The sequence below is a fragment of the Rattus norvegicus genome, chromosome 2 (assembly GCF_036323735.1).
Source record: "Rattus norvegicus strain BN/NHsdMcwi chromosome 2, GRCr8, whole genome shotgun sequence".
Classification (NCBI taxonomy): domain Eukaryota; kingdom Metazoa; phylum Chordata; class Mammalia; order Rodentia; family Muridae; genus Rattus; species Rattus norvegicus.
The window spans coordinates 58609399-58680749 of record NC_086020.1 but is presented as its reverse complement, the minus strand read 5'-3'; the positions used below and the strand labels follow the sequence as shown (position 1 = coordinate 58680749).

The 71351-nt window shown below is 45.3% G+C and overlaps 2 protein-coding genes, 1 long non-coding RNA gene and 1 other non-coding gene across 9 annotated transcripts in view; 2 read left to right on the top strand and 2 right to left on the bottom strand.

Annotated features, from left to right (window-relative positions):
- The window catches only part of Wdr70 (WD repeat domain 70), a 239873-nt gene extending 237774 nt beyond the window's left edge, over positions 1–2099 (top strand). For 2 of the 3 annotated variants that reach the window (XM_039101944.2, XM_063281520.1), the window contains exon 16: positions 1905–2097. In XM_039101944.2, the coding sequence (XP_038957872.1) occupies positions 1905–1992 (88 nt within the window). In that variant the 3' untranslated portion in view covers positions 1993–2097. Of the gene's footprint in view, positions 1–1904 lie in introns of all 3 variants that reach the window. The other variant, NM_001013909.1, reaches the window with a different exon arrangement.
- A 21327-nt stretch (positions 2100–23426) lies between these two features.
- LOC120101118 (U2 spliceosomal RNA) lies at positions 23427–23620 on the bottom strand. Its single transcript, XR_005501523.1, has one exon. It is a non-coding gene; the product is annotated as a U2 spliceosomal RNA (small nuclear RNA).
- A 9887-nt stretch (positions 23621–33507) lies between these two features.
- Gdnf (glial cell derived neurotrophic factor) lies at positions 33508–59423 on the bottom strand. Of its 4 annotated transcripts, none has more exons than NM_019139.2 (3): positions 58375–59423; positions 53734–53910; positions 33510–36735 (listed from the first exon to the last, which is right to left on the bottom strand). In NM_019139.2, the coding sequence occupies exons 1-3, from the start codon at positions 58433–58435 to the stop codon at positions 36251–36253; spliced, it is 723 nt and encodes a 240-aa protein (NP_062012.2). In that variant the 5' UTR covers positions 58436–59423; the 3' UTR covers positions 33510–36250. The 4 variants fall into 4 exon arrangements, with proteins under 4 accessions (XP_008758978.2, XP_008758979.1, NP_062012.2 ...); NM_001401780.1 differs by having other exon boundaries at positions 53812–53910; XM_008760756.4 differs by lacking the exon at positions 58375–59423 and having other exon boundaries at positions 33508–36735; positions 53734–55296.
- LOC134485851 (uncharacterized) lies at positions 55363–56938 on the top strand. Its single transcript, XR_010064125.1, has 2 exons — positions 55363–55646; positions 55820–56938. It is a non-coding gene; the product is annotated as an uncharacterized LOC134485851 (long non-coding RNA).
- Positions 59424–71351: the final 11928 nt, after the last annotated feature.

Sequence of the window (71351 nt, the reverse complement as noted above, 5' to 3'; positions counted from 1 at the left end):
AGTGTCTGTGTGTATATGAGTGTGTACATGTGTGTGCACGAGTGTGAGCAGTTGTGCAGATATATGTTTAGAGGCTAGAAGATGTCAGGTGCCCTATCACTCTCTACCTTGTTACCTTGACATAGAGTCTGGCATAGAACCTGGAACTTGGCTGACGGCCAGCAATCCCAGTCATTCTCTTATAACCCCACCCCCCACCCCTAACTTACCAGGTGCTAGAGTTATAGCATCTGCATAATTGTGTCCAGTTCATGCATGGTGCCAAGGATTTGAATTCAGATCTCATGGTTTTGTAGCAAGCAGTTTTACCCCTGGAGCTATCTTCTCAGCTTCCAGTGCCAAGTTTCGTGTTGTTATATATCCCATCATCCCTTGGTTCTGAGCCTTCTCCTATGTTTTGCTCTGTTTTGATTATGTTCACTCATCAACTTTCTTGAGACACAGTTTCCATACAGTAAAGTAGAAAGTGTAACCGTTTCAAGTTTTGGCAGAAACACACACTTGTGTAACCAACATTTCGGTCTCTGTCCGTAAGAACATTGTCTCCTGCTTCTTTACATGACTCTCTGCCTGTTATTTTTCTCTGCCCCACCAGGTGAACCACCAGCCTTCTACAAGTACTTTTGGAAGTAGTGGACTTAGTGAAACTAAACCCTTCAGTGAAGTAGCTCTGGGTGCTCTTTCGGGGTCTGCCATAGCAGTTTTCTCTAATAATAATATATCTCAGTACTTATGTCTCCTCACAGTTGGCAGTGGTGACCTGGCCTCTGGTGGATTACACCCAGACAGCCTTAGAAGCTACACCCCACCCCTTAGGAGTTAAATATTTATTTCAAAGGTTCTTTTAAGCTTCCGCATTTGTCCCTATGTAGCTTTGTTCAGGGGCCAGTATCCTTGCTAGAAGGTAACATATAGCCAACACCAAATTGCTTGGTTGTGGCACATTTGAAAGCCCATGGTCCTGCCCTCTAGTAATTGGGGTCTATGAAAGTCCGCAGCTATCTTTAGACCTGTGACCTGTGTGCAGATGCCATAACAGTATCTTGAAGTAATAAGGAGTTAACCAAATGGATTGGTATGAGGCAAGCTTCGGCTCTAGATAGTTGTGGAGACAGAAGTAGCCTGAGCTAAGGGGGGCTACATTATGACCGTTTGACATTCCCGTGGGATTGTCTCTTTGGAATTAGAAATGGGAATATCATGGAGCTAGGTAATGCTTGCAGAGCCCTGGAGCTCCTCCCACAAGCTCCGCTTGATGACTGCTGTGGTGTTCAGCAGTGACACTGTATGGCAGTGCCACCACTGTGTTCAGTGGTATGTCCTAAATGTTTGGCATCTCTGTGCAGTGATCTGTGGAGAGCAATCAGTTGTGCCCATGTGTTTTACTGTAAGTTTTGTACTGGTATGAGTCACTGCATGTTTGTCATTATTTGAAACTGGCCAGATAAGAAAACCGTGAGTGAGCTCAGATTTTCCCATTTGCACCACAGTCACACCCATTTCTTAAGTCTAAGATAGCCCGGGTAGGTGTAAGTAAGTGCCATGTAGGGTCTTGTGTGGTGACCAAATGGCGTATCCTTCCACATGGTCACACTTTGCCTCAGCGACCGAGGGAGGTTGTGATGCATGAGGGTCCACTGGATTGATTCATTTTCATTTCATATGAAGGAAGGACAACATACGGTGTCTGCCACAGAAGGAAAACCTTCAAAAAACATTTGGCTCTTTTCCTGAACATAATTAAATTTTCACTATGCTTCTTTTGCCAGAAGTTTAGTGATTTATATTTAATAATTGAGATGCAATCAGTTCCCCAGACTTGCTTCTGCTTGATCAAAGAGACAAATGCCTAATACAAGAAATAGCAACTCACTGTTTCCTCTCCTTTTTAACTTTTGTTTTAGAACTCAGCCAAAAACCATGTTTGCCCAAGTGGAATCTGATGACGAAGAGTCAAAGAATGAACCAGAATGGAAAAAACGTAAAATTTGAAGACTCTCATTGAAGAGCTATTTGCATGGACCAACAGGATAGGATACCGTGTTTTTTCTCCCCCGCCCCCAATGCTTATGAAATAAACATACATTTTTACAAACAGATTTTGTCCTTTCTGTCATTGAGTTGTTTAAGATCAGTAAGTCTTCATTCTGCTTTTTCTTATGTTTCTTAACTACAATTATTAGATTGTGCTCCATGTAAAGAAAGAACAGACTTGGCTATGAGTAAGTATTTTCAGTATTTTGAGTCTTTGTTTAACAGTTACTGATCTTGTACAGATTCCCACTGACGGGAAATGTACAGTGTGCTGTATGTCTATCTTGAACTGATCTAGGAACATAATATGGAAACAGGGAATCGAAAAGCTTAATATTTCTGTACAGTGTCACAAGCCTTGTTTACATGGCTGTAAATAATTAGATGAGATCAAACCGAACCGAGGCTGTGCTAGGAAAGTGCATGCATCTGATTATGTCTCAGAGTAGCCTGCGATGCTGAGGGCTGGAGGAACATGCTTTGAAGTCAGGCGGCTGTCCTGCCAGAGCGTTGGCCTTTGGGTCTCTTCCGCCTCATGGCAGGAATACTTACCCCATGGGTTTGTCGTGAGAGCTAAAGCAAATGCTGACGTAGAGGTTTGACATAGCACCTGGCATACAGTAAATCTATACTAAATATTTACTATTTTCAGATATGATTAGCAATATGACTTTATCTTATTTTTTTGTTCAATAGTCAATTAGAAAGGCATGGGAAATGCTTTGAAAGTACAAGGACTGAATAAATAGCCGACAGTAAGAATCATTCTAAAAGTTGTATTTGTGAATAGAAAATGAAAACAAATGTTGTCCAAAGTAATAATGAGTCAATAGAATAAAATTTGTGGGCTGATTTCCCATACACATGGGCCATTTTTGCATGTTAAGTAAGCCCAACTAGGCAATTACATTTTAATTCTTGACTTTTACCCTCCTGTTCTTATTTGTTCTGGTGAATTGTATAATTATAAAATTAATTATAAGCCAAAAGTATATACTTGTTCTATATACCTGTTCTTCATCTTCTCTTTAAAAAAAACTACTCTAGCAAGTTCATACCTGGCCCTTCTATTACTAAAGTTTCCGAGGGTGGTGGTGGCCATTCTGTAGATAAAACTTTCGAAGCTTCATTCTTGTCCATTTACGTTCACTTAGGACTCATCTCCTTCTCCTTGGGACTTAAGCCTGTAATGCCACAGGCGGTAAGAGAAAAACTAGTGTCGGCTGAATGTGTGGTACATGGTAAGTCCTACCTTGCCTTCTTGCATTAAATGACTGGGTTCCCACAAAAACCTCATAATGGGTACAATTACTGTATCAGCTTTGATGAGCCAAAAGGGTTCCAGTCAGTCTATACAAGGTCACAGCCATGGAGGATTGTGTGAAGACTCGGGGGTCTCTCTCTAGAGTAATTAACAAATGCCCCCAGTTTCCTGTTCCCACTGAGATGCACGACATCTGAAATCAATCTCAGACCAATACTTTGTTTGAATGCTTAGAATTTATAAACTTATTGCATCAAGGATGAAATTTATCAAAGATTACCATATACCTTATTACTACCACCACCCTACAGCCATCATAAACATCACACCATATTCAGCATGTACATCCAAAGATTGCTGTGGTGGTAGTGGTAGGAATAAACACTTGATCATAGTAGACTTGGCAACATCTACTCTGATATAAAGACAGAGAAAGACAAACATGATCAGGATTTTCTCACTACTATTCACAGGTGGGTGGGCCTTTCCGTGTTTGAGATTCTGTATCACTTTGGAGCTGAACAGAGAATTATTTCTATAGAAAGTTGACACGCATATAAGGATTTTGAATTTCTTTAAGAAGAACCTTAGAACCAAGACTGAACAATTAGAGAGTCTGTATTTGACCTGTGGTCCTGTCAACACTGTGGACATCACTAACCAACTATACCAGGCTCAGAACTCATTACCTGCCACCATAAAACCTTATATTCCCTACTGTGATTAACTGTGTTACTGGTTGCTCAAAGGAGGAACCTGGAAGCTGCTGTCATGATGCTAACTCTCGCTTCCTAACTCATTAATTATGGTCGTTTCTGCACATGCTCTGTAAATCTCTTACATTTTCCCTTCTCCTTTACTGAACTTTAGGTCCTCTCTTAGCCTTCAGCATTGCTCCCCAGTTTCCTTCCTAACTAATCTCTGTTTTCAGTCTGGCCCTTCTCTAGTCTATCCATGATAAACATCCCAGTTAAACCAAAAATTTGGCTGAATTAAATCTATTCAAACCCTAAATCTGTCATTTTATTCCTTTGCCAAGAACCTTCCAGAGTCTGTAATTCTAGTCCACTTGTATGGCATATACAACCAAGATTTAGCCTCTTGTGCCTTCCTTGTGTAGCCTTCTGCCACTCTCACATACTTCTGAGCTCCTCATTCGGTATAAGAGGTATGACAACCTGCAGCATCCAAATCCTTGTTACACTCTCCCTTCCCTGTGTGCTTGGAGAATTTCTTTCTTATTTTAGAGATGGAAACTATCATTTTCCCTGAACATGGCTCACCCAAGCAGTCTCTTCCTCTGCTTTCATGATTGCGCCCACACCTTCCTACTATCACACAGTCACCTCCATTTATACACGTGCATGGTTTCATGCGCCATGGTGTGTGCCTGTGAGTGCGTGCGTGTGTGTGTGCGTGTGTGTGCGTGCGTGTGTGTGTGTCTGTGTGTCTGTGTGTCTGTGTGTGTGTGTCTGTGTGACTCCAGGAGATCCAGTGCTTGCTTCTGTCCCCTATGAATATCAGGGACACAAATGGTATATAGATATCCATGCATATGAAACTCCCATCAAATAAAATGGGAAAAAATGGGGGAAATTGGACATACTGATAGATTTAACATGACCACAATTCGTTGACATTTGTACGGGTTCCGTACCAATTTGACCATTAAACATAGCCCAGATAAGGCCCCGGCCTTGAGAGGTTTGCACATTCTTTCTCTTAGGACCTCTTTTCTAGCAATGAAGTAACCATGATGTTAGAATAGAGCTAAGGACTCCAAACTGGGCAGAAAGTAAAGGCTTGCTGACAACCAAGCTCCCCATCTGACAGAACTCCACTTCTTTTTTGGGAGGATCTTGTTATATATCCAAGTCCGGCCAAAACCTCGTGATCCTGCTTCCTCTACATCCTCCGGGTGTTGGGATTATAGGTGTGAGCTACCACATCTGGGCTTATAAAACAGAGCATTTGGTTTCAGTGGAGTCCTAACAGCTGTGGTCATATGGAGCAGAGATGAGTCAGTCCATATAGACTCCTGACCAAGATGTAAATTAGTGAGCAAGCTAACTGATGACTACCACTTGGAGCTGCGGAGTTGTAAGCTGTGATACAGAAATATGCAACTAGAATAGCTTTACAGATTAACCCCAGCCGTTAGACCACAAGCGGCGCTTTATTCTCATGCAGCAACTCAGATGTGTTTCTTGACTGTAGTTTAGAGTCTTCTTCTTAAAGCTTAACTACAATAATACTTAGGAAATACAATGCTTATTTTCCACTTGTTAAACATGTAAAATTTGGAACACTACAAACTTTATATGGTTTATATATACAAAATATAAAGCCTTTTAGCCCTTTGTGCATACATGTATCATCTTTTACTCCCCTGTTACTTCAAATATAGATTGTTTTTAAACTGGCTATTACAGACAATGCTGACTTGGATGGTGCCATGCCTTAAGTGTTTTAGGAATGCTAGAATCATTTGGTTAGAAGCTGATACAAAAAAAAAAAAAAGGAATTATGGACGCTCAGGAAGGTCGTCTCATCTTTGCGAAACACAATCGCTGTGATCTTAGATAGGGCTTTACCAATGTTCACTCAACTCTCAAGGAAGAAGATGGTTCTGGGCAGTTCAGCTAGCATTGTGCATTGGATAGTATCCTGGGATCTGTGTCCACCCAGAACCTTAGAACATGACTTTATTTGGAAGACTCTTTGTGGATATTAAATTAACATGAGATCATACTAGATTAAGAGGGCCTGCAATCCAATGGCTAGTGTCCATATGAAAAGCAGGCAGAGCCACATACCCAGAGAAAAAGACCCTGGGAAAACAAAGGGAAGTATAGTGAAGTCACTGCTATATTGCCAAAATGGCAACCACAAGTTAGGAAGAGGCAAGGAGGCAAGGAAGGATCCCTCCCTGGAGTTGGAAGAGGAAACATTTCCCTTTCCACACCTAGATTTCTGGTTTCTGGCCTCCAGAGCTGTGAAAGAATAAACTCGGAGGGAATTCCTGTTGTTTTAAGCCATTCCATCTGTGGTAATATTTTAAGCAAGTCCTAGAAAACAAGTGCACTTAGCAACGAGATGTGAGGAAAAGCTTGGATCCAGATGAGGCCGCACAAGGTTTATGTCACCCCACTTCACAAAGACTCAGAAGAGAATGAATGAATTAAAAAAAAAGCAAAAGCAAAAAACCAAACCAAAAGAACGCAAGAGATACTTAGTGTCCAACATCAAGATTCAGAATTCTCTCCAATCTCCTTTAGTGAGGTCTTGGATAATGATTTTCTTAATCTACTAGATTTTGAAGCAATTTTGTTGTATAGCAACAAACCACGAGTACATTTCCAAGTTTGGGTGATTGTGCCTACATTTTGAATACCTAGCCACCAGTTCAGTACTTCTTGCTCAGTCTTCTGAGGTGATGCACTAAGAAGTTTTCTATGGCAATGAATTTGATTACTCGATCTCACCATGGGCTGTTTGTTCTATAGGATAGGACAATTTTCATGAAGCTTATGACTTTGATTGTCCTGGTGAGTATAACTCCAGAACATAATTGTAATGTTTTTCCTTCTATTATTTTAAGGCAGCAAATTTGCTATCTCCTTCCCCTTTCCACTCCTCACCTTGCACAAGACCCACTAGTTTACCTAGTAGTGGCTGTCAAGCCCCTGTAGCTTCTGCAGTTGATTATATATATCCTTGAGACGTACACAGCCAACACAACTAATTCCAAGTATCCTTGGACCTATGAACAAATCTTCACTCCTGAATAACCAAAGATGGTTTTACTGTTTATAATTCACTTTGAAGTATGGGTGTGTGACAACTAGTAGACTTTCTCCTCATAGGCTGCCTGACAGAGAGGTACCTGGTGCCTCTCCTCAGACCTTTGCTATCCATCAGCCGTAGTAAAAGATGAACATATGGCACAATTTATTACACTAGTCAAGGTGTTTGAAGTAGCGTGGTTGGTATCTTAGAACTCATATGAAATAGGAACTCATGGGTTTGGACTTACGCTCATTTGCTATGTCCTGATTGTGTAAGGATATTGAACTATGATCCTTCAGGTTGTCTGTAGAATGGGCACAGTATTAGCCACCTAGTCAACTTCAGGATGAGATATATGTATCTGATATAATTAATATATTAAAATATATATATAATTAATTTTGAAGATGGGAAGGATGGCTCAGCTGTTAAAAACACTAGCTATTTTTTCACTGGACCCAGATTTGATTCCCAGCACCCACATAGTAGCCCACGACATTCTACATCTCTAGTTCTAAGGGATTTGATGCACTCTTCTGGTTTCACGGGCATCACATATGAAAGTAGTACACAGATCTGCATTCAGGCAAAGCACTTATACATTGATGATGATGATTGTGGTGATGATGATGATTGATTGATTGATTGATAAGGTTTGTGCACCTGTGCTTGTTGGATGGAGTATGTGCATATGACTGCAAATGCCCATGGAAGCTAAAAGTCATTGGATCCCTTTGAGCTGCTGTGAGGCAGGTGTGAGCTTCCCGGCATGGGTGCTGGAAACCAAACCCAGGTTCTCTGTAAGAGCAATACATGTTCTCAGCCCCTAATCCATCTCTCTGGCACCCAGAAGAATATTTTAAGGTTTAATTAAAAGAGGAGACACAGAGAGGTTGTCAAATTATGAAATACTAGTAGTTTTGGCTTTGGGGGCTATATAATGTTAATGTCTCAGTGGTTGTGCATGAAAGTCCTGTTTTTGGACAGCAATCCAAGTCTGTATCAGCCCCCTAGTCATGAGGTGTTGTGGTAGCCAAGAGGATGCTCTGTTACCAGGGAAATTTTGATTCTGCATGTTTGAGAGGTTACCATTCAATGAAAGTTATCCAGGGCTTGGCTAAGATTGTCTTGGGTAGGTTCTGGTCTGGTTGATAGAGCTTCTCTGGGAGTCAGTTGGGACCCTGACTTAGTGCCTATCAATCTCACTGTTGGCCATGTTCAATACCAGGGACCTCATGATGCTGGCTGTGACAACATCTGAAACCTTTCCAAATTTAGAATAATGGGAAAGTTGTCTTCTGCATTTCTCATAGGCTATTTTGATATTGCCTCTGTCTTTTTGCCCTTGCTTTGTTCCCCATTTGAACAAGTACTGTGCTCTTTTCATGGGGAGCTGTTTGGTCCCTCTGACTCTACTGCCCCTTGTTTATGAAACCCAGCAAGTTAACCATGACAAATGGCCAGCAGCAATGTCGCCTCCAAACTGTAGAGACGTGTTTCTTCCCCTGACTTTGCTTGGAAAATAGGAAATCTGGCTTTCCTTTAGTGTGTGGGGAGTGGGGAGGGATGGTCGGGGGTGTATCCCATCATTCAGAGGTACAAAGTGTAGAGAAAAAGCTTTGGAGGCAGGGGACCCAGGTTCAACTCCCTGGTTGGATGAGTTATATAATCTCCATGGCTCCATGGCCTAATTCTGTCTCTCTGAAGAGAGACCCCCAGCAGGAAGAATACACAGGCTTTTTCCCTTTGAGATTCTAATTAGGTAATTTTTTAAAAAATTAAATATAAATATATGTGTAATCTAAAATAAGAAAGCATAACAAAACATGTCATAGACCTCCCTGTTGGCTTCAGAAGCGTGTACTCTTTTTGGAATCTAGCCTGTTCCTGATCAGGGCCCTCTCTGAACTGAGGAGTCTCTTAGGAAGTAGAGGATAGCCCCTGGGCCATGCTCTTAGGAAGTAGAGGATAGCCCCTGGGCCATGCCCCTAGGAAGTAGAGTTATACTCCAGTAATATATATCTTTATACATACCAAATGTAAGGGAGGTGTAAAGGAACCCTGCACATCCATGTTTGTTGTTGCCTTATTCACAACAGCAAGAATTTGGAAGCAGCCAAGACGTTCATCACAAAAGAATAGCTGATAAAAATGTGGGGAAGGTATGCAGGATAGTTCAGCTGTAAAGAAAATTGAAAATTTCAGGAAAATAAACAGATCTGAAAAGTAGTAACTCAGACTCAGAAAGATGAAATCTATTGCTTTCTCACATATGAATCCCAGCTTTTCATACTTCTATGTCTAAGTGGAGTTGAGACTCAGAGGTGAAAGCAGACCCACAGGCTTGGAGGAAAAGGGGTGCTGAGGAAGGAGAGGACAATAAGACTCAAATGACATGAAAACAAAAGGAGACTGTGGGGTTGGGGGGAGGGGAACAGAGTAGAGAGGGTAAGAGGGGTCAGGAGAAGGAGTACAGAGGAGAGAGGTTGAGAGGGGTGGGGTACAGAAGAGAAGTTGAGAGGGGTGGGGGGAAGGGATACTGAATAGAGAGGATGAGGGGGTGGGGAAGAGAGGAACAGAGTAGAGAGGGTGAGGGGTGGGGGGTGGGGGGAAGGGATACAGAGTAGAGGGGCTGAGGGGTGGGGGAAGGGATATAGAGTAGAGGGGGTGAGAGGGGTGGAGAAAGGGATACAGAGTAGAGGGGGTGAGGGGTCGGGGAGAGAGGAACAGAGTAGAGAGAGTGAGAGGTGTAGGGAGAAGGGGAGAAGGTAGAATCAATAAAACTAATTTTTTTTGAAAGTGCCAGAGTGAAAGAATGTATGATTTAGGAAGGGGCTAGCAGGTACAGCTAGATCTTGGAGGAAGAAGAAGAATGGAGGCAGAACATGATCAAAATATATCTTACACATCTATGTAATTAATAAAAATATTACAGTTAAAGAGAAACTGCCAGGATGAAACTCAATACCGTGTAGGGTAAGTTAAAAGAAGGTGAGAAACAGAACAAAACAAAAACCACCTCATACACCATACACCCCATTTGGTATAGGAACTGAGTTTAGAATTTAACCATGCCATAATTAAATGTGAGATCAATGTTTAAATATCAGTAGAAATCAGGCACCACCAATCAAAACTTTCTGATCAGTTTCCATAAACGATGAGGTTGAAGCTTAGTATGTGTGTCTCCCCCCCCCCCCCCACACACACACGGTTGAACACATAGCTGAGAGGTAGGGCACTTGGATGGTAAAACTAAAGCCCTGGATTCAATCCTCGGAATTACTGCCTTCCCCTGCAAAAATTAAATTTGGACACAAGAAAGGACAACAGAGATGGATACGCATGCGTGAATGGTAGAGGTCATGTGAGGACACATTGAGGAGAAAGGATATCTCAGAAGACACCAGACCTGCCACCTCCTTCATTTTTGACTTCTAGCCCACCTCTACAACAGACAAAAACAGTTGTTTCTGGGAGTGAAGCCACCCCCTCTGTGGCAGTTTCCTACAGTAGCCTTAAAAGTTGACTGTAACACCTTCCCATAAAACTGTAAATACTGGGCTCACGGAGGTTGTTGTCAAAATCTAGTGAGGTATTCGATCTAAGAAAAAGATTTAACCATAGGCCAGAGCAGCAAGTAGCAGGAATTTGGTTATGTAAAGGGCCAGCAGAATAGACCCAAGTCTCTCCACTGTAATATCAACTTAGCCTTACTAAAATGAACCTGCCTGTAATTGTGGACCAAACTCCTCATTTTTCTCGAGGTTTAGTTTGCCTTCTCTTGGTCCTTGAAAGATTTGTAGAGACAGTCCTTTGTCTTTTAAACGCAGACCAGAGAAACCGAAATCCAACTCCTCGTTTTATCCTGATAACTTTCTCAGCCATAATTAGTCATATTGGAGTCTTTTCACGTGGCTGAGAAGTCTACTTAACATTCAGATTGTTCTTTTAAAAATAGACATGGGTGAATGCAAATTATCCTGAGACCTTTGTGAAGACTTCAGACTCTGCAGGGCTCTGAGCAAAGGCCACTCTCTCAAGCAATTGCCTGTGCTTGCTTTTTAAGCCATTCCCCTCCCCACTCAGAGCTACTGCGGAGCCATTGAGATAAAATAAGGAAACACCCCACCCCAAAAAGGGACGTCTAGAAGTGAGGAAGGGCACACTGTCGGAAGCAGCAGAGAAGAAAATCCAGAATGTCTCAGTGGTGATTATGAAGTTGTCACCTCCCTGTACTGCCCCTTGAACTTCCTTCTGGATTGTTCAGTATTGGAAACAGAAGAAACCGGCCTAGGCTGATGGCTCCAGATGAGTGGGCATGTGGGGTCTTGAATTAAGCGTATGGAAGGGTCAGAACGGTAGGAGGCCAGGTTCGGAAATGCTTGTGTGGGATGAGAAGGGAGCAGCTGGATCCTCTTCAGTTCTCTCCCCTGAGTGTATTGGCAAGACTCAGCATATGAGCCACAGCAGGTGGTATAACATGCCCATTTTGAATTTCACCCAAATCCCAGAGAGCACAATTCACACAAGGGCATCTGAGTGAAGGCTGAGGTTTCTCCTCTGTGCCACCCAGCTTTTTGCAAATCCTGTCTCTTCATCCTGGACACTCTCCTCAGAGGCAGGGCAGCACAGAGTTTCTGTTTTGCTTCTAAAGAAACCAAGGCACAGGGACTTACCAGGAGACTTAAGTGAGCAGGTGCGGGTAAGCTGACTCTGTGATCAAGAGCTTCTGTGCCCCAAGGTGGCATTTTGTGGGTGTTGTCCATAAACATCTCAAATATAGGGAATGTCATCTGGTCTCAGAAGAATGCAGACCAGAGACCCCACAAAAGTCAAAGTTGTGACTGGGGTGTAAGTCATGCTCATGGGCAGTGTCCGGGTGGCACATAGCTGTGGTCATGGCTGCATTGCTAACTTCTCAGTCAGCCATTTGTCCCAGCAGTCATTCTTTAAGAAATAGGAGTTGAACCATTCCCCCTTTTGAAACCCAAAATGCCATCAGCGATGCTCTTCTTAATATAGTCCATTCTCACGATTTGCAGGAACCTTACAAGCTGCTGGGAAAAAGAAATCATTGCCTGGAGGGAGGCTCTTAGACACAAACTGTACTCGGTCAGTCCCTCAGAGGAGTGTGTCAGCACAGGGAGATGAGCCAATGCAAGCAGAGCTGTGTTCTGGAGCTTCTGGCTGCACTAGTCATTTGTGAGTAATGATTGGAAATGCTCAACCCTGGGTCCTATTCCCAGCTATATAAGTTCAACCTGAGACCTGGATGATGCTGAAACTGAGCGTCATAGGCACTTCCTCAAGAAGCACAATCAAGACAACATGCAGTGCTCATGTCCTTTCTGATTCTGAGCCTAAGTATGAGACGTATTTACTCAGAACTTGGCAGGGATGTGACTGAGCTGAGAGAGGAGACCCAAGCAGTTCTTCAGCCTTGGCCCATTGCAACCTCTTGATCTTGGCTTTATGAATGACGCAGTTTTTTCTCTAAATTCTTGAGGGTGCTGTGTGGTAGCAGTAACATTGAGTAAAATATGTACTTCTTTAAGATAAGACACCATTTGACATTGGCTTTCACTTTATCTTTGGATGGCCATTTCACCTCCTCAAGGTTGTCAGAATGAATTATTTCATTCATGAAGAAATGGAGACTCAGAGATGTGTTCTAGAGCCAGCAGTGACATCCAGCACCATCTTGCTGTCTGGAAAAATGTCCTGGGGACCCGATCTAAAAATGGCTATAGGAGAATGTATTGTGTGATGGTCTCTCATTGAAGACGTTATGGAGTTTGGCTGTAGTGATGGCTGGGTGTGGGGGTCGGGTGAGGTGGTCCTCTGGAATCTCGCATTGACATTTTCCATTCCTTTGATTCCTTGAGCACCAGGCCTCATCTGGAACACTATCAGGCTGTCAGTGTGACCGTATTTCTATTGCACTCTCCTGCTGTCTATATAAAGGACATAAGGTATCTGTGCCTACTGGCACTTGGTTCTGGGTAAAAGGGGTTCCGATTATTACACTACCCCACATGGTTACCCAAAGGATGTTTTAGATGATCAGGAAAAACTTAAGACTTTTATGTGACCACATATTCTCCTGTAATTGGGTTAGCTCTACACGACTAGTCCTCATGTTTGGGGTAGATTATAACAGGACTCAGAAACTTAGTTCTGGCCTAATTTCGTGTGATCTTGACAAATTTACTGATCTAGAGTCTCATTTTCTACATCTCCAATGTAAGGGTTTTTTTTAATAAATGTAAATATGTTTTTGACTTATTACTATTATTTTGCCAAAAATCATAATATTAGAATGATCCTAATAGCTGACATATTGCTATGCCTATAGAACCCATGCCTCACTCAGCCCACAACATGGAAAGTTCTTCTTGCAGGAGATGGAAACTAATGCAGAGACCCACAACTGGACGGTGTGCATAGACCCACAACTGGACGGTGTGCATAGACCCACAACTGGACGGTGTGCATAGACCCACAACTGGACGGTGTGCATAGACCCACAACTGGACGGTGTGCAGAGACCCACAACTGGACGGTGTGCAGAGACCCACAACTGGACGGTGTGCATAGACCCACAATGGACAGTGTGCATAGACCCACAATGGACAGTGTGCATAGACCCACAATGGACAGTGTGCATAGACCCACAACTGGACGGTGTGCATAGAGTGAGAGGTTTGGAGCTCTCAGTCCTGAATGGGATGTCGTCACCAAATCCTTTGCTGCAAGGCTCAGGGGTCTGTGTGGAAGAGGAGGTAAAAAGACTCTAAGAGCCAGAGGTTGGTGGATGACTCCAAGCAAACCATATCCCAGACAGGTCCCATGCCCAGGAGGAGCTGCCAACACAAAGCAGGCTTCATTCTGTGTGTACATGCTCATCCTGTTTTGGTTTTTGGGTTGTTTGGGATTTTTTTATTATTATTTTTTGCTTCTTTGTTTGATTAATTGATTTTCATTTGTTGTTGTTTTGTGTTGAAAGAGAGAGAGAAAATAAATTGGGCAGGTAGTGGGGGTGGGACAATCTGGGAGGATTTGGTGAGGTGGAGAAATATAGAATCAAAATATATTATATGGGAAAGATGTTTAAATGAATTCTTTTAGTGTGTGTGTGTGTGTGTGTGTGTGTATGTGTGTGTGCATGCGTGTGTGTGTGTGTCTTGCCTGCATGTGCGTCTGTGCACCATATACATGCAGTGTGTGCAAAAGCCAGAAGAGGATCCCTGAACTGGAGTTACAGACAGTCATGAGCTGCCAGCTGAGTGCTGCAAGGCAAACCTGGGTCCTCTGGGAAAGCAGCGAGTGCTCTTAACCCCTGGTCCATTACTAATGTTTTAGTTTCTCCTTTGAGAACTCACACATGCATATAATACACGTCTGTCACACTTAACCGTCGTCCCTGCTAACTCTCCGCATATCCGTACATGTCTCCATCCATACCCACATCTTCTTTGAAAACAAAATAAGCCACAGCCCAATTACTGCAGTCCATATATGCATGGGCATAGGCATGCGGCCGTCCACAGGAGCATGTTCAATACAAGGGACCATGCACCCAGTGAGTACACTCTCCTTCTGCCAGCAACCGTCGCCATTGAACCTGCAGTGGTGTTTGGCTATGGGTGGGGTGGCCCTCTGGAATCTCAGGCTGGCACCTTCCTCCACCAGTCCTCCTTTCCTTCCACCAGTCCTCCTTTCCTTCCACCAGTCCTCCTTTCCTTCCACCAGTCCTCCTTTCCTTCCACCAGTCCTCCTCTGGAACACTATCAGGTTGCCAGTGCGGCAACACTCTCCTGCTGTCTATATAAAATACTTAAAGCGTCTGTGCCTGCTGGTACTTGATTATGGTGTAGGTTTTTTGTCAATAGCTCTTTAGCTAGGGGTAGGGGCTCATATGCCCCGCCTTGTTTACGTGATTGACTTGACCTTGCTCAGGTCTTGTGCAGACAACCACAACCATATGAAGTCATAACTACTATGGCTCTGTCATGCACATAAAATGCTATTTTGCCCCAGTCCTCCCCAAATATTGGCTCTTATAACCTTCCTGCCCCTCTTTCTGTTATAACATAGGTTTTTTTGTTTGTTTGTTTGTTTTTTACATTAGACCTTCTGGGTATAACATTCTTCAGTCTCACTCGATATAAGCTACTGAGAACGCTAGGGCTGTGCCTCAGATCCAGCCTGTGCATAAAAACACCTATTCTTAGTGGACCTGAAAGGGTATAGAAAAGGTGAGGTTTTTAGCTTTGGAGAAACATGAGAATAGGGTTACATTGTTATTTTCTTGCCCATTAGTCTTATTTATTCTCCACTTCTTCAGTGTTACTTGAGAGAGGAAGAGAGGATGAGAAGGAGAAAGAGAGAGGATGCAGAACCTCTTGCAATCACAGCAGAGCATAGTAAGTGGGAGGATGACAAGGTGATATTGGGAGCTTTTATACCTAGTGCCCTCACGAACATGGCGGGCATCTCTACCTACAGGCAGACTATGGGGCTCCCCTTAATGGAGGAAATATTGCCACTAGTTAGTGAACCTAAGAAAGGATGGACCTTTTCAGGCAACTATCCCTCCTCCAAGAATGTAGGAAGTATATTGGCTGGGACCTGGACTCTACTTAGGGACAAGAGATTCTCAATCCCTGAAGAGTCAGTCGCAAAAACTAGAGAGGCATAAATGATTTTCCTTCAATGTAGCTTCCCAAGGCTGATCTGTGGAGTTTCAGCACCAAGGGTGTAGGCCTCCTCTCAAGGTCTCATTCCTAGTTTATCTTCTGTGATGCTGAGAAAGTCAGCTTCTCCTCTGAAGAAGGGTGACTGAGGGCCATTTCTGTTTTCTTAGAAGTGTATGTGCTCTGTTTTATTGTTATGATAAAAATGCATCATAAACTTTAGTAATTTAAATATAATCACATTGTGACACAAAGACCACGTCCTCTCTTGTCATGCTGGGATTGGACAGAAGGTTCACACATGTGGGGCTACAGCCCCAGACTGAACATGTCTGTTTGTTGTTTTTTGTAAGTGTGTGCATGCATATGTTCTTGCATGTATGTACACATGTGTGAGAGTGTGTGTACATGTGTGAGTGTGTGCATTGTGTACGTGTGAGCATGTGTGTGTGTGCATATGCATGCATGCATGCATGTGTGTGTGTGTGTGCATGTGTTCATGTCTATGGAGGTCAGTGACAACTTCAGATGTCACACTCCAGGCATGCCCACCCCCAACCCGGACACACACACTTTTTCTCCATGAGGTTCTCTTACTGGCCTGGAACTTGACTGGGCTGTCTGACCAGCAAGTCTTGGGGATCCCCTTCTCCATTTCCCCGGTGCTGCCCTTACACGGTGCTTCTTTTCTATAGATTCTAGGGATCACACTGAGGTCCTCATGCTCTCGAAACTTTACTGGCTGGGTGGCTCCCTGACCATTTCTGTTCAAGACAATTCCTGATAGTAGTTTTATAAAAACAAAATAAAACAAAACAAAACAAAACACTTACTAATTGGAGCTATTTTCCTATGCTTAACAAAATATTCAATATTTCTAGTTGAAAAAAAGAAGTCAGTATGAAGGCTGTGCCTACCAGAGGTGCATTGGTTGCAACTTTCCACTTGGGACTCTTATGACGTGAAATATTTACACGGTATATTCATATTTATGCAAATTATGTTCAGAGTCAAATAAGACTGGGTTGTAGGACCACGTAATGCCATTAGGTGCTGCTGTTTGATATGATAGCAAGGGCCTGACAGGAACAGAGGAGTACTTTCCTTCCTTCTCAGTTTGTGTCCTCTGAATGTCAAGCTCTGCTGGACTCTACAGACACAGCGGTCAATAATAAAATGACACCTCTGGATGGCGAAAGTCAGTGCTGTAGGAGGTGGCCGTGCATTCAGGAAAGAACACTTGTATACAGTCTTGTGATCTGATAGGTGAATCAACAGGTAACCCATAGTAGGCATGTGGCATGGAGAGAAAAGGAGGGCTTGGTGAGCAAACTGATGGGCTTGCCTGTCCAGGTTGGTGTGGGCCCAGGTGGTCTTGGCTCCTCAGAGTTAGTAAAATGCTCTACCGCAAGTCTGTTTGATGTGACTCACGTGCCATTTTTTGAACCTGGGGTACTTCCTAAATTGAAGTATAGACTTTTTAGCTTCTTGTGAGAGAACAAGTTCTTATCAGTTGTAGGCAGGAGCTGAGTCATGGCTATCCCCTCATTTCTGTTCTTCTCTGGTCCCTTTGGGCAGGAATGATATTAGTGGGCATGACCTGGCACCAGTGTGCAAGCTGTGAGGTTGGTGAAATAGTTCTGCTCTGGTTGGTAAATAGTTTTCTGAGTTCCCAGGGTGCATTACCTCTCCTGGCCATTCTTCAAAGGCCTACCTGCTTCTCCACATCTGGATATAATAAGAATCCATCTGGAAGGACAGGGTCCCCAGGTCCTCACTGTAGTGTCACGTCCAACATTCCATTTATGCCTTCCTCACAACCTCCCTACCCCAGCATCCTCACTTTTTAGCCAGGGTCTTAAGACATAGTCCTGGCCACACTGGTATTTACTATGTCGTTCAATCTGGCCTCAAACGTGTGAGAAACCTCCTAGCACGGGAGTGAAGGTACACATCACCGTGTCCCGTTGAGACCTTGCGCAACTTCACAATGGCTGTTCAATATTTGGAAGCAAGTCACCTTTGCCTTTAGGGAATAGATCTGTGTGGACCCCAGGGATCGGACCATTCTTGGCTCATGGAGCAGTGACATGGAGAAGCCCATGAGCAAGGGTTGGGTTCAACCTCAAATAGCTTTGGGGTTCAGGTTGATTTTCACCCCAACACTTTTCTTAAAAACATTTTACTTTTTAAAAGTTTTGGCTTTTCTCTAGCATGGTTCTGGGTACAGCCAGTCTGCAGAGGCTTATGTAAAAATATATAACCTAAGGGAGACAGGAAGTCATTTTTTATTTTTACAGCTCTAACCCATTAAAATAATGTGATTTCCCCCCCACCCCCATGAAATGCCACAAGAGACATATTCAAATTCTTTGTAATCAGAGTCAGATAGTAACCATACAGCTAAAATAATAACTGTAGTTGTTAATAATAATAATAATAATAATAATAATAATAATTCAATGAAATCTACTTGGCCTTTCAAACCGCACACCTTTTGCCTCTCTGTGCAGACAGTTCTTCAGTGTATGTGACCCAAGGGCTAACCTCGGGGGCACCTGCTGTTTCTCCTCCAAGACGTTCTGTGTCTGGGGAAAGGCTTCTTCTAGTCTCCTGTGAGGCTAGTGGGCACTGGGCTGGCGGCGGGCCGTAACTGAGCGGAGGCCAGGGAGACTGAACACGTCTTCAGAGTAAGGTATTTGATTACACAAGACAGGGTACTGATTGCCAGTCCTCCCATCTGAACAAAATTTTCTAGGTGGCAGGAGCTAAGGATAGGGTGAAAGAAAGTGATACACCGAGGAGAGTCAGGTGAGGTGAGGAGAAGAGGCCGGGCCTGGCCAGGCTCCACAGACGGTGGGAAGCTAGCCCTGCCTCTCTCATGTTTTTCTAAAGTTGAACTAAGTGTGACTAAGTCACAGCGTGGTTTGGTGGGGGCTCTTTCCGTGGCTACACAGTGCTCTCCTCCCACTCAGCAGGATGAGCTCATACCTTACCCACTGGGGTGAGGGTTAACTTTGCCTCTTCATCATGGAACTGAGGAGAAGGCAGGCCTTTGGGAATATCCCTGACTCCATGAAACAGAACCAATAATCCTTTATTTCTTTCCCCCACAGGTGAGGCCTTTTTTGGGAATAGCTCTTATTACAAAGAATCCTAAGTGGAGCTTGCAGGGTTCCAGCAATAATGTGATCTATAATACATGATCACAGTGTTTCGTGTATCTTCCATTCTTATGGGACCAGCGTCTCAAGCCTTATCAGTACAGATACATGGGCGGTTAGTACTCATCAACTAAGGGATGTAAGAAGGTCCAAAATAGTCAGCAACCACACTGACAATATTGACGCATTACACAGACGGCACAGAGTTTTAAGCGTAACCAGACTTTAGAGGGCCTGAGGAGTCACAAAGAAAGCATCGTACAGGAAGATGAGGGGCAGCAAACACAGCCAGTACAATTTCACTCACCGAAGAGCTTGGAAACAGTGTGCTGTTCACGTTACACAGCAGCTCAGACACACATGTAACCCCCCCGACACCATCCTCTCCCATTCTGAAAACACTAAACACTAGAGTATAGGGCGCACCCCAGATTGTTGAATTGCGGCTGGATTCTCATGCAGTCTGTCTCATTGTCTGCCTCAATTCAAACCCTGTGTGGATGCCCTGGTGCTCTGAGGGACAGTGTCTAGGGGCTGGTGAAGAACCTGAGGGCTCGCTGTCTGTAAAGCAGCATTCAGCTGTGGAAACCCCTGGGTCTGTGCTTGGAGAGACTGGGTTTCAAAACCTTGCATCAGATTTGGGGGCGGGAGGGAGCTAAGCCACCATTTCAGCCACTAAAATCAGACACTTTGGAAAGAAAACTGATCTCCATCCTGACTAATAAACGATCCAGAGGAGCCATGGGCATGTGGTTGCCTTGTTGCATATCAGATATACACATATTTACATGAACTGTGACCCCTTGGCTCTCATTCACAGAGACATGGGGAGAGAAATCCGTGGGTCAGCTGTACGTTTGATCACATTTGTTTGTCCGGTCTCAAAGGACTGTTGGGTGAATGAGCTGGATGGGCCTTTTTTTATTCAGAGATGAAAGATTGATGAGCTATTCAACAAGCGCCTCATTGAACTTGTTACCCGTTATCTTCCAAATATCAACTTGGATGAAAAGGACTTCCTGGCCCCCTGACAAGTATTCCCTGGCCTCTGTACAGCCTGTTATTGTACGGCACTTCCTTGGGAGCTATAATTAGGTGATCATGTAAGGAGTTCACAGTGCACGTTTGAATAGCAACTCGATTTGGCTCATGACATCGCTCGCCCGCTCTGGTGCCTTCTCATTATATGGCTTTTGCCATGGTGTGCCAGCATTCAAAACATGTGAGGTCAGGCCATGGGTTTTCTGTGAGGTAATGACAGCCTTAGGATGAGTCACTTGATACGTACCTGAAATAATGACAGCTTAAGTGTCGGGAGGGTTGGGACACAGTTAACCACACGTTAACTGCTTGGTCACCTAGTCTTCTAAAAGTTTGTTTGTCTGGAAATTGGGGGTTCTGGTACCAGCAGCCTCAGCTGGATGAGTGTCTTTTCAGTTGCCATAACAGAATCTCATGCACTTGGTAATTTATAAAGAAAGGAAATCTACTTTCTACAGTTGTTCTGGATGCCTAAAAGTCCCATCTTAAGATGCCAGCATCTGGCAAAGACTTTTCAGTTGCATCTTCCCATGGCAGAGTGAGTATGTGAGAGAAGTCAGTCAGGGGTGGGATTGATCCTTCTCTCAGAAGCCCACTCTGTGGTCTTTAACCCACTTCTGTAATGACACACTCATCCTTGTGTGAGGGCAGAGCTCCTGAGACCCAACTATACCAAGCACCACTGTACTGGGAATTAAGCTTCCAACATGTAACTCTGGGAGGACACAGCTGAACCTTCACAGTGAAGACCTAATATATTCATTTCCTCCCTTTTTAATCTCCTCTCACATCCAATCATTATCATATTGAACATTTCAACTCTTAAACATCCTTAAGCTCTCTCCACCATCACTACTCTGGGCTGAGCCTTAGATTTACCACCAGTGACTTAGTTCTTGGACCAGTCTCAGAAAACCCACAATATGTCATTCTGGCAAACCAGTCGCTCTCAAGGAGAACTTGGGGTGGGAATGGGTAGATGAAAGCCTTCCTTTGGCATGCCTGTGCCTTTACAGGTCAGGTTCTCAGTGATCCATAAAATCTGAGTTGGTCTTCACTAGGCTCTGTCCCAAACTTGGCAAGTGGCTCCTCTCCTCACCGCCTGCTCTTCAGCCAGACGGACTTCAGTAACTCAAAAGCATGTAGAGCATCAAGAGCTCTCCTCCGGCCAATTCCTCCTAATCACGTTATTCTTTGATGACTTTCTTGGGAAATCCTCATTTCCTAACCACCTCACAGCCAATTCTCTTCCGAAAGCATTGCCACTCTGCTGAAAAAAAATTACCTGGGTGAACAATTCTTTAGAACTCCTCTCCTCTCTGGGATTGTTTCCTTTGGTTTGGTTTGTTTGTTTTCTTTTGTTTGCCTCCCCTGAAACAAGGGTTGACTGACTGTACATTTGGAATAATTCCCTGCCTTAGCCTCCTGAATGCTGGAATTACAGGGCTGAGCTTACTACACCTTCTGAGGTTTAGAAGTATTGCTATGTTGACAACTTTGTTGATCATCTTGGGACTTAACTGTCTTCCTTTTGTCTTCCCCACCATGTCTAGTGGGCATTTAAGTGCAGCACATCTGGCAGGGAATGCAGGAAAAAGCAACAAGACCTGCTGTGCCCACAGGAGGCTGGCCCTTCCACCCATCCCAGGCTGATCACAGGTTGAGACTATTCCAACCATGAGTGTCTTTGCTTGTTCACTCAACTCTGTTGCTTTCCTTAGACTTAGACTGTAGACCTCCACAGCTTCTGGCAGATACTCACATAACTCCCAAGACTTAGTTTAGGATCTTCTTTGTTATTAAGATGCCCTACACATCTCCCGCCTTTCTGTCTACTCTTCTGAATCTGCACTCAGATTTCTACCTTCTTGCCTAGATGATCTTAGGCAAGTTACTGAGATGTTAGGTCTTCATCTTCAAAGCAAGGACAATGACGATGTCGGCCTCATAATGTTGATTTAAAACAGTGCTTGGGCCTGCTGTAACCGTAACATTGATGGCAAGACTGGAGAGTTAAGTGGTGAAATTGCTATGGAAAATCGTTGATGAGACCTGAGAAAGTCAGGCAGTTCCATACAACCTGGAAATTGCATTTCAAGGAATAGACCCAAGAGAAAAGAAAACACAGGGCTGGAGAGATGGCTCAGTGGTTAAGAGCACTGACTGCTCTTCCAGAGGTCCTGAGTTCAATCCCCAGCAACCACATGGTGGCTCACAACCATCTATAGTAAGATCTGATGCCCTCTTCTGGTGTATCTGAAGACAGCTACAGTGTACTCATATACATAAAATAAATAAACCTTTAAAAAAAAAAAGAAAAGAAAACATATGTAGAAGAAAAAGCTTGCGTGCAAATGTTTCCAGCAGGACTGTTCATTACAGAAGAGTAGAGACAGCCCAACTGTCCAACTGGATGTGGGGTTAAGCAAAGAGTGGTAAATCTCTATACAAAGACATGTCACTCAGCCATAAGACTGACGCGTACTGTAATGTGATGCCTACTGCAATGTGGATGAACCTCCATCCATGCCCTATGGAAGAAACACTTCTTTTCTATTGAAATATCCAGGATAGGCAAATCACTAGGATGATCTGGCACAGGGAAGTCTCTGGCCTTCCAGATCCCCACACGAAATGAAATACTTCTCAATGGATAGGAGAAATGAGGGAGACTGGGAGTAGAACTGGGAGTGGCTAGCTGATTCATCTCCTGATTCTTTGCATGAATATCATCATGATATGAGGCTTTCTAATTCTTTTCCTGGATAATGGGGAAGTTCAGGTCATTAGTGATGAAGAGGTGATACATGACGACATTTTTGTAAGAAATTCAAGAGCCCAGCTCCCATATCTCATAGTACAAACAAGCCAGGTCAAGGCATCAGAACGGTGTGACTAGGGTCAGGAAGACTCTACTTGGCTGGACCTCTCTGCTGCTCTTGGGAGGATTCTGGGCTGTCAGACAATTGAGTTTCAGAGAGCAGAGCTCAATGGTTCACAGATCTGCCTTGCTGTTGCCACTATTTAAGGAGACAGCATTTAGTTCCGTGAGCCAGCAAACAGGTCCTCACTGGACATCAGCTCTGACAGTGCCTTGATCTTGAACTTCCAAGCTCACATAACTGTGGGAGACACATTCTGTGTTTTATCAGCTGCTTCAGTTTATGGTATATTGATAGGGCAGAGCAAGAATTACAATGTGTTCTTTCTTTGTTACAGGAACCAATCTAAAACACCTTACTGGTTTAGCTGTCACATCCCCTCCAACTTGAAACATACCTTCAAAACTGGTTAGTTATACTGCAGACTGCTTCCCAATTTGAGTTTTTCTGATATGATTTAAAAATCAAATGAGGTTTTGTATTGTTTGGAAAAACAATCCAGAATCGATATATCCATCTCAGTACAGCACTATATTAGGAAGCATGACGTCATTGGACTGTGCTACTGGCAACCTTAGCCATGACCACTGGAATAAAGCGATGCTTGCTGTAACATTTCCCCCTATGTATTTAATGAATATCTTCTGGGAGATATTTTGAGACTTGAGATTATACAAATAGCCATTCTTCCACAACATCTGACCACTTATTTTACACTTGATCTTAGCCAAAAGGCCGAGAAGCGATGACCACTTATTTTAACAACCAATGATAGACTTGCCTGTGAAATTAGTACCGTGGCATATACCACGTGTACGGTTACAAGTATAAATGAGATGGGTAGATAGAGTTTTCTATTAATTGAAAGTACTTTGAATTATCTTTATATATGGATCTGTTAGAACAGAATTTTAGTATGATAAATGCCATAACCAAATAAGTAAATCCTTCATCATTCTTTTATCTCTCCTGTCCATCCATCATTCATGGATTTCTCCTCTTCCTCTTCCTCTTTCTCTTCCTCTTCCTCCTCCTCCACAACCTCCTCCACCTCTCCCTCTTCTTCCACCTTCCTACCCTTCTCCTCTGTCTCTCACTCCTTATAATAGGAAATAATTAAGGGGCCAATGTTCCTATTTATCTCAAAAGTGCCCTATCCATCTGCCCTATTGCCTGCTGATCTGATTGAATCATATGGCCAAATCAGCCAGCCAAGATGAGAACATTCATTTCTTTGAGCAGATGGTTGTCAAAAGCGGTATGGAAAAAGAAATTGTTAATTTGTTTAACTGGAATGTGGCATCCTCAAAACCCAACTCTGTTATGGATGTCTGCTGTTCTTGCATGCTTGGTATCTCTCACCCGTTCTTCAAGTCATAGCATCAAATCTCCTTCACAGAGTTGCACCCGATTTGGGGTGTGTGTGTGTGTGTGCATGTGCATGTGTGTGTGTGTGTGTGTGTGTGTGTGTGTGTGTGTGTGTGATGTTATGTATTTTTCGAACTGGGTCTTTCACTGAACTTGGAGGTTCTCTGAGCTGCCAAGACTAGCTGGACACTAAGCTTTAGGGCCACTCCTGTTACTGCCTCCCCAGCACTGGGATTACAGCTGCCTACTTCAACACCTGACGCTTTACATAGGTGCCTGGGATTCACAATCAGGTCCACATGCTTCTGCAGTGAACACTTTACCAATTCTAGATGGATAGAATTCTCAACGGCAGGAAGACATGGCAGTGTGAACAGGAAGCTGGATGACCACCTTTCATCCATATGTAATGTGCTGGTTAGATTTTTGTTAACTTGACACTAGCCAGGCTCATCTGGGAAAGAGGAAGTTCAGTTGAGAAAATGCCTCCAACAGATTGGTCTTGAGGCAAGTCTCTTGGGGCAATTTCTTGATTAATGGTTGATGTGGGAAAATGGTAGCTGCTTCAGTTCCTGCCTGGGAGTTTTCGCCTTGAGTTCCTGCCTTGACTTTCCTCAATGGTGGTCATGGTCTTTATCATAGAAATAGAAAGCAGATCAAGACGCAGGAGGAAGAGAGAGAAAACAGGAAGTGGTGCCAGGCCACAAAACTCAAAGGTCTCCCAGAGTGACATCAGTTACATACTTCCTTCAACAAATCTCCACCTTCTAAAAGTAAAACAGGCTCACTCCATGACAGGCTTCAAATTGGAGATTCAGAAGACTAGACCTAAATCTCTGTTTCTAAGCACTGGGCAAGTCCAGGCAAGTCCAGGCCTCGGAAGCTGGCCTGAAGCAAGGAAAGTGGGTCAGTAACACTTTCCAGACTTCCCTAGCAACTGTTTCCAGCCCAGCATGCCCCAGCAATGGTTCTGGTATGTCCCTAGAGATAGAGTGAACAGATTAAGATAGAGGTCACCTACTGCCCTACTCACCCCCAAATTCCACTAGTGTACTTCAAATGGGGCTTGCAAGATCACTTTGGGGTCTTCATCTTTGTAGATGGTAGACCCCAGCATGCTGGACTTCTGCAGAATAAAACACTCTTTGCGTTTACATACTATTTGAGTCCAGGGTATCATTCTTCAGCAAATCATTGACCTTTATAAAACTTTCCTAATTTTCCCAAACAGCACCACCAACTTGGGATCCAGTATTTAAATAAAAGAGCCTATTTCATACAGACCACCACACAGCCCATTACATGTTCTCAGTCCATATGATTTAGGTAGAGTAAATAAATCCACCTTCATACCCCAGAAACATGCCCTAGACCAGAACAGAAAAATCAACCCCCCTACGTCATAGCAATTGATCAAGAAATTAGTGCTTGGTTCTAGTTAGCCAATCAACATTTCCCCAAAGATTCTTTTAGGATTTATCAAATGGGAGGTTCACTCTACTGAAGTGTAGAGTCTGACATAAGCCTATAGCTTCCACCACTTGTCTCTGCTCCCATTCGGGGAGAGACAATTTGAGAATGAAGCTAACACAGAGAAAAAAGCTGGGAGAGCTTGAGAGAGGCCATGCCTCATGGCATCATGGGATCACATTTTCTGAAGCTGTCTGAGCTCAGCCATTCTCCTTTAGTGTTTAAACGTGTTATGCTATGTTTCTGTCACTTTAACCAAAGTCCTGACAGATACAGGTGATTTTTGAGCATATGTGACACATGAAGTATGTGCTCAGGACTCTCTGGACCTGGCCCTTCTCCTAAGGAGCCTTGGATCAGAGAACACAAGATTAGTGTGTGTGTTATCTATATGTGTCAAGAAATAAATTAAGAGTCCAGTCATCAGATTGACCAGTTCTCATCAAGAGCGTTGACCGTAGGAGCCCAGAGAAGAGTCAGAAATCCCAGCCGAAGAGGTTGGAACATTGAAAAAAACATTCTTCCTCGAAGGCATGACTTGGAAAATGATGCCACAGAGACAAAGGGTCAAAAGCTCAGTATGTGTTCTGAGATTCTGTGGGACATTCATAAGTAAGCAAACAGAGTATAAGTTCAAGGGAAAGAGTTGGGGCCGAAAATAACTTCCAGCCAAAGAAAATACTTCTTTGAGTATACTGTGGGACTCCAATGGATTGGATGATCTGATTGGCAGGAGAATCTGAATCTGACTACTAGGAGGCAATCAGTTGTCTTGTTGAACTATAGTGCAGGACTTGGAGCAACCAGACAGAAAAATAGGTCTAGTGGTGATTGGGATCCAGCCACTGAGAATACTCTGCAGACAAGCTTTGGCCATATTTGCTCAAGACTCTTTCGTGTGGCAATGTTTGAAAGCCATACTTTTTATTTCATGCTAAACATTGTCAGAGGGAGCAGTGGTAGAGTCATCCCAGAACCCTAGTCAACCTGCCTGGCATGCACAATTTTAATGGCATTCCAGAGCCCTAGCCTGGCAGGCTCTCTCAGATCTTTGTCTTGCCCTGGCCTCTGCTTTACCTGGAGTTAGAATGCTAGGGGGGAACACCAGTCTCCTTCCCTTCCCAACACAGGAGGTCCAAGGTGAGGCACCCACAAGGAATGCATCACTGCACTGGTGTCAGACTCACACAGTTTAGGTCCTACCAGCTCCAGGCACCCTGGCTCTCCTCACACCCAGTCCTTGAGCAAGCCTGTCTAGGCTCTAGTCCAAGTCATTATCGTCACTGGCATGGACTCTCTCAGCTAGCCTCCCCAATTCTTCTTTTGTCATTTCTACAATCTAACCTCAACAGAGCAACTGGAACAATTCTGTAGATATGTACCGCTTCGTTTCTTAAACTTTTTATTGATTCTTTATGAATTTCACATCATGCACCCCAATCCCACTCATCTCCCCATCCCTCCATATCTGCCCTCTGCCCTTGTTACCTCCCCCCTCAAAAGAAAAAAAAATAAAATTAAAGAAAAAAATCTGTGTCACACAGTACACCCCTTTGTCCAGTTTTCCTTGCAAATGTCCCTTGCAATGAGTCATTGGTCTGATCCGAGGCCGCTTGCTTCTGCTACACTATCAATATGAGATACCAGGACTCCTCTCGGATATCCTGTTGTCCCATTGATATTTTGCAACTTTGGTTTTGGAGGACCAGCCTCTTCATGAGCTCCAGTAGCTGTAGATTGTAGGGTCTTCTGGAATATCCCACTTTCATGAAGCCATCTTCCTATTAGATTTGATATCAAATCTTAAACCCCTCCTATGGCCCAGTTGTTAACATGAGTAGTTTCCCTTCTCTTCATGGTCCTACGGTGCCTCATCATCATCAATGTGCCTGTGTGAATAAGCCAAGGTATGCCGAAGTAACAAATAACATTCAAATCTTAGTGGCTTACAATAACCAAGGTTTGCTTCTCAGTTAAGTCACCATAGCAGTTATGGATTGGCCATGCTTCTTGCTTCCTCCCAGTCACTCAAAATGGACAGAATAGCCTCCCTGTTGAATGTTGCTAGCTCAAAAGGAAAGGCCCTGGGTGGGGGTGGGGGTAGAGTTGGGCGAGGGGTTATAATGTCAATGAAATGCTCGACTTGAAAGACACACATGACACTTTTCTTTTGGCTCAACTCTGTCAACTCTGGTTAGCTTTTGGGAAAAGTCTTCTACACAGAAGTAACCTGCTGTCTCTCGGCAGTTCTTCCCTGAGAGAGGCATTCTTTTGATTCTAGAATAGAATTTCCTATGTTGCAACTATCAGAACACTTCTATTAGAAGTTAGAGACACTCCTTGGTCAAACAGCATTGTGAAATGCTGGCATTAGATGAGATTAAACAGATCTTTCCCCCATGGTTTCCTTAGAACCCTGGTTAATACTCTAATGGAGATGTCTCTTCTTGAGACTGGGCTGACATGACAGGATTACTCTACTGTTAGAATTAAAGAAGCCCAGATTCTCTGGAGACCATCTATAGCTCAAGGGCACAGTTTAGAAAATGCTTGTCTGAAGCCCTAGTAGTCTCCTAACTGAAGAAACCACATGAATGAATGAAAGTCACACAGTCAAGGCACTAGGAGAATAAGGCCTGGTGTCTTAGACATTGTTCTATGTTGTGAAGAGACACCATGACCAAGGCAACTCTTATCAAAGAAAGCATTTAATTAAGGGCTGGCTTACAGTTTCAGAGCCTTAGTTCATTTTCATCATGGCAGGGAGCATGATAGCCCACAAGGCACTGGAGCAGAGAGCTACATCTGGATCTCCAAGGAAAGAGACACACAGGGCCAGGTGTGGGCTTTTGAAACCTTGAAGCCCAACCCCTCAATGGCATTTCCTCCAGCAAGGCCATACCTCCTAATCCTTTTTAAATAGTGCCACTCCTTGATGACTAAGTATTCAAATATATATATTAGATTATTGTTTAGATGGCCTATGGAGGCCTTCTTCTCATAGCTGGGTAGGTAGAGAGCCTAAAAGGGAAAGGCAGGTGGGAAGATCAAAGGTGATCCTCTCCCAAGGATGGCCAATGACCTGGAGCCTGGCAGAGTAAAACCCTGTGCCCCAACTCATCTTCCTGACTGTAGGACGCTGCTTAACCCCTTCCTGCCCCATAAAGTCCACAGTCTGATACCATGTCCATTTCCAGCCAAAAGTGTTTGTAGAATTCATGGCTGTACTCTTCAGTTGTTCTGGCCTACTCCTGTCTGGAACTTCTCTACATATCTTTTAGTAGTCATCCAGGCAGTCATTTCTAGGACACCATCCCTGACTATCTTCACTCTACTTGACTCGCCTGACCCATGACCTCATACGTCTGTGTGCCCCTGGTGTTTTCATGATGCTTCTTCCTCTAGTCTGATAGACTTCGGGGGCTTTGTCTTCATGAGACTGTATCCTCCCCTCACAGGTGACAGATGCTCAACAATGAATGGAGGAAAGGAGAGACAGGCATGGATCAGGGACTGGGTTAAAAGAATCTGCAGAGACCATATCCAGTGGCTAGGCATGGCCCCTGGTTGAGGATGGAACCACCCACTCATCTCAACACTTTTTTTTCTAGAACTGAGGACCAAATCCAGGGCCTTGCACTTGCTAGGCCATCTCAAAACTTTTAACCCAGAATTGTTCCTGTCTAAAGGAAATGCAGGGATAAAGAGTGGGACAGAGACAGAAGGAAAAGCCATACAGAGACTGACCTACCTAGAGATCCATCCCATCTGCAGACACCAAATCCAGATACTACTGCTGATGCCAAGAAGTGCTTGCTGACAGGAGCCTGGTATAGCTGTCCCCAGAGAGGCTCTGTCAGAGCCTGACAAATACAGATTCAGATGCTCAGATGCTCACAGTAACCAGTGGAGGTGTTAGGGGAAGGAGTGAAGGAGCTGAGAGGGTTTGCAACCCCATAGGAAAAACAACCAAATCAACCAACCAGATCCCCCAGAGCTCTCAGGGACTAAATCACCAACTAAAGAGCACACATGGAGGGACCCATGGCTCCAGCTACATATGTAGCAGAGGATGACCTTACCTGGCATCAGTGGGAGGGGAGGCCCTTTGTCTTGTGAAGGTTCAATGCCCCAGCATATGGAAAGGCTGGGGTGGTACGGTGGGAGTTGGTGGGTGGGTGAAGAAGCACCCTAATAGAAGCAGGGGGGAGGGGATGGAGTGGGGAGTTTTCGGAGGGGAAACCGGGAAGGAGGGCAGTATTTGAAATGTAAATAAATAAAATAACTAATAAGAAAATTCTTATACACTTAAGGAATTTCCCAAGTTCAGAGAAGTTATTCTGCACATTCAGAAATGTGCCCCCTTTCTAGTGTCACAAACTCTATGGTAATCCAACGTCCTGGGGGCACCTTTCCTCTCTCAACCTCCTTCATTGTTCACATGCACTGTTCTTTCTCCCTCTGACCTGTCTCCTAGTTTCTGTTCCCTTAGTGTTTAGAATGTTCTAGAACATTTATTTTGGTTTTTCTCAAAACAAACAAACTCATTGATGAACTCTGGATATTAATAATCTGTCCCCAGGTCTGCGTCTGTTTCCCTAGGTAGGGAATCAGTGCAAATATCTTCAGAAGTCAGTCCATACTGTAGGATGGGAAGAAACCTTGCCAGGGATGAGGCTGGTTTTGCAATTAACTAGAAGGGGAAACCTGAAGCAGTAGACGCTAAGATAGGAATATACGTTGCCTGTGGTCCAGTCAGGCTCTACCAGGACTCTCGTGGGCTCCCGGCACTTCCACCTTTTGAGCCTCTTTTCCACATTTAAAAAAATATATTTTCCTGTTTTGTCATAGATATTAATTTAATACTGGATGGATTCAAGATCATACATATTTATTATGATGTCAAAAATAAAATAAATCTTTTTTTTTTTTGGTTCTTTTTTTTTTTTCCGGAGCTGGGGACCGAACCCAGGGCCTTGCGCTTCCTAGGTAAGCGCTCTACCACTGAGCTAAATCCCCAGCCCCAAAATAAATCTTAAAATGTGTCCATGAATCAAAATATTTCCTGGGTTTCCAAAAAGACTTGTGTTCCCTGGTCATTGCATCAGTTCTACCTAACGGCAGTCTATGATGAGTCCATCTTCCTTCCTACTGTGACTTGAATGCATATTGCTTTTCTGTCACTTTGGGTGACACTATCCTTTCTGTCTGAAACATCTGTCTCCTAGCCAGCCCAGCCCAGCCCAGCCCAGTTCTCTGCCTCACTCTTTGCTCAGTCCTACCCACACACTAGGTCCAACTACAATGTTCCTTTCTCTTGCCAGATTCAGCAAATTAAGCTACAGGACACCTAATTAAATTTGAACTTCAGGTAAATAACCCATGTTTCTAACGTGAGTATGTTTTACATATCACCCATCTCAGATATTGTAGGAGACATGCTTATACTAAGAAATTATGTGTGTTTATCTGAATTTCGCTTTAGCAGGACAGCCTGCCTGTGTTTTATCTATGACCCTGTTCCGTAGTATGTCTCATTTTGCCCTTCGTCTAACCTGTTGCTCCTGTCAAGACCCTCTCTGCATACTTATGCCCCTATGTGCCTCCCTCTCCTTGGGAAGTGTCACTGACTGCCCCCATGCCCTGTCTACAGTCCCACCTCCATTACAATCACCTGTTGTGGCCTGGGGATGAGGCAGGGGATAAGCAGTTATGTGTGACTAAGTGTGTTTTCCCTCGATTCCCCAACTCTTATTTGCTTATTTGCAGGGATGACTTGGCAGCATTTGGTTTTAATTTCTTTCAGGGTGGCGTGTGGCTTAGGCTGAGGATGAGTTAACTGTTGCATGGGAGGACAGTAGCAATGCTGCTAATGTGTCCCAACAAGATGCTCAGGATCCAACACTTCATCAACTGTGGAAAAAAGCCAGAGGCCCCCAGTTGAGACCCGAAATTCCTTTCTGCCATTTGCAAGGTTAGATCATGGGGTGGTGGTGGTGGTGGTGGCAATGTCTCAGGTTCCCTGTCCTTGGGGAATTGTTTCCAAAGTGACTCCGTTGCAACTCACACAGAACTCTTTTTGGTTTTGAGTCTCAGGTTCAGAAAGTGATGAGATTAAACGCAGAGTGGATCCATCCTTTTAAAAGCGATATTTAAACCTACTTCACTTGGCACCCACCCCAGATTCCTTGCTTAACACAGGAAAAACCCTCCTAAGATCGTCACGTGAGCATGGACAGCCTGGTGTGGAGAGCAGCTTCTGTCTGAGGACACAGACCTGGGAGAGAACCAGATGCTAGGCTGAGGCAGCCGAGCCTGGGGAGAGTCCTACATGGTAAGGAGAAAGTTTCCTTTTTCATTTTTAAGGATTTCCCAGTTTTCAACACACTCACTCTTCTTGGTTGAATGAAATTTCCAAAGTTGGCCACTGGTTGTTTTGTTTTTCTTAGTGAGCCAGAAACCACAATGCCCAAATACAGTGTGTGTGTATGAGTGTGTGTGTGTGTGTGTGTGTGCGTGTATGAGTGAGTGTGTGTGTATATGAGTGTGTGTGTGTATGAGTGCATGTGTGTGTGTGCGTGTATGAGTGCGTGTGTGTGTGTGTGCATGTATGAGTGTGTGTGTGTATGAGTGCGTGTGTGTGTATGTGTATGTGTGTGTGTATGAGTATGTGTATGAGTGTGTGTGTATGTGTGTGTATGAGTGTGTGTGTGTATGAGTGTGTGTGTGCATGTATGAGTGAGTGTGTGTGTGTGTATGACTGCGTGTATGAGTGAGTGTGTGTGTATGTGTGTATATGAGTGTGTGAGTGTGTGTATGTGTATGTGTGTGTATGAGTGTGTGTATATGAGTGTGTGAGTGTGTGTATGTGTATGTGTGTGTATGAGTGTATGTATGAGTGTGTGTGTATGTGTGTGTTTGAGTGTGTGTGTATGAGTGTGTGTGTATGAGTGTGTATGTGTATGTGTGTGTATGTGTATGTGTGAGTGTGTGAGTGTGTGTGTGTATGAGTGTGTGTGTGTATGAGTATGAGTGTGTGTGTATGAGTGTGTGTGTATGAGTGTGTGTATGAGTGTGTGTATGAGTGTGTGTGTGTATGAGTGTGTGTGTGTGTGTGTGTGTGTGTTGTCTGCTCCTTTTACTCACTCCAGGATGGTCACATGTCCTCTCTCGTCTGTTCCTACAGCTGTCTGAACAGTTCTAGCAATTCTGCTACGTTGCCCTGTAGAAGCATCTGGAAAGATGTCATCTAGGTGGTACCAATCAGGGACTCTGTCTAGACTCTTGGCTACCTCAGCATAAATTGCTGCTTCTGATTGGTTGACACTGTTTCCTATATTCAGGCCCATGGTCACCTGTAAGTAGGCTTTTCTGTTATTTTTGATTACCATACCCTGCTTGCAGTCTTGATCACTACAATCGCACTGATGATCACTACAGTATCAAATTCTATGCCTTTTTCCCAAACAAAATCTTAGCTCCCTGAGACCAAAGATTCATTCATGTTTGTCTGTTCGTTTTTGTTTATTGCCACTTTTGGATCTCCAGTACTCTGAATGGTGCCCGGCACAATGTAGGCACATCATAAATGTTTGTTGAATGAATACATAAAGAACAACCTTACAAGCCTTTTCCCACCTGAGTAGTGACCGGTCCTGAGAAGTTGAGGAGTACAGTCATTGACCAACCACGACACTGTGGTGGTGAAGGGCCCAGGTCTCAATCAATATCTGATGCCTGCCTGGCCCAGTCATACTTCACTGGCTCTTGAGGAAATAAATACAAAGGCACCGAAAGCAATAGAAATGAGCTTTTATTTGTAAAAAGTTACAAAATGATATTGTACAAAAATAAAGTCTGTAGAGAACTTTGGTTGTATAACACAAACGACCGAGACATCAGAGAGGTCAGAACTTCCAAAGAAGTGTGCTCCTTACTGTGGCAGACGCTCATCACAACAGTGAAGGGAAACAATCGCAAACCTTCCCCTTCTGTGGACTGGGCGGAGCGGCTTGCTCCTGTTAAAACCTGCTGCAGATGTGCGGATGATGCTAAGCTCGCCAGGGACTCCCCCAGGAGCTGGAGGCTGTGTCTGGACCTGGGGACATCAGCAACCACATCTGTCAGGATTCTCTGAATTCAACGGAGGGTCTGGGACTACATCTGAATTGTGCTGGGCAGTTGAGGTTGTCACCGTTTTGAGCAGGAGAGGGTAAGAGAGCAGTAAATACATACCTCCACTTCCCAGTCCTGCAGAGGGTGAGGACCCACTCATAACTTGGGTCTTTAGAGCCATGGGAGGGGGAAGGGGATGCCTAGCGACTTTTACCTCTTGGTTACTTTGAAAATTTGACATGATGATTTGAGAGAGGCCAATCGATTGGTCATTTATTATTTTAGAGCTCTCTGTCCTACTTTGGGGGGGATAGCAGCCACAAAGGTAGTGATACATTAACTTCTACATAAAAATTCCATTTATGAAATGTGTAACAAGCTCTAACATAGGACTCAAAGGCATGACCTGTTTGTCAGCTGCCAGACAGGTACACTGTGGGGTACAGGGAGAGGTGCCATTGCCTCTGTCTGCTTCTTCCCTCCAAACAAGGAGGGAGGGCCTCTTATATGTCCTATGGCCAGTCAGATGTCTCTTCCTGTACGTCTTTCTCCCTAGAGCCCACAGGGTTGGAAGGGGTAGCAAATGTCAAGCCCAGGTGACACCCAAGCCCTGGAAAAGGACAAGGCAGATGACCTCTCCCTGCGCGGTTCCCCTTGTTCTCCTGCCTGTGCGACCTCAGGAAGAAGGCAGGCGGTCAAGAATGGAGGAAGAGATACCGCCAGGAGGGGTTAAACCTTGCCTACCTGGCAGGGGCCTTCATTTCACTTTTAGGTGACAATAACTTCAGGACTTCTGAGGGGAGTTCAGCCTTCTGAATGTGTGGTTATGATATTGCATGTGATGGAGGGGAAGAAGAACTTCACTCAACGGACAGTGGAGCTCGGAGCCTCGCTGCTCAGGTGGATATAAGAGGAGATGCAAACACAAGGCAGTCCCACTGGTATTCCCAGTGAGGTGGTGGGGCTGAGATGACCCTCCTGACCCTTTCCTTTCACAGATAAAAAGTAGGGGCTGGTGTGTAACTTTCTTGGTACCTACAGTTGCCTGGCATAGACGAAGCCCCGGATTCGATCTCTATCGTGTGGTTATGGTGTGATGTCTGCCATGCCAAGACCACAGGAAGTCAGAGGATCATAAGGCCAAGGTCATCCTTGATCAAGCAGTGAGTTCAAGGTCAGCCTAGGCTATAGGAGATCCTGTCCACAGAAAGGGGGGTGGGAAAATGCTGCAACCTGTGGCAGTTGGCGAAGGACTGTCTTATAAAGGTAAAGTAAGTGATTTTTGCCTAGCAAAAACCCTCTTAGTACTCTGAAGAGAATGGACCCTTGTTCTCAATGTTAATATTTCCTTCTGTCACCTTTGTATTTTGTGAGCACATATACTTTGGCACCTTTGAAAAGAGACTTTAATAAATAAGGGAAGAAAAGAGAGAAATTCATTAGTGAATGGTAATAAATAACAATAACTTAAATCTCAATAAATATCTTCTCTATATCTCTGTATTTGAAACAGATGCATTGCATCGAGTAGCTTCTCTGGTCACTGGTGACCACGCATAAACGGAGCTGTGTATGTAACGTCCGTCTCTGTAAACCAACAGGCCCCGGGGTCTCCCTGGCTGGGGCAGCTGGGGGGCTTCCCCTCTAGCTCTCCTACAAGAATCCTGCCGAAAACCACAACTCGCTTCCTGTTTCTGAGGGCGTGAAGGAAATGCCTCCAGGTTTGTTTCTAAGTACGAGGACAGCTTTCTGGGTTCCTAGCCAACTTCTCCATATCTCACACTCTGCGTCCAAAATCAACCACCAAATGTCCCCCAAAATGCTGGTAATGTAGTAAACCTCAGGCCCCGGTTTTCAAATTCAAAGGTTGTCATTTTTTCACGTCTCTACTTTTGTCCCCCACCCCCACCCCCTTTCCTTTCCAGGGTGTGAATCCATGGAGTGACAGGAAAATACATCTTTCTTATTTTCAGCAGTAAAATGTAGTGACAAGAGGTGACACCAGAATCGTCACGTTTCCCTGGTGTCTTCCGACACGTGAAAATGAACCACAGGAGATACACCGGCTTGGTTCTTTGCGTGCATCTGCGACTCGGACCACCATCGGTGACCATGGACTGTATCAGATAAACGCTGGCAACAGCTAAGCAAGGACACCAGCCCTGAGCTTCTGGTGACATCAGCTGCCATCCTGGAGTGCTCAGACGGCTGTTCTCACTCCTATCCAGTTTCCTGTAGCTGGGCCTCCTTCTACCAGGCTCCCACGATGGCTGCCTTCGTCCTTCTTTTCTTCTTCTTCTTCCGCCTCTGCCTCTGCCTTCTTGGTCCTTATCTTCCTTTCTGGGCAAACATTTCCTGGGAACCTTGGTCCCTTTCTTCGCACTGTAGCAGGAATGCAATACACAGCAGTCTCTGGAGCCAGGGTCAGATACATCCACACCGTTTAGCGGAATGCTTTCTTAGGATATGGTAAACCAGGCTGTCGTCTAAAAACGACAGGTCGTCGTCGAAGGCGACCGGCCTGCAACATGCCTGGCCTACCTTGTCACTTGTTAGCCTTCTACTTCGAGACAGATTTTTTAGTATTTTGTCGTACATTGTCTCGGCCGCTTCACAGGAACCGCTACAATATCGAAAGATCAGTTCCTCCTTGGTTTCGTAGCCCAAACCCAAGTCAGTGACATTTAAGTGTATTGCAGTTAAGACGCACCCCCGATTTTTGCCCCTCTGGCCTCTGCGACCTTTCCCTCTGGAATTCTCTGGGCTGGCAGCTGCAGCTTGCCGGTTCCTCTCTCTTCGAGGAAGTGCCGCCGCTTGTTTATCTGGTGACCTTTTCAGTCTTTTGATGGTGGCTTGAATAAAATCCATGACGTCATCAAACTGGTCAGGATAATCTTCGGGCATATTGGCTGTCCAACAAAAGAGAGACGTCAAGTGAGACAACAGCGACCATTTTGGGCAGTCTTCTAAGTCTCGGGAATTTGCTAGAATCCGACCCATGGCAAAATAATCACCCATTTGTGCTAAGTAGTCACAGTAGCCCTAGAAGCAAAGGGTAAGATGTACCCTCTAACGCTCTGCAAAAGATGGGTGTCCAAAGAGAGGAGACATGTGGTAAGGAAGTCACAGGTCCTTGCGGGAGACAGGTTTCTAAGAGTGAGTTGTTCACGTGAACGACATCGGCCGGGGTTAGCACGGAGACACGTGACTAACCAGGCCGACATCTAAGGCCTTCTTGTTTTACAGCCTTGGATACAGCTCTGAGTTGGAAACGCTCTCAAATGCTCCCTGATATGCAGATTCTGGGCCTCATACCTACATACCTTGATGCTCTGGTTTGGAGAGCAATGAAGGCACTCGCATTTTATTAAATTTCTGTAGGATTCTGGTATGTGTGGGTATCAGAGAAAACTGAGAAACCAGCTCTCGGTGGCTGAGGAGAGGTGATAGCTCCTGGCTTTGCAACTTTGCTGTAAGTTTAACACGACTCTACCTGGCTGAGCAGAACCAGATTCAAGCAGATTCAAACAGCACATATGAAGATCTCTAAAATTCAGCTCTATTTTAAAGCCCATCCCCCAAACAGAAAAGTAGATTATATTTCTATTTCACTGACGGAATGAATGGCACATGGTGTGGTTCTAATGAAAGGATAGAATGATTTAAATACAAAGGAGATACTGTTTGGGACAGCTGCAGTCCAAGGTGAAGCCAGGTCTAAGCTACAGCTGCCTCAGGGCTCCCACTGTGTGGTTACAAACAGGAAAAGAGAGGTGAGCTCCAGGCAGACCAGGGAAGATGAACCAGGATGTCTGAGACCTCTGGGGAAGACTGATTTACAATCACCCGAGAGTCTGAATATTCCAGCTCTCCCCTAACTAGAGGAGAAGCAGCCACTGAGATGATTTAATACGCACGAAGGGGAGGGGAACCTAACCCTCTCCGTCCCTTTTTGAAATCAGGTATTAAGCTTTTATGGTCATTTCATACAATTCAGTAGTTTTGGGTTATATGTGCCTTAGAGAAATAAAGTTCAAAAGGGTTGTTAGAATGGGTGGGTTTTTTGTTTGTTTTGGGCAAGTTCAGGAAGATTACATTGTGTCTATTCTACCTCGAATTACACTATCATAAACCTAACCTACTTAGTTGTTAAAATGCAGAAGAGTCAGTGTGTGTGTGTGTGTGTCTATGTGTCTGTGTGTGTCTGTGTGTGTGTATGTGTGTGTGTGTGTGTGTGTGTGTGTGTGTGTGTGTGTGTGTGTATGTGTGTTGCTAGGTTATGTGTTGAGCTCAGCCACTAAATTTTAATACACATACACCTTCTGTGTGATACATAATAAAGACTGGGAATTGCAGCCCATGTGCACTGTCTCTTGTGGTGAGAAAATCAGCATTGGATGTCTAGTTGCTCTAAGTGATATACTGCTTTACAACTAATGTAAGCTCCTCTTTATCTCTTGCCTAAAAACCTAACCTGACCCCCAAGCCATCTCCCTTACCCACCTCCATCTTTGTTTTCAGTGTGTGTGTGTACATGTCTGCGTATACACGTGAGCAAGTATGGGGTATACATGGAGTCCAGAAGTCGACACATGTGTCTTCCTTAGCTGCTCTCCACATGGTTTTTTCTAAGACACACTGGGACTCACTGACTGGGTTACACTGTCTGGCCAGCAAGACACAAGGATCCTCCCATCTCGCCCCCCCCCCCCCCCAGCACCAGGATTGCAGGTGTGTCACTTGTCCTGGGGTTTATATGGGTACAGGAGATTGAACTCAAATACTCATGCTCCCACAGCACACACTTTACCAGCTGAGGCTTCTTCTCACTCCCCTCACCTCTCTTCGTTCTTTTCCGCTCAATGGTAAACTCTTAAACTCACATCACTTCCTCTATGTGCCCAGAACACTTGTCATCCCCATTACATAAGAGCCAAAGCCTAGACTGGCAGAAACATTGTACCTGACCTGGCTTCTGACTCCTCCAGCCTTGGTTACCTCTGACCTCATCGATTTCTCTGCTTTCTCCCTTCATGATGTGTCACTCCCAAGTTGGGGTGGCTCATCCTTTGCTTTAGGAAGCTGTCTGGTACACAGGACATCAAACTGAGTTTCTTGCCTCTGTCTAGGCTATGCCCGTAGTACCATGTGGGAGGGCTAATCTAGATGGCCAATGTGACCAATGTGGAGAAAAGGGACCTCAGTTAGAAGAATTGCCTCCACTAGACTGGCCTGTGGACATATTTGTGGGGCATTTTCTTCTTTCCTTCAACCTTCCCTCTTCCCTCCCTCCCTCCCTTCCTCCCTCCCTCCTTCCTTCCTCCCTCCCTCCTTCCTTCCTTCTTCCTTCCTTCCTTCCTTCCTTCCCTTCCCTCCTTCCCTCTCTTCCTTCCTTCTTTCCTTCCTTCCTTCCTCCCTCCCTCCTTCCCTCCCTCCTTCCTTCCTTCCTTCCTTCCTTCCTTCCTTCCTTCCTTCCTTCCTTCCTTCCCTCTCACCTCTTCTGTCCATCCCTTCTCCCTTCCTTTCTTTTTGCTGATTGATGTAGGAAGACCCACCCTATGGGTGACAGAACTTATATACAGGTGGGTCTGCGCTATATATAAGAAAGGGAGCTGAAGATGAGTCTTAGAGCAAACCAGGAAGTAGGGTTCCTGCATGGCCTCTGCTTCAGCGTCTACCTCTCCTTCCTACTTTGCCTTCCCTGGTCGATGGGATATAACCTACAAGATGAAGTATGTCCTTTCACCCCAGGATGCTTTCAGTCACAGCCTTTATCACAGCAACAATGGAAAAGCAAGCTATAATGCCACCCCTCCATGCTAATAACAAGATAAGCATTGTCTCTAGATGTGGCCAAAGTCCTCAGGCCTAAATCACCCAGATTAAGAAGTGCAGCTCAAACACAGGCCTTTGTGGGGTGGCCTCCGCCTGGACCACTGCTGTTTACAGCACTCCATGCCTCTCCCACATCTCCTCTAAGTATATGCTTGTGAAGACCTGCTCCATCCCTTGCTGACCCTCTCAAGTCTCTAATCCCCCTGCCCCTAATCTCCTGCTCCTCCACTCCCTGCTGTGACCCCCTGAGTGCTAACACACTGTATAACTTGGTTTTGTTTGTCATTTCTTCTCCATGATCTCTAGGAGGGGGACAGTGAAGAGATACAGGGACTGTTTGTGTTTTCTGGTGATTTTGTTTTTTGAGACAGGTTCTTGCCTTGTAGTCTAGGCTGGCACACATTTGCTTTGAGCCCAGGCTGACCTTGAACTTGAGTTCCGCTGAGGTGGGAACCAAGTGTTTGGTGCAGGATTCTGAACCTGGAGACCTTTCTTGAATGGGAGGGGGTCATGTTCAGAGGTGGGAAGAAAATTAACTTTTTTTTTTTCTCTTTTTTTTCGGAGCTGGGGACCGAACCCAGGGCCTTGCACTTGCTAGGCAAGCGCTCTACCGCTGAGCTAAATCCCTAATCCCGAAAATTAACTTTTCAAGATGATAGCATGGCTTCTGTGGAAAATTGAATCTTCATGAAATGAAAGGCTCTAAATTTTAAGAGTCTAAAATGTTTGGAGTCTAAAATAATTTAGAGTCTAAAATAACCCGATTCTCTGGGGGGGGGAGGGGGGAAGCCATCGGAGGCCGGAGCAGCCCTGATCCTTCACCTGAGGTGACTCTCTCCCATCCCCCACAGCTTCAGTGCCTAGCAATGGCCTCTCAGCCAGGGCTTCCTCAAGAGACACAAGGGACACATTTCCACAGGCCCGGCAGGAAAGCAGTGCCTGGCTCCTATCTCCTCAGAACCACTCTTTCGTGGCACTTCCCTTAGGAGTTTTCTTAAGAAGGAAATAGATCCTTAGATTAGTCTGCTTTAATGTGGAAAATGACTCGATTTATTTTAAAAATGACCCGATTGTGCTTTAAAAAATTTTTTTTCACAAATAAATTGATGAGGAAAAAATAAATGAATGTGTGCTTAATTATAAAAAACTATATTTTCCTCTTATATTTGAAAAAATGCTTATACAGAAATTCAAACTTCTAAAATAGATAGTTGAAATGATTAATTAAAATATAATGTGGCTTTTAATTTTTTTTTAAGAAAAGATTTTGTTTAACAAAGGCCTCACACCATGAGGTCTCTGACTCTATTTAAAAATTCCTAAGTAGATCATTAGCGTAGGAGCCTGCGAAAGTGGGAAGTTAAGATTGATTACTAATCAACCGAGGATTAATCAAAAATGAGAACAAAATGCAAAAAATTCAACATTAGAAAACAATAAAAACATTGGCGTTAACAAAAACATTGTTTTCTGGCTTCAGAAACTCCCGAATCTACATGTGACACAATTTGAATCCCAGTGACATAATTTGACTCTAACACCTTCAATCTTCTTAAAAATTTTCCTGTTTTCCAGACCTTGTACCACACAGCTTTGTCATAGGCTGGGTTTAGCAGATATACCATAGGATGCTGAATTAGGCTGGCATCTGGGATAAACACTGAATAATAATAATGATGATGATAATAATAATAATATCAGTAATTCCAAATCTAGCATAGGATAAATATTGTGATATTTAGGACACAGCTATATGTCAGTATGAGACAGTTTAGTTTTAAATTCCTCTTGGCCTTTCCGCAGAAGCAGAGTAGAACCTTAGCTAAAAGGTTTCTGGTTCATCCTGAATCTATCCCATAATTACCTATTTCAAAGCCACATCATGTGCAAGATGGAGAATGAACTCCAGCGTAACCTATGGACTTCAGGTAATTGTAACAAGTACCATTCACATGGGAGGTGTTGGTATTGATAAAAGGGGGGACTGCATGTGTGGAGGTAGAAGATGTGTGGAGAATCTCTGTACCTTCCTTTGAATTTTGGTATAACTTAACACACACACACACACACACACACACACACACACACACACACACACACACACACACACTAGCGTGAGCCAGGCATGTGGCTCTCGCTTTTAATCCCAGACCTTTGGAGGCAGAGGCAGGTGGGTTCTGTGAGTTTGAGGCCACCCTGGTCTACACAGTGAGTTCCACAGCTGTAGTGAAACCGTGTGTCAAAACACTACTACTACTACTACCACCACCACCAAAACACACTTGTGACCTTGGAACACACCGGTTCAATGAAGAGTGGAGGGTAGGACATCCTCTTGTTGATGAGAACCGTCTCCTCGACATGGATCTAAGATAGAACATTATTTAATCACCAAGTTTGGGCTTTACTCGACTACTGAACTGAAGGGTATTTTCCCTTCATAGTCTTAAGACAATGAACAAACACCAGATGTTTATATGGAAATCATCGTTACATATGTAAATTGTGGGCTTACGAGTCAGTGGTCAGAAATGAGGATAAAACATCATATTCTCAACCCATGAAAGAACTCAATTCCTAGTTTCAGGTTTTTTTGATGTCACTGACTTTCACTGGCAGAGACAAGCTCACTTTATCATGCTTGGCACTGAGGGGATATTAGTAGCCCAATGAGTCTGTAAAAGGGCGCTGGGCAAGTCTCACCAGCCTGTTCTTACAAATTCCACAGAAATTTCTAGCCTTGTCTAGGCAAGCAACATCACACCTTTGACTTCAGGGACCCACAGTTGCTTTAATCTTCTAGGACTAACCTGGGCTGAGGAGAGAAAAGGGACTCGGGTTCTTATTATGCCCTATACTATGGCCCTAATGGCACAGCGCACGCACTCTTAGCCTATGAAGGGTTTACAGAATAGAACGGCAGGCATGCAAGGATCCTTACTAATAATTGACGTTACAGTAAAATACTTGCAAACCACAAAAGAAGACCACAATTTGAACAACCAAAAAGCCAAATAAAATAAAAGTCATGTAAATAAATAAAACAACAAAGGCAGGCAGGTAAAAAACTTGCTTATTTCCCAGATACACTTGAGGGCTATATTTTGAAAAATATGTCTGATTGAAAGCTGAAGTTTTGAGATATCGAAATTCTCAGTTGTTTTAAAGTCATCCTTCAGAGTGTAACCAAATATTTTGGCATTGTTCTGCTTCAAATATTTTAACTCTGATGTGTCCTTTGTATAAACAGTGTTATTTAAACAAATGAAACCTTGTACTGGGGCATGAGTCTGGAAACAAACCGCTCACTGCAAAGTCTTTGTCTCCCTTGATTATTGGGAAAAAAATAGTAATGTCACCTTAAGAACTAAGGACTGGGATAGTCACCATTTTGTAAAGCCAACTGAGACATTAGTGATGGCTCCGGGCAGTCATTGTAACTGCTAAGCTTAAAAAAAAAATACAAAATTTAGAGTGTTATCTTGGTTAAAAATGTCAAATTTTTCTTTAAAACTGTAGGTCAGCTGTATGTTAACCAAAAGGTCACGTTTTTATTGGTAATTGTGTTGTTTTTATTGGTAATTGTGTTTCCTCTCTGTGCTGGCAAGGCAGGCATCCCAGCCAGACTTTTAGCTATCTCCTGCCTGTGTCTGAGAGGGAGGAAACATAAGGTTGTCCACAAAATTTGGGCACTCGACTCCTTCCCACTTGGTGACTGGACTTAGAGACTGGCGGAGGGTTTCTGCAGCTATGAATGTTCCAAGAAAGGGGGAGGGGCTGATCCTAGCACTGTAGTGTCTCTATCAAAGAAGAGATTTTCCAGGCCAAACTGAGACCTGCCAAGTCTGCTGTGGAAGGCACAGGGCTGATTGTGTGGGAGGCCCTGCCTCCCTACAGCACTGCAAAACCTTCAGCCTGTGTTCTGGGGCAGTAAGGACAAGCATGCTGAGCTCACAAGGCCTGGCTGGCTATACAGTGAAGAAATACGCCAGAAATCAGTGCCTGCAGGTCCTTGCCTGGGGCAATGCCCACTTCTGATGGAGTTTGGCTTGAGGAGACGCTGGGCAAGGGTAGTGTTCGGATACCTAGGAGAGGCCTCCAGAGGTAGGGGGAGACAGAACCCCCTCAGGGAAGGATGATTCCACCTGAAGCTACTAACCAACTTCAACTGCAGACCAAGAACACATCTCTATGTAGGCTAAGTGTCTGAGGAACAGAAATGCACTCTTGGCACATATGCATAAGCACAGACTTCTTGTGTGTTTACACACAGAGATGCTTATTTCTGTGCAGACATCAGCCTACCTAGGACCAGTGTAACATCTCAGACAAGACTAATGTCATTTTGTATTTTTCGGAAAGCTACAAACTGGATTTTCTTTCACTCATTTTTGAAAAACTATTACAAGAAGTGCCCAGCTGTTATTACATTAAAAACTCTTCATGTTACAATATCTCCTTAAACCATGTCTTAAACAATAGCTTCCTTGTATCAAGGTGGAGAGGTGGCTTAAAGTCTCACAGTGAGTGAAGGTGAGACCTGACAATACTGCTGCCAGCAATATCCTATGCTAATATCCCCTCTATGTTTGCTTCCCTCCTGCTGTTCATGCCTGTTCAGAGAGCGTATGTCGGAGAGCTGCTTCTGCTACAATAAAGAACTGTTCTGATGGCTGGAGAATGCTCACTCCATAGCCACCACTGCTGCTGTAGATGTGACTGTTAGTCATCTTCAGTTTGGGACTAAACTTCTCTGCACATTTCCTCTACAGAATGAGAAGCTGAGGCTAAGAGGAGACCTGTTTGCTTAAGACCAAGTGGTTAGTAAGCATAAATGTGGCTGGTCTGGTTTCAAATTAAGTTTAGGTCTTATCCTAAATACTGCCGTTTTTTGTTTCTAAGTAAAAATTCGACTACCATGCAATTGCTGGCAGAGGCCAATTAATACAGAAACAAGGCCAAGATATGCGGGTTTTAAGACTTGGAACAGGACGAGGGAAATACACCTGCCATGGGAAAAAATCAGTATGACCTCAAGTACATTAAGTAGATCTCAAAGGTAGGCCACCAGGGGCCACAGAACAAAGAGTCTCTGAGGAGGAGAAAGCCATGCCTTTTGGGGGCACCTCTCTCCCATCTTCTTCTTGTATATCACTCCCGAGGCAGATCTGCCAATTCCCAGGTCACAACCGGAACACCAGCAGCCAGCAGTGGGGGCAGATTCAGACAGAGAGGCCCCATGTCCGGAAGCTTCTCATGCTCAGTCTGGCAGCAGTGACCAGGCTCTTGCTGCAGAGCTGGAGAAGACAGAGCCTGAGATTCCAGGCCCCGGTCAGTCCCTGACCAGCGCGTGACCTTGGGCTAGTGGCTTAGCCATCCTGAGGTCAACTTGCTGCCCTATTGGGGCTCTCTAGCTCTGAGTCCCTAAAATGGGGACAGTCTAAGCTTCTGCTGGAAAGTGGAAACAGGCATTGGCTCCCGGCCACCTATGAGGGGAGTAGCTCCAACTCAGCTACCACAGTTGGCCCCCTCCCCCCTACACTGAGAAGCCCCACAGGAAGCATTCTGGGATCTAGAAGGCCTCTTCCCTTTACCTTTTGGCTCAGCCGAACCTGTCTGTGAAATTCAAAATAACCATTGCTAATCTTCTCTTAAACCAAATCACATCCCACCCCTTACTGAAAAGACCCAGAAAGTCAGGTAGATAATTGTACCAGCAAGTCCCCCTGGGTCCAGGCATTGTCAAATAGTTTCTACCTGTAGAGGGATAGTTGGCCCCATGGGCTGCTTAGAGGGTGTACCAACCTGTTCTTAGATGTCAGTCTCTGTCACTCAAAAGACAGATACTTTCTTAAAGATTTCAACTTTATCCATTTGCTTTTGTGTATCAAATCTCTTTGGGTCTTCAGTGAATTACTCATGACAACTTCCACAAAAATGGATGGGGGTTGTGGGTACTCCACAGGTTATCCTAGACCTACAAGGTTGGCCCTCATTCCTGCTTGCCTTTGGGGGAACCTCTGAGATGTGTAACTAGAGTGAAGAACAATGATCAGTGCTCCAGAGAGTTCTGCAACGCTTTATCATTGTGTACTGTTTAAAGGTCATTATTAGATCACGTACTTGAACTGAGAGACAGAGGGAGAGGGAGAGGGAGACGGAGAGGGAGAGGGAGAGGGAGAGGGAGAGGGAGAGGGAGAGGGAGAGGGAGAGAGGAGAGAAGGAGAGAGGGGAAAGGAGGGAGAAAGAGAATATGCTGGTGCGTCCTTCTTTATCTAAGTACCATCCTTTCTTTCCAATTTTGGGTACAGAATAGATCATCCAATGAGAGCCATTCTTGGTTAAGTCATAAGGGGTTCAATAGCATCTATTTTTCTGAAACAATCAGCAGCTGAGGCAAATCACAAAGGCATTCAAGCCTTTCCAGATTGACTGGTGCTCTTTTCTCATGACCAACGCTGACACTGGTTTGTTTAAAGAGTTTTGCGCACAGTAAAAACACCAGTGCCTTGTTGCGATTCTTTTAAGGGATTTCTGGATACTCTCAAGGCAGAAGAAAAAGATGAACCAGGATGTGTGCCACTTCAGAATAGAGAACAGGAGTGCAGGGCGTGTTTCTAATGCCACCAACAGGCTAATTTACTCAGATCTGCACCTACTCTGACCAATATGGCGCACACTTGTCAGTGATACAAATGTGGAACTGTTAGCCTGCAGCTCCACTAAAGAAATATAATAATAATTGCACCAGAGTACAAGTGGCCAAAAAGATCCCGAGTAGGGAACAGTATTTTCACCTCACTATTCATATTCCACTTGCTCTGATTCCTATGCATGCGGCTCCTGGTTTTATTGTGGTTGTAATAATGATGTTCCAAGAATACAGCCAGCCTGGGTCCCTGTGGAGGAACGACCACTCTCTGCTTTCAAGTCAGGAAAATACCCACCAGGGTGCCCATTTGATAGCTAATCGGACGAACACCTGGTGTGAGCTAAAAGCACTCAGCAGCTACCAATAAATACCCAACACTGATGAGCACACACCACGACCTCTGCTAAGAAAACAAAGCCAAGAAAAACAAAAAACAAACAAACAAAAAAAAAACCAACCCCAAAACAAAAAAAAACCCTAAAAACCAAAAAACCAAAAAACCAAACAACAACAACAACAACAACAACAACAACAACAACACCCCCAAACCACTTAACAAGGGATGGGGAGAAATTACCCAGTAAAATTAATGTGGCAAAAAAAAAGCCATGAGGGAAAACAATCCTTTGTGGTGCTATCAGTGGCCGGTGGCACTGGGGACTGAGGGAGGAGCTTCAGAGGAACTTGGTGGGAAGTCTCTTCTTTCCCTTCTTGCAAAGTACTGTTCTAATCCCAAGAGACCACAGGACCTTAGCAAGCATCTTGAGTCACTGGATCTTCTGGGGGTGGAGGGGTGGGAGGGTGGAGGGATATGGGGAGTTGGGGGTGGGGGAGGGTGGAAGAGGGTGGTGGAGGTGGAAAGGGGAGGTAAGAAGTGAATAAGAACAACTTTGAGGGCCTTAAGCGCTCGGATGAGAGCAAGCAGAGCCTAAGAGAGACTACAGAAAAGTAAAGAGGGTGGAAAAAGAGTTCTTGATCATCTGCATTCATTTGCTGGAGTCCTCTATCTCAGCAGTTCTCAACCTGTGGGTCTCGACCTACCCCTTTGGGGGGGTGAAACAACCCTTTCCCAGGGGTCACATATTAGATATCCTGTATATCATACAATTACACTAACATTCATAAGAGTAGCAAAATTACAGTTATGAAGTAGCAACACAAATAATTTTATGGTCGGCGGTCACCATAACATGAGGAACTGTATTAAAGGGTCACAGAGTTAGGACGTTGACAACCACTGCTCTAGTTGGCTATGAGGAAGGAGCCATGATGAATGAGCTTATAGAAAGCCATAAGACTTCAGAGAGCCAGGCACAAGCATCATTTAGAGATAAATACATGTGTAAAACCTCTATGCTGGATTTCTCTTCCCTCGTTCCTTCCTTCCTTCCCTCCTTCCTTCCGCCATTAGATGTGAGTGTCCTGAGGTGTCAGGCTATCTTCTCGTGTAGGGACAAGACTGAATATGACTGCCCTAACTCAACCCCTGATTATGTGGTTCCCCTAGAAGCTCTTCTCTCCCCGATGTCCTAAGACAGGATCAGACAACTCTACCTTTAGATCAAGATTAACAAAAGCAAACGTTTGATCTTGGAGAATGGAAACAATGGCTCTGTGAAGCCAACACAGCGTGTCTGTGATCATTCTTCACTGATATTTATATTGGAGACAGGGTAACAAAGACGTCTGTGCAACTTTAAACAAAGCACAGGGCATCTAGGCTTGGCTCTCATCATAGTTTAGACTCTAGGGCACTTTCTACAAAGGAGAGATCTCTGTCCAGGCCCTGGCTCAATGATTTGTGGGCGGAGGGAACCAACTGTCTTGTGGGTGTGTGCTGCCTCTTCTGTGTTCCTAGAGATGCCTGACAGTGAATTTTCTGTATAACAACAGACTCAACAGATTGCCACGAGTGGGACTTTTCCTGTCTTCATTTGGGTGCACATGTCCTCTGGGAGTATTAGGAGAAAGCTTTCTGCTGCTCGGGGGGTAAGGGCAGCTTCAAGGGGGACTGTCTATTCATCAACTTCCACATCTGCTGTGCACCCATGTTGGTCCTGTGGATGTGCCCCTGCCTTTTCTTAGCCCTTCTGGTTCCTTACTGTGTAAGGTGCACTTTACTCGAGTGCATTACTTGAATCTAATCACATAGAAATAATCAAATAAATTCAAATCGAGGAGTGGTCAGGGAAAGGATAGGCAAAGAAGCCACCACCCCACCCCCACCCCACCCCAGGGTCATGGGTTGCAGGAGGAGGCATTAAAGAAGAATAAAGGAAACAGACAATCAAATGGACCTTGGGATTCTGGGCTTAAAAAATAGCACGAGGACATTATCGCCGGGAATGATGGAGCTGGAATATCTATTGAGCAAGTGCATTACACACGATGTCAAACTTCCTGATTCTGTAGCTGAATTGTGCTTGTGTGACACACTGTGTTGTTCTTGGAAGGCATATGCAAAACAAACAAACAAACAAAAACAAACATACTTAATGTGACTGTCTTAGTGCATTCATACATGCACTAAGGGGAAAAAAGAGGCAAATTGCTCCAAAGAGACAAAACTTACTGAGGGGTGGGTGGATGACCACCATTCTATGGATACTTCTGAGGAAGGGGTCTGCATGAACAAGCCCTGGAATACTGAGGGGGTGGGTCCATACATCTTCCTGGCCAGGCACTATTGGCAAGGCTAGGCTGGAGTTATGGCTATCTGTCTAGTCACTGAGTTCTCTCATAATTCAGATCCACAAGTGACACTTACATTGTGGAGTGCATATTAGCACATACATTTGAATTATGAAGTCAGACCTTTTTCGATCAAAAAGCTAGTTTATCTGGCTTCGTTAGTTTGAGTTTGAGAAGTTTTATTTTACTTTATTGGGGGCGGGGAGGGGAATTGAAGTGAAATCGGCAGATTCAAAGGGTTTTTTTTTTTTTTTTGTTCGTTTGTTTGTTTTTACAAAAATAGGCTAAAAAATTTGCTCTCGACTAGGTCACTCACTGGATGGTCAAAAGGGACACTGATTTTAGGACAGAGTTTGTTATTTCCATGCCCTAGAGGGTGAGAGGGTTGGATTGATTGTGCTCATGCCTTGAAGCTTTTTAAAAGCAAGGGCACAAAGCTAGAAGTAAGAAAATTGCCTGTGGTGAAAGTCTCACTCTCTAGCAGCTGGCTAACATTTGGCCCACATTGGCTGTGTAGAAGAGGACACTGGGGGTCACCTGCCTGCCATAGGAAATGGGGCAAATTCATTTTTCTAGGTCTAGGGGAGCACTCAACAATCATCTCCCAAGACCTCTCCCAAATCCCCTTACGTTGGTCCCTCATCCCCCACATGCCCGCTGCTCTGTCTGCTCTGTCTCCCTTTATATTCAACTCTACCTCCCCAATAGTGTGGCTATGAATCCTGCATGCTGCTCTCTTGTCTGTTTCCCTCCCTTTCCTTCCAAATATCTACCTTTCAGACCCCTCTCAGGTCCCGCTCCCTTGACCTTTTCCGTGTCCCACTGTCTGTGTCCCAGTGAGTTCACTGTGCTTTGACTTTAGCCAAAGGTTAGATGTGACTATCTGTCCCGCTGACAACCCATCCACTCTCCTGTCTACCCGCCCGACTGACTACTTACAATTTACAGCTAGATTGATTCTGCCTTTTGGATGCTGTCCATGCCTGGCATATGAGAGGTGTATGAAATAGCTTCTGTTGGAGCTCAAATGATTAATTATACAGTAAGCATTTTCATTAAGTGAAGAGTACTGAATAAATAAGGGCACACATACAGTAGGAAAGGAAAATGCTAGGAACTTTACACTTTTGTATAAGCCAGTATTGACCATTTTGAACATAATGTCAAAATTATGGGCTGATGGGCCAGGCCAATGTCCTCTGCTGGGTGTTTGTAAGTGAGCCTTGAAGGCATTTCTCAGGACAACAAAATTATGGGGGGCCTGAGGAGGAAGGTGCTGGTCTCTGGATCTCAAATAAAGGATCAGTGTCTCCTAAAAGAGTCATCCTCATGGACCTTAGTTTCAAGAGCCCCTTTCCAAGTGCCAGATCCTCTTTCCCAACTACACACTGACTTGACTTCCTTGCATGCTATGCAAGCACTCTACCAAGTGACCTACACCCTACCACCACATTTAAGAAGTCATTTTCCAGTTGGTAACTAATCAAGTTCAGCCCATGCTACCTGCCCACGTTTCCGGCATGCTTAATTTTTGTAAACCAAACATGTACATTCTAGGAAGGATGTTCTCTATGGTCAGAGACATCTGTGTGTTATGTGTCCCAGGTATTTGTGGCACTCTGCTCAGTCTCTGGGATGAACAGGCACACATTATTTGACGAACGAATATATATATATATATATATATATATATATATATATATATATATATATATACATTCCGAATGTAAACATTTAAAGCTGTAGGTAGTTTATGCTTTTAGTTGTTAGAGCGAGTGGTAGTCAAAATGTGGCACAAGACTACAATGAGCGAATCTTCAAGAAGTTCTGAAAGAACTGTCAGTTTTAGTCATTGGTTGACGAGCTTCCACCCCTATTGAGTTCCTCCCTTCCATACAAAGTGTATTTTAGTGATTTGGGCAAGCACTGGCCCCAGAGTCTGAAGGCCTGTCTGCTGCCACCCTGGGTACCTGGTGCTTTGGATTTCATGTTTTCAGCTCTCAGAACCAGAAACCTTTCGTTTTAGCTTTAAAATGCCATGGCACCTGAATGTTCTGAATGACAGACCCCCCTCGTACTATCTTCAACCCTCCTTTGGAGAAGATAAGGCAGGAAGAAGAACAAATGAACAAGGAGGCTAGAGACAAAGTCTTGGATGCTTCCAAAGGCGAACCACAAGCCAGTTTCTGAGTAAGTTAAAAACGGTCATGGGGCATTTATTTTAGAGCCAACCTCAAGACGAGCAACTTATTCATTCTATTTGCTTAGCTTGTGCTCTGTCAGAATAGAACTTGGGGTGTTTAGCTTGTCCTGGACCCAGGGGAACAGATGCTGTCTCAAGAGTGTGTGCAGTGGATGACACAGTTCCAATGACTCTATGGGAAGTGTACAGCGACTGTCACTGTGACCGAAGTTCTTTTGCTTAATTATGAAATCCCAAGCACCCAAAGGAAACTACAGGGACCAAAATTTATAGCACCTTTTATTTTCAAATGAAATGCAATGATTTAATGGTTTTTCTACACCAGGCTGAGACAGTTGCACCACGCACAGTAAGGATATAAATGTCGGCGCTGTGGTAGGGGTGTGCGGACATTAGTTGAGTATTTAAAGTCTGCACACTGTCGTTATTTTGCCTTCCCTGCACTGACAGCTTGCTGCTGAATTGAACATACCTGGAAAGAAGTCAATTGGCTTAGAACACAGCTCAGTGTCTCTTTGGTAATTTCTCTGTCTAGGTTCTACTGGGTCTTTCCATGGACAAAGCAGAATTGGATGTACTCTGCTCTCTTGAACAAAATCATAGTGAGAATCTTGTCCATAGATGCTTTAGTATCATTTGAGAGAGGGAGACATAATGCTGTACCTCTTTCCCAATGGAATCCATGCAGTCAATGGGATTCAATGATATTTTGCTTGCTTAGTGGCTGATTAACCCACAGAAGCCTTAGGTTTTTCCTTGGGTGTTATCACGCTTTGGTGACACAACCTTGGGAACAACACTAGACACACCTGGGAAACATCTAAAAGTCCGCACACCCAGGCTACACCTCAAACCAATCAAATAAGAATTTCTCGGCAAGTGGTTAAGTATCAGCAGCCTTTAGCATTCTTAGAGGACTCCACTCTCTTTTATGAGCCTCTTCTCCACGGACGGTTACTGGCCTGAGCATGGAGGCCAAGGAGCAAAACCTGGTAGCTACTGGCACGTGGGAGAAGAAAGGCTTCCATTTTGTGGAGTTGTAAACTGTTCACACTGAGTTCTGAAGCCATTAGCTTGTAATAATTAACAGGAAGCCCGGGTAGACAGGATACTAATATAGCAATTAAACCCCCATGAATTCATCAGAATGCAATCAAACAGTCAGTGTTCTCTCCACTGATATCTGAATTAGAGAACTATTATTATCTGCCACTGCCCCTGTCCTTTGGAATGGATAAATGTGCATTTAAATGCACAGAGTGCATTTAAATTTTCAATCGAGGAAATAGTTGTATGCCCTAAACTTGGGATTAAACTGAAGCTCTTTAAAGATGAGTTTAATTGACGAAAGTCATGGGACTCATGCTTGAATTTCAAGGGGTCAACTACATGCCCTTTTAAACCACAAATTACTCCCCAATTCCTTATAAAATTCTATTTCCCCTCTTTTTTTGATGCTTATACAAGCAGCCAATTTTGTTGTTGAAATGAAACACAAAACACTTGTCACATCTCTGCCTGTTTTCTAGTCCAGAGCCAAGGACTTTGGATGTCTCAGGGCTGACTCAAGCTAGGCTGCTTTCCCTGATGGTCATAACCACAGAACAGTTCAAAGGCAAACCATCAAAGCCAATCATTCTAAGGGGTTGGGTGGGTGGCCGATGAGTATCCTGAGATTGTACCAACCTTTCTGTTGCTACCTTTTAACTTAAGTACCTTCATTTTCTCTGTAACTCCTTATCTGTCTACCTGCCTTTATCCATGTGAACTTTGGGAGGACTGGAGGATAGGTTGTATCAAATCAAACTGTAATTGTTTGCTTCCAGAAGGCACTATTAGCATTTAAGCAGTAAATCACAGACCCGTTTGAAGAGTGCCCTGTTTTTGTTGTGGCTGTTGTTGTGTTGTGTTGTTAGCCTCGTGAGGTGAGATGTACTCTGAAAGCCTCTCCCTTTCAGCTCTTCTTGTGCTACTCACCCTGAACTCATTCTACAACAGAACACCTCTGAACAGATTTGACAATAGGCAGATGCTAGTCTCTGGAAATGGAGTCCCTTCTGTGTTTTCTCTCCGGCTGGGTTTTCACAAAACCCCTTCCTTGCAAGTGCAGTTCAGGATGAAAATGCAAGAGGTTTTTAGGATCAAGCACAGCGAGGCACAGTAAAATAGCCATAAAAAGATCCTCCAGTGTGTTCATAGAGGGGCAGGGGAGTATAGGGTCAATGTGTATTTGCTCTGGTGGTGGTTGTGATGGTGGTGGCAGTGGGATATTTGTTGATGGGAACGATAAAGGGATACTAGTCCACATCCTCTCCACTGGACAGAGGATCCCGTGTACTCACAAGGCACCTGGGGACCCTTGGGCAGCCGCATGAGGAATACCCTTAAGGGCCTTAGAGCCCTTCCCATTTAGCCCGAGAGTGGAGACCTTTTGCGGCTGGCCCCAGGTGACTGCGTGAGTGCATGCTGCGGTGGGGTGCCCTGGGGTCCGGCCGATGATGCCCCGGGGGAGGGAACGGTTCTTACAGTCACTGGTCAGCGCGAAGGGCACGCGGCGGTGGCCGAGGGAGTGGTCTTCGGCGGGCGCTTCGAGAAGCCTCTTACCGGCGGGCAGCGGGAAGGCAGACGCGGTGTGGAGCAACACCAGGCAGACAGCCACGACATCCCATAACTTCATCTTAGAGTCCCGTCCGGCGGCGGCACCTGCGCGGGCGGGCAGCCGGGAAGAGAACCGCACCAGGCAAGTTAGGCTCGGATGCCCAGGACCCTGGCGCTGACTGCAGGGCAGCCTCTCCGCCACTCCCCTGCCCCGCTCCCAACTCACCGCCTCTCTTCCCGCGCGGCTCTTGACCCGCGCTTCCCTAAGCATCCGGCCCTTGCCCCTGGTTATTGCCCGCACATTTTCCTTCATCCCAGCTACATCCCAGGCGCAGCTCGCATTCCCAACAGGCTCACTGCTGACCTCTCGTCTGTCCTCCAGCCTCCAGCTCATAGAGGTCAGATTATGGGCATAAATTTATACCACAACTCCCGGGCCCGCTGCTTCTACTGGCGCATGTGACACCCCACATTTCCTCAGCGGGGCACGCGGCATAGCCCCCATCCGGCTACCTTTGCGGGGTCCTGGACAGACACCCCTGCCCCGCTCCCAGCAGCTCCCTTACGTGAGCTCTGGGAGCCATCCTTTCACCTATGCGAACAACAGGTTTTTACTTTTGGGACAACAATCAAGAAGGGTTCCTCTGTACCAGACTGGACCTTTCTTCCAGCTAGGCAGAGTGTAGGTTCAGGGTAGGTGCAAACACTTGCCCTCGCTCTGCCTACCCTTTAAACATCCCAGCTAAGGGGGAAAGGATGTGTCACCAGAAAAAGTTCATGTGAATCTGTAGACTTGGCCTGCATAAAAGTGCCAGGTTAAGTCACTTAACTTCGGAAGCATCAACTTGGCTTAAAATACCAATTCCACTTCTTAGGACCATTAACTCATGAACAAGTCTAGAAAGTGCCCAATAAATGTTTTACCGTGGCTAGTAGGCAAGGACCGAATTTATCTTGACATTTTAAAGCCCTCCGTGGTACACCCGAAAATGCCCTTGATTTTAGTTTTGCAGCTTTGTGAAGTTCTGGCCCTAATTCCGTCGTCTCGGCCAAGATGCTGTCTTTCTTTTCCTCTAGCTACTCCAGGACCATAGGAAGAGTCCTGAACACTAAGTCCTTTGGACTCTTTAAGGCCTCACATCTCTAGAAAGGAAGGCCTTGGAGTCTGGGGTAAGCCAGCTAATGAAGAAGGCTGTGTTCACTTGGCAAAAAGTCCCATCCAGAGAGATGGGGAAGACTCACTTTGGGGTACTCCATCACTTAGGAGCACAAGTGTTCCAGAGTGGGGCCCATGCCTGGAGAGCATTCTCAAGTCAGGAAATTCATGCATTTTGATAAAACAGCCTTGACATTTTTAATGGGGGAGGGCAAATTAGTTTTCAGGTACACACACACACACACACACACACACACACACACACACACCTCCTTGCACCTTTCCTATTAGTCTCCAGGCATTTGCTTCTCTCTCCTTTCCGGGGTCCATCCCTCCCGCCCCTCACAATCTCCACCCAGAATTCCAGTCTAGGCCCCTAGATAAGGCCACCAGGAAAGCGTTTAATTCGGCCGCCACCTCCCACCGCTGCGGAGACGAATTCATTTTCCATCCCTTGGGCGTCTGTTGTCTCCGCAGCTGTTGGGTTCGGAGATTGGGAAGCGACAGAACCACACAGCTCCGGGGTTCCGGCAGCGCGGGCTGGCTCGAACACCCCAGAGGACGGAAAAAAGACGCCTCTGGCTCCCGGCCGGCGGGCAGCAGTGCAGAGAGGCGCTTCGGGAGCGGGAAGCTGGGGGAAGGCAAGGCCTCCGACCTCGGGGGGGCCAGTTTTGCCAGCTCTCGGGTGCGTGCGAAATGGCTGGCGGTCCTGAGCAGCAGGGAGGCGTGGGGTTAAGGCGCGGTCCCAGTTCGCCGTGCCCGAAGGCAGGAAGCGGCGGAGGCACCAGATTTCCCTTCCGCATTAAGAGGGTTTTCCTATTATTTATTTATTTATTTATTTATTTATTTATTTTCCAGTTTGGCTCACGGAAGGCTTTTAAAATTGGACGAGGCGAGCCTCGATCAGAAGTGTGGCGACGCTGGCAAAAGAGGAAAACACTGGAATATTCACTCTCTGTCTTGCCAAAGGAGACTTTCCATCTTATTCTAGGCGGGTAGCATCGGGCTTCCCGAAAGCACCCCACCCCCAAATTCCGAGGAGAAGCAGGAGAAACGGAACCCGCTCTTCTCTGACCCGCTCTTTAGTTGGTGGCACTTGCTCCCCCCTCCCCCTGGCAAAGATGGGGAGTGCGTCTTTCTGGATGCTCTTCCAAGGAGTCTATCTAGACCCCGCCCCGAATCCCTACTTATCTCTTTACCCCTTTTTATACACCAATGCGTCGGCCGGACCGGTCCCCGCCACGCCTGGCCTTTGCTACCGGTGCAAATAGCTTAAGGCACCGGCCCGTGCGGGCGATCAAGCTTTCACCCCGAGATTGACTCTGCTAAGTGAGCCCCGTTCTTTCTCGAACTTGGAAAGCTAGTTCTACTCCGCCTCTGGGATCAACTCATCCCAGCGGAGCAGAGGGATCGCTCTGCGCACTTGGGCACCTGGTGGGTCCCGGGACTGGGGGTTAAAGGATGCTCAGGAAAGCCGCCGTAGAAACTGCCAAACCGCCGTTCTCCGATTCTGAGTTCCCGGCACCAGGGGGCACTAGAAACCGCTCGGGCCTTGTAGTCTTCCCGCCGCCGGTAGGCTGGATTGTCATTTTAAAACATAAAACAGTAGGGGAACCAATGTTTCTACCATCTATCCCCAAACTAGTTCAGGGATCTGTAGATGTCCTTATGTGAATCCTCGCTTTTCGGGCTTCTATCCTTCCATTCTCTTTCCCCATTTCCCCTCTCCTCATTTCACCTGAGGCGGTTTCTTGGCAACCTACTTTTAGACATCCTGATCCTCTATCACCGAGAAAGCTTTGCAGCGGGTGGCTGCTCCCTGCCACCAGTGCCCCCGCACATTTTGGAGCTAGCAGGCTGGAAAGTTTGTTTGGGATTTGCTTTCAAACCCTGGTGGCGTGGGAGGAGAGTTCACTACAAACTCCGGTGTTTCCTGTACGGTTTGGGCAGAAATTACTAAACGATCTGTTGCTTGTTTTCCCTGTGCTCAGTGTCCTTGACTGAGGACGCATTCTCTTACCACTGCCCTTTAAGTGACCAGCCCAAGATGGAGAAAGAGGGAAAATGTGGGATGCTTCCCCGGGGGCGGGGGGAAAGGCCAGGGGTGGGTCTGTTTATTAGAGAACCAGGGGAAGAGTTCTAGGCCCCGGAGCACTGGAATCTCTTACAGCAGTGGGCTAGAAAAGCTGCAGGCTAACCGGACACTACGCACTTGTCACTTGTTTAAAAGACACCTCCCCCACCAAAGCTCAGAGAGACAGAGGGCATAGTCAGGGCAAGAAAGAAACAGCGAATCCTTCTCTGAAGGCTTGAAGGGAGGAGGCGCACGATTACGGGTTGGTCGCATCTCTTGAATCGCTTAAACACATATTCAAAATGCCGAGGAAAAGTGAGTCTAGCGCTCTCTAACATATTCCCTGAAGGAACTGGCAGAGTTGCGTTTATCCCGGTCAAAGAGCACAAACTTGGCGAACTCCGAGCTTCAGTTAGACAAGCTTCCCGTGGCGTGCTCATCCGTCCCGCAGGCAGATTCTGCTACAGGCAAGATTGCAAGCGGGGGAACCCGTTCAAGTGCCTTCCTACTCCCGATTCATGGGTTCCTTTTCCCTGCGTGGGGCTGGAGAGCAACCCCATTCAGGAGTCTGTCTCGAAGTGGCGCAAAGTAGCGTGTGTGTGGTGGGGGGTGGGGGAGTCTTGGGGAAAAGAGACACAGAGTGCCAGAGACAAGAGGAAGAGGTAATTAAAACAATCACCTCGAGGGCCTGGCGGAGACCTAGAGGGTTCCTAAGAGTCTTTCGGGACAGAATCCTAAGGCCGAGGCGCTGTAAGGAGCTATTTTCCTAATCTGGACCCGCATAAGGGCATTAACAAAGTTCAAGCAAAAGGCCGGGGAAGGGGAGGAATGCCGCTTTGCAAAATCCCTCTAGAGGAGGTGAGCCCTCTATTTTTAGGTTCTCAGCACCTTTGCAGCCCTCCTTCCCCGGGCTTAGCTTTCTCCCAGAACAAACCCAAAGAGGCTCAACGGTAAGCTACACTCCGAGCTATGATAACGCTGCAGTTGCACTCTGGAAAAGACGCTGGCGGCGGTGGGTTAGTAGAAAGCCAAGTCTCGCACGGTTGGTTCAGGGCTGTACAGAGCAGCGCCCTACCGAGCGAGGCAGGGGAATTACCCTCTTTGGCTTTTCAGGGTTCCAGGGCACCAGGGGCTCTGTCTGTATATTTTTTGATCACATGGAAAAGGCAACCTACCCTCCGCAAGGCTAGCCTCCCTCCGGTTCAACTTGTCTCCTGAGCTCCCGCTTGCCTTCCTACTTTACACTCAGTCGCCCGCTTGGGGTCCAGCCGCGCCCTTCTGGCTTCAGACCACACAGCCGCCGCCCGCCCGGTCCCCTCCAGCACGTTTCCCCTCTTACCTCGGATCCGGTCTCCGTAGACCCCCAGTTGGACATTAACTCCAAGTGGCCCGAATCCCATCCAGGAGACCCATCCGGACCGCGGGCAGGAGCGCGGGGCCCCGCCCAGGAGGTCGGGAGCAAGAGCACGCAATCCAGGGGTCGCGCCGGGCAGCGAGGACACGCAGGAGGCGGCGGCCACCGTGTCAGCCGCCGCCGCCGCCGCCGCGAGGAGGGCGAAGGCTGCCGACACCTCGCACACCGGCCTCTTGGATCCCAAGAAGACTAAGTCTGAGCAGCTTCCCCTGCCTTGGCTGAGGGGTGGCACGGCTGCGCGCGCGGCGCTCTGGGCTGGAGCAGCACCGGGCCCGGGCGCTGCGGGTGGCTCCGAGGCAGTCGCCTCACTCTGCACCTCCTCGGGGCGCGGTGGCTGCGAGTACGAGGCGGGCCTGTCTGCGGATGCCGAAGTCTTGCCTGGAGATCCGAACGAGACACCACGTCAAACCGCGCCGGCAGTCCCTTGAAGACATGAGGGCGCCAGGAGCGCAGGCTGGTGGTGGAGAGCCCGGGCCAGAGGGCCGGGATTGGGGAGTGGGGGGCGCGGAACCGGGAGGGGGAAGGGAGGGGTCCGGCGGCAACGGCGGCCTGAGTGTGGGGGAGGGACGGAGATCCCGGGAAGAGGCACCGGAGCTGCGGGGGCGCAGTACGGGGTGCGAGTGGGTGACTCCGTGAGCCTCTCCCGGGGGTGCAGGAACCGCCTCGGGGCTCGCGCTTTCTAGCGGGGTAGATCCACAGGAACGCGCGCGGAGCTCGGCTCACAGCAGCCCAAGGGGGCAATCGCAACTTGGTGACGGCGTCCTGCGCTCCGAGGGAGGGCGCTCTGTCTGCTGGAGGCTACCTCGGGGCTTTCCTCGTCCCCTTCGAAGGCTGTCCTTCCTCCTCGAGTGTCGTGCCCTCCCGGTTTTCTGCAGGGCAGAAGGCAGTGGCGAGAAGACAAGCAGCCTGCCGAAGTTTTCCCAGCACCAAGAAGAAGCGCGGAACAGCCAGGAGAGGAGAACAGAGTGTTTGCCAGGGGACGCTGCAAGTGGGATGCATTTATAGAGCTCTCACTGAGTGACGTGCCCGCCAGTGGCTTTTCTGATTCGCTTTCTGACCTAAACACACATTAGTTTAGTCCCCATGCTAGGGCCAACACGGTCTCCAAATATCTGCTGGCTGAAGTCAGAGGCTTTGCATATCATGTATTAGATGGCAAGCAATGAAGAAGGCTTCTGAGGCTGGCCGGCTTCTCAGACTTAGGCTCCATTTCCATGCTGTTGTAACAGAACACCAGACGTGGGGTAGGCACATACATTCAAAATCAACAATTCCAGAGGCGTAAGATCACTTTATCAGGAAGGGGTCAGGGGAGGTAGGACAAAACCTGCCTTTGTTCAGAGTTTTTAAAACGTATTTGGGGAACCTAAGCAAGGACAGGACTGGGGGGCAGTTTCCAGCGGGACTCAGCTTTCCTTCCAGAGCTCTGAAAATGTGAGAGGCCAGACCTTTTCTACATTTCTTCTGTTGGTTAGCTGAACACCAGAAGCCAGGAGCCTTCTTTGTAGAAGACAAGAGGAGGACAAGTCCTTGCACACCCTGCATATGGCTGAACTGTAAATACGATCCATCCACATAGGCGTGGATTTCTTTCTTTCTTTGATAGATGCTAAATAAGGTACGTCTCTGCTAAGGGAAACCTGTTTACAGGAAGCCACCGGATCAGAATTTAGTAGGATCTCCTTAATTTTATTAGTTGGAGACTGTGAAAGCATAAACAGGCTCAATTTACATCTACACCCCTCTTCTTTTATGACTCATCCGGTTGTTGGGGAGTATGTGTTCTGGAAGAAGCTGAGACAATAGAAAGGGGTAAGGTGGGGGGAAGATCACATATTATTACAAGTACCCAGAGTCAAAGATCAGCCACTTGGGAGGCTCGTCAGCGAAGTTGGTGTGGGCGGTGAAATTGTTCTTCCTAACATCACTGTGAATGAGAGATTACACTGAGGGCAAACCAACTCTTCCAAACAACACCTCGCCAGCAAGCAGGATGCTTCTCGATGTCTGCAGAAAGTGATGGGCGCTTCCTTCTTTGATGCATGGTAGCAATGTGCGGGGGCTTAGAAACCAGCTGAGGGGAAAGCTTAATGTACCCATTTCCAGGTCAGCATGATTTTGGAATCCGAAGCTGACTTGAATCAGGGTTGTTGTTTTTTAAAATCATAAATTTGTTTTTCTCATTTTAAGGCTTTTTACTAGAGAGGCCCACAAAAACGCCCGAATTTATTTAGGTCTTGCTGTGTGCTAGACCTTGAGTACTGTGATGACCAGGTGAGGGGCTCCAAGGGACAGATGCCACTGAGTTAACTGTGGAAGGAAGGCTGACCGGAATCTCCACCACTCAGCCACGTGTCACCCAAAAGCCTTCCGGAAAGGCCACTCAGCCAGGCCTCACGAAAACTGGATTGAAGTCCAGGAACTGGAAGGTCATTCAGGATGCAGCTCTGGGCTGGGGTTATCTAGCTGCCCCCTCAAAAACCAGGCATCTGCCTGTCTCTACTAATGGGGCTTAGCCGCCTGGACAATTCAGCTCTCTGTTCCCTGATTTCCTCCCCGTGTTCTTTGGCTTCTGCTCCTGCTACCAACTGCACAGCTCTCTGTTGATCTCATGTTTAAACTTCTTTAGGGAAAGTATCTGCTGCTAGGCACTCACAAAACATTTGAGCTGCACTGAACTTCTTAATCAGGCCTCCTTGTAGATGCCAGGTCACCTTGGAGATGCTCAGACCTCAGATCAGGTGCAATTCCTAGGCCAGTCATCTGAGTCCAAGTTGTTCACGTCTCAGAGAACAGCCTTTGTCCTCTGCTGAGGACCCTTCCTGGGCTACCTTTCCACTTTCTTTTCACAGCGGCTAGTCACACAGAGAGAGCTGTGTCCATGGCAGGCACTTGGAGTCTTAACTGCTCTGTTCTATTCGACCACTTCCTTCCTTCATAAGCTTCTCCGATCATATTAGTTTCTTATCGCTGTGACCAGATGCCTCAACAAGAAGCAGCTTAAAGGAGGAAGGATTTATTTTGGCCTTATGTGAGGTAGGCGCGGTGGCTAGGGCTCTAGTTCTGGCTGTGGGAGCTTGAGGCATAACATATCAGTGGATCAGGAAGCAGAGATGGCCTTGAACCCCACTCCTATGACACTGGGGTGGTATTCCTGTCCCATTTAGCTAGGCATAATGTCCAGTTGGTTCTACAAGCTCTCAGAATAGAGCTACTAGTGTTTAAACACAGGAGTTGGTGGGGGGCACCTTTTCCACTCAAACCACAGCATCGTCTGTAGAGAGTCGTGTGCAATTGTAGTGTAAAATAGAATGGGAACTAGTTGGATGGACGTGTAGCAGTTGTGCTCATGTCCTGGAATCTGCTCTGCACGTTGCTGATAGAAACCCCGGAGAAAGCACAAAACGTACTCAGATCACCCTAGACCCTGTAGTGGACAATGAAACATCTCCCCTGTCCCTGCTTAAAGATTTATTCTATTTTGGTTTGTGTGTGTGCAGTGGACCTGGAGTTACAGGTTCTGGGGACTGAGCAGGTCTTCTACAAGGGAGGACGTCTTCCAGCTTCTTAAGCCAGCATCTCTTGGGGATGGATCTCCGAAGGCATTTAAACACTTTCCCCCGGCTTATCACCAGCTTTATTTTTTCCAGTGGTGGCAATCCTTTCACAAATCTTTTTTTCTTTCCTTAAAGCAAATTTAGGACATACATCTTGTCTAAGACAGGATGCTGCCTCTTTAAAAAAAAAAAAAAGGTTTATTTTATTATATATGAATACACTGTAGCTATCTTCAGACACACCAGAAGAGGGCATCAGATCTCATTACAGATGGTTGTGAGTCACCATGTGATTGCTGGGATTTGAACTCAGGACCTCTGGAAGAGCAGTCAGTGCTCCTAACCACTGAATCATCTCTCTAGCCCAAGATGCTGCCCCTTGATATACAAATTATCTTCAGTAGCAATATAAAGGAAAATGAAAACATTTTAAAAATATTCATGTTTTTATGTATATGGGGGTCTTGTTTGCTTGTACATCTACACACCGGGAGAGGGTATTAGGCTCTGGAAGTATATTCAGTGTGCTTAATCACTGAGCTCCTAAATTAAAGCTTTCTTTCTTTCTCTCTTTCTCCCTCCCTTCCTTCCTCTCTTCCTTCCTTTCTTTTTTATTTTGACACTGTCTCTCTACATAGCCCTGGCTCTCCAGGAACTTATTATGAGACTAGGCTGGCCTTGAACTCACAGACATTCATGTGCTTCTGCCTCTCAAGTGTTGGAATGAAAAGCATGTGCCATTGTGCCTAGAAAAACTGAAAGCATTCAACTGAGAGTTAAAGTAAATATTTTAAAACACTATTTATGTCTAGGATTACCCCACGAACACAGAGGCAGAATACTTTCTTCTGAAATGAACATTTTAGACATAGGGAAGCTAGAAGTAGACATTTAGTGTCTTGGGAAGAATTATATGGCTTGATGTTATAACTTCTGCACCCCCAGAAATTGAAAGGGGAAGATGCAGGGTTCCATCAGCTTGAGGACACAAGGATATGCTGGATTTGAACCTCGTCCTCCTCAGTGTCTGGAAGACAGCAGTTTGCAGGCCTGTTCCGACTCCCTCGATGCCCTCTGATAAAACAGCAATGACAGCAGCCATGAATCCTTACACTGTCTCCAAATCTCTGCCTTTTATCTAGAAAACCCTGCTTGAGGATCAGAAGGAGTGAATGTTCACATCTCTTCTGGCAAATATTTAAATCCCTGGCTAACTTACTATGTCACTATACCTTCTTGGTATTTCTCTGGACCTCTAAGTGAATGATGTCTAAACAGATGGGACCGGCTGTGTTCCTGGGCCTTAGGTCCCTGGGAAGAGAAACACAAGGTAAAATGATGAAGATTATTTCCTGTGGTTATGGAAAGGCCATGGAAAGGTAAGCCTTTTCTGGGATAGGTACACAGAGGAAGATGGGAGAGACTCATGGCAAGTGTGCCTGCATTCTTACTCAGAGCTGTAGACCGGAGGGGTGGGGGAGCCTGTGGCCATCCACTTACAGTCCCAGGAGAGTTCTCAATGGGATTTTTTCAGTGCTGTGCCTATGACCTGAGTACCTGAAAACTTGGGGTCATGATTGCCAAAAGGGAAGTCATCATTAAGCAGGGCAATTTCCTTTTCAAAGTGATTACTTTATGGGGCAGAGATTCACTCCTGACCAGCCATTTTCACTGAAGATATTACTACTCATGATGAAAAGATACATTTGTCTTTACATTTGTTATGACGAAAAGATACATTTGTCTTTAAGAGCACCTAAAAAAGAGAAGAGGAAAAGGCACTGCCATAGTCTTTTATTTTCATTTTTCCAAAACACTGAAGTGAGACAATCTCTTTGGAGCAAATTGGTTTTCATAATTAATCAGTTTGAGAAAGACTTACCAATGAGTTTCAGCAGGCTGTTTGACAAAGATCAGATTGGCTAATGTTCTGTTGGGTTCTTGAGATTAGGGGACTCCCGTTTTCCAGAAATAAGACTTTGACCAGAGAGCGCGATGTTCACATTGTTCCCGTGCCAACAGAAAGCGGGGCCAGGGCATGCTGACGTGGAAGGGCTGAGTCCTCTAGTCCAGTCACTGTATCGTACTCAGAGACTGGAGGCAAAGAGTGGTTAAGAGACAGATTCAAGGTCACACCCAGTAAAGGGCCCAGTTTTACCTAAGTCTTAGTAAACGTGGTTGAATTGCTTCTATGATGTGTGTGTATGGGAGGGGGCACTCAGAGGGATGCCGTGTCCTGTGTTTTGAACTTGTGACAGTATAATTTATTGAAGTCAGATTTCAGAGAAATCAATTGGTATCTTTCTTGGTAGCAGCACTTGATGACAAGCTGAATGGGTGGCCAACTTTCGACGAGAAGTTGATGGCTGTCTTTAAAAACATTGAATGAGTTTTTGTTTTTTAGCAAACACAAATATATGAGTGTGACACTTACACAATTTTTATATCTCCTTCTCCCCACTCCAACTCCTTCCATGCCCTACACTCCCTCTCGACTTCCTGACTTCGTTAATTTTTGTTTTTTACACATGCACACGCACATGCTCGTGCGCACACACATATGTGCCTAAATATAGTCTTGCTGAACCCTATTCGGTGATGCCTCTATAGATAATTGTTTAGAGCTGACTGCTTAGACTTGGATAACCTGCCAGGGGTTCAACCTTAGAGAAAAGTGAAGCCATTAATTTCCTATACATCTTTATTTAGGGAAAGGGCCCTAATGAGTTTTCTCCATTCACACTGTCTTGTCGACTGGTGTCATTGTGTAGATCTTCCTTAGGTGACTATATATCATGGGAGTAGCTTCCCTGTCATTTACAGAGGATGCCACCTGGAAGCAGGTGTACTGGTCCGAGACTCACATTTATTTTCTCCTCTTAGGCACAGGGATTGGGTTTTGAGTGTATTTATTAGGGTGGAGTATCTCAGGGTCATATTAGGGTATCTCAGGGTCATAGTAGGGTATCTCAGGGTCAATTGTTTGATTGTACTGTTGGGAAAGTAGCAAAGCTCCTAAGCACAGAGGGTACTGAACATTTCCCCGTGTGTGTATGTGTGTGTGTGTGTGTGTGTGTGTGTGTGTGTGTGTGTGTGTTGGGGACAGGGAGATTTGAGTGGAGTTAAGTAGAGATTGTGAGTAGAGAACCAAGACACCTGTTTCCTTTTTGGTTTTTTTTTGCCTTTGAGACAGAGTCTCACTATTTAGCTTAGGCTGGCCTTGAACTTGTGACAGTCTTCATGCTGTCGTTTCCCAGCCTGCTACTGTTTTGCAGAGTATCTAATGCCTGTTGCAAACCTGTTGGGACCTCCCTTAAAAGCCAGAATTCACAAGGTAGCTAAAGAATGCTGCCACTGTGGAAAAGTGACTGCGAGATAGAGTCAGGACTCGGATCTTCAAGCTAAAACTGCCATATGTTAACTGCATAGTAAGCAGACTTCAATCTAGACTGCGCTCTCTTTCTGTAAAATGGATGACTTCTGGTCATTTCCAACTTAGGCTAGGGACACTAGGGTAGACTCTCTCTCTGTCCTCACACCCCCTTCTCCCAAGACCTTTCTCTGCTTTTCTTCAATGCTGAAAACCTGACTTAGCCACCTAATGAGTCCTTGTAAACATTGATGGGTTGAGTGGAAACAAATGGAATTTTGAGCTCTCTTGAGTGATGGAAGTCAATTGACAAGGTTGGGAATGGGGTCCCTTACTTTACATCCTGAGACTTTGTTCACTTTACCCGAATTCCAGCCCCATTTAGCTGAAACTTTAACTCAAAAGGCCTAGATCCCAGTGGGGAAGAAGTGCTGTTAGCATTGCCCTTAGCCAGCTGTGGTAAAGGCTTAGGTAAAGGCAGCAGCACCCCAGCCTCACCTACTTTCTCCCTGTCTCTCCACATTGCTACTTCTCTCCCTCTGACTGGGATACTGTGTGAACAGATGGGGTAATAATCAAGATTTTCAGAGTTTGCAAAGGAATCCTCAGGAACGGTTCATCTATCGTTCCTGTTCTTCCCAGCCACCAGGGTATGACTTAGTAAATTACTATCCCCCCTGCAGTGCTCTGGGTAGAAGCATAGTGATCTGAAGGAGTTAATGCCTCTCTCCTTTAGCTCACTCAGGGGCATCATTTACACCGACACACCATATGTGCAGTGCTGGGAGTTTCTTGAGAGGCAGTCTGCTCCAGAAATGTAAAGAATTAATAGTACACGGAGCACCTTAGCAAGATACTGTTCAAAGCATCCATCCTGTGAATGTCTCTGAGGGATTCTGTGAGGCACAGCACCAGCCCTGACATTGAGAAGGTTGTGGATGGTTTCTGGAAGTTTCTTTGACAAGGACCACATTGCCTACTCCTAATTTTTCTGGAGGTTCTGAGATTCTTTACAAAACTCCTTCTTCCCCAGGAAATGAAGCTTTGATTCGATTATTTTGTCCTTTTTAGAGTCATTCTCTTCTCATTATAAAGATGTGGCTTAATGCCACACTATTTTTGTGATTATGTTTTCTCCTGTGTGCATGCGTTTCCTCTTTCTAAAAGTGATGGGGTTCACTTCTCCATTTCCAGTGACATTCCGTCACATCCCCAGCAGGAGGTCAGCCCACAGGGTTTTTGCAGAGTGATGCTGCCACATGGAAAACAATGGCAGAAAAATGGGAAGAGGGTTCTAGAAACTGAGGTAAAAAAGCAAATGCTTAAGAAGTAAGGTGGAGGGATTGGGGATTTAGCTCAGTGGTAGAGCGCTTGCCTAGCAAGCGCAAGGCCCTGGGTTCGGTCCCCAGCTCCAGAAAAAAAAAAGTAAGGTGGATATGAGTCTCTGTTCTGCAGTGTTGAAGAGTCAGAGTAGGATTTGGATGTAATCAGTTATTTTAAAAATATAGACTCTGGAATGGGCTGGGGAGATGGCTTAGTTATTTAGAAGCTTGGTGAAGAAATTATAATAGAAGATATCCAATGTTGACTTTTGACCTACACACACACACACACACACACACACACACACACACACACACACACACACGATCTCTCTCTCTCTCTCTCCCTTCAGGAACACTTATATATCGGAATGATCCATGTCAAAATGGTCGCCTGAGGGGAGCAAATGAATCTTAATATGCAGCTGTCACTTAAAATACTTTTATGATATGTATTCATAGTTGTTCATTCATCCAACAAATGCCCCTTAGGCATTTCTTTTCATGAGATTCTGTGTTGGCAGTTACCAGGGCTCATAAAAAAGGGCGAGATAGCATCTACACATCCATAGGGAAGGACTGACTACCTTGATGTTGAGGATGGGTTTAATTTCTGGCATAAACCAAATCATCTCGAATCAACTCTAGCGGAAGAAAGGCAGTGATTAAAACTCACAGACAGTGCTTCAGAGGTTGCTCCGGTGGCACAGTGGTGCAGCCTGATCTCTCTCTCTCTCTCTCTCTCTCTCTCTCTCTCTCTCTCTCTCTCTCTCTCCTTCCTTAACTGTGTTTGTTCTTTGTCCTATGACTACAGTTCCTTGTACTAAAACTAAAACTGGTGGTGTTTGTTTCTCCATCCCATAATCTGAACTGGCACGGGGACTTGTCGTGGCCAGTGGGATGAAGTAGTATGGGGGTGTGCCCATTTGAGTCAAGATCCACGAGGCTGACGTGTTTCTGCTTGCTCTTTCAAACTTCTGTCGCTGCCTTGAGAGAGCTTCCAAAGTAGCCTGGTGGAACCTGTAAGGTACTGAAAACAGAGCGGCGGCGACCCATCTTTTATAGCTAAGGTCAGTTTAGACAAACAGCCATTTGATGATCCCCCATTTAGACATGTGAGTCTGGTAAAGATCAGCAGAGAGGCCTCTCAGGCTTCTTTGGGTAGATGAGGAATAAATGCTTATGCTACTGGGATTTTGTGGTTGTTACACAGCACTGCTATGCCAGTAGCCAACTGATACAGATTGTAGGCTGATTACAGGAGTGGAGCTCTCAGTGTTGAGCTGTCATAAACCTCCTTCAATAAGTGAATGTTATCTCTAGGTGACCTTTTCCTAGACACACATTTAGGGTGATTATTGGGTATGCTTCCAGTGCTCTGTGTTCTGTACTCACGCGGTCACTTGATTGGATGCATTAAATGCATGGATTGTTAATGAAACAGAATGTTTGGTGAGGGCAGAGATCACATCTTTCTCTTGCGTTTCTGCAGTGCCTATCACATAGACAGTAGTTACTAGAACATAAGAGCTTCAAGACACAGGTTAGAGGTCAGATCGCCAACTGTGTGTTTTACTAACTCTAGCCTAAGATCATATCTGGCCTGTAACTGTAGTATGAAGACATTATTAGCTCTTAGTTAACCAGTGCAATTACTTGATGAGAGTGCACACAGACCCATATCACCTTTCCATTTTAGTTATAAAAGACTCAGTCTTTCACAGCATCGTCCAACCTTCATCTCTCCAGCAATACAATGACCAGCTTTCTGTCTTTTTAAAAAATCTTTTTCAGAGAATTCACTATCATTAAAATGAATGTTTATGTAGGAGGCAAAGAACATTTTAAACCATCCCTAAAAAAAAAGTCTGTTCATTTTACAATTTTACAATTGCTTTTCTGTTGGGTGGTAGAGACAGTTGCACATAGCCTGACTCTTTGCTTGTGTGTCTCACAGACTTTCCCCCACCTCCCTGAAGTTGCCCCCTTCCGATATAGCAGCTCTTCCTTAGCCTGTGCAAGGTGGAAACTGAGGGAATTAACGCAGCTGTCTGTGCCTCTTCTGTTGATGTATACTGCTATCCCATGAGGTGGCAGGCTAGCTCCAGGGTCCTGGCAGTCACCACAGAGCTAGACAGCTGATAGGCTAAGAACATCAAGTTCTCCAGGCAACAGGGAGCCGGGAGTTCAGAAACACTGAGATGAACTTTCAACTTGGAGCATCTGGGACCTCAGTCTGATGGAGGTTACAAGTGAGGCAAGTGCAATTTTAATTTAAAAAGCTTAAGAATCTCCTTAGTGACCAGGAAGCTGCTTCTGCATTATAACAACAAAACGACTTACAGGCTGGTAAAACTGTTGGCATGCTCTGGAATTAAGTTGCTATCATTCAAGGGGCTCTGTGAAATGGTTTAAGCCAAAGTCATAATAATATGAAATAAATTTTCAGTCAAAACTTAGAAGATTGTAGACTCTGAGCATCTATGTGCTAAAGATGTATACACACACACACACACACACACACATACATACATATTAATAAGTAGTTTAAAATACTCTCTCAAAGTTTATGAACTTTCAGGTTCAATTCATTTGTTATTTCTTCTTTTTCTCTTTCTTTTTTTCTCTTACTATTCTGGTTTTTCTTTTCTTTTTTTTTCTCTTTTGTGGTATTGGGGATAAAACCCAAAGCCTCATGTAAACTAGGCAAGCAATTGAGTAACATCCCAGCCTTCAACTGATTTGAGTGTGTGTGTGTGTGTGTGTGTGTGTGTGTGTGTGTGTGTGCGTGCGCGGACGCGCGCGTGTGCGTGTGTACGCGTGTACACATGTTGGGGATCTGAACACAGGTCTTCATGCTTCTGCAGCAAGTGCTTACAGACAGAGACATCTTTCCAGCTCACTTCAACCAGTTTTTAATGAAAGCAACATGTATGGGAAAGGCAGCTGTGGTAGTGCGGGCCTAAGAACCTCCCCTTTGAGGGTGGAGTCAAGAGGATCAGGAGTTGAAGTCTGGACTCAGCTACAGAGGGACTTTGAGGCCAACCTGGGCTATGGGAGAAGTTGGCTCAAACAAAATAGAGCAAACAAAACCCCATGAACAACAAACAAACAAGAAACTATCAGGTACTGTGCTAAATGTTCAGCTACACATTTTCTCACCTGAGTGAATATTTAAATGCTTCACTCACTAAATATCATGCTACATAGATTGAAATTAGAAGTCAGTTAAGAAACAAAATGACTTTACTTGTTTTTCCTGCTATGTTTGGTTTGCATAATCTTGGTTTACATAATATGGGAGCCCATAATCTCCCGGGAAGTTCTTCTGCAAGCATTTTACCAGATTTAACCAGTTAATTGACATTCACAGGGTGGCAAATCTGAGAGAAGAAAAAGCTGCTCCCACCTGACCTGCGCGGGTTGCTAGAGTTCTCTTTTTGATTGAAGGTCGGTTACATCAAAACACTGTTTTAAATAGCTATGTTCTGGTGTTTACTAAAGGGAGAATTCAAACCAAACTGATTAATTAGTCAGTCAGTCAAGGCATCTGCTTGCTCCTATCTGGGCAATCTGGGGATTATGGTCTTATCAATAGGTTATAGAGGATTAAAAAAAAAACCCCACAAAAAACCAAAACCAAAACCAAAACCAAAACCAAAACCAAAACCAAAACAGCAAACTGAAAGTTAGATCACTGCGCTAGAGTGCACCATACATTGTCCCAACCACTTCCTACAGTTTCTATTGTAATAGAAGGCTTTTCTTTCACTCCCTTTTTTTCTTTCTCATTTTCTTTGGAGTGAATATGACAAGGATAAAACAGGGTTTTGAAGAGCTTTCTGTAGAAAGCTAGGGAATAGCTATTTCAGGCTGTGGGGCTATGCGGTTGGTCATAGCTATCTAGCTTTCCCAACATTATAATGCTCGTGCCAAGAAACGGTGTCTTCTACATTTTTAATTTTCACTATTCAGGAGTGCAAAAATTATCCATGTATTTGTTTGGCTCATTGATCATGGTTTGTGAACTCCCGGAAGCAAAGAGTCTAGTTCTTTCTATATCTTGAATTTCTATATTTGTAAAAATGAAGGCTCGCACTGGGTTACACCGACTCTTTCCAAGCTGTTGGCAGGATTGAATAGGGCAGAGGATATAAAAGTGTTTTGGAGACGGTGAAGCACAATGCTTATGTAAGATACCGACTATGTTCCGATTTGGATCAGGAGTGGGTTTCGTTACAGGTAGCTGAGGGCTGTATTAACAGTGGCTGAAGCCAGAAAGATGTCTGAGGTTCACTCAGCTGAATGTACACGTTTGCAGGGTTGGCACAGAGTCTTACTAATGACATTTGCTGTTTTCATTCTGTTAATACCCAGATACTGGTGATACTTCTTTTTACGGTGCAAGATGGACGTCACAACTTCAAGAACCATGTCTTCACATGATAGTAACCCAAGTACATGGAGGGGTATGAGGAGAGTGTATTGGCTGGTTTTATGTGTCAACTTGACATAAGCTAGAGTGATCAGAGAGGAAGGAGCTTCCTTTGAGGAAATGCCTCCATGAGATCCAGCTGTAAGGCATTTTCTCAATTAGTGGTCAATGCAGAGAGCCCAGCTCATGGTGGTGGTGCCTTTCCTGGTCCTGAGTTC

What these genes read in the sequence shown, in the direction of transcription:
- Gdnf (XM_008760756.4), bottom strand. Translation starts at nt 54,199, where the DNA reads ATGAGCTGGAGGCTGGAGGACAGACGAGAGGTCAGCAGTGAGCCTGTT. An exon ending in CTTCGCGCTGACCAGTGACT is followed by an intron (nt 36,736 to 53,733) that starts GTAAGAACCGTT and finishes TTTGTTGGACAG; the next exon opens with CCAATATGCCCGAAGATTAT.